The 67,512-nt window shown below is 38.0% G+C and overlaps 6 protein-coding genes across 8 annotated transcripts; 3 read left to right on the top strand and 3 right to left on the bottom strand.

Annotated features, from left to right (window-relative positions):
- Nucleotides 1-3,409: 3,409 nt before the first annotated feature.
- tmem109 (transmembrane protein 109) lies at nucleotides 3,410-7,706 on the bottom strand. Its single transcript, XM_072677094.1, has 3 exons — nucleotides 7,217-7,706; nucleotides 7,044-7,146; nucleotides 3,410-6,106 (listed from the first exon to the last, which is right to left on the bottom strand). The coding sequence occupies exons 1-3, from the start codon at nucleotides 7,412-7,414 to the stop codon at nucleotides 5,742-5,744; spliced, it is 666 nt and encodes a 221-aa protein (XP_072533195.1). The 5' UTR covers nucleotides 7,415-7,706; the 3' UTR covers nucleotides 3,410-5,741.
- Nucleotides 7,707-10,109: 2,403 nt separating this feature from the next.
- LOC140554951 (L-asparaginase) lies at nucleotides 10,110-16,905 on the bottom strand. Its single transcript, XM_072678498.1, has 4 exons — nucleotides 13,579-16,905; nucleotides 11,125-11,208; nucleotides 10,838-11,000; nucleotides 10,110-10,282 (listed from the first exon to the last, which is right to left on the bottom strand). The coding sequence occupies exons 1-4, from the start codon at nucleotides 13,737-13,739 to the stop codon at nucleotides 10,244-10,246; spliced, it is 447 nt and encodes a 148-aa protein (XP_072534599.1). The 5' UTR covers nucleotides 13,740-16,905; the 3' UTR covers nucleotides 10,110-10,243.
- Nucleotides 16,906-16,992: 87 nt separating this feature from the next.
- tmem176 (transmembrane protein 176) lies at nucleotides 16,993-27,424 on the bottom strand. Of its 2 annotated transcripts, none has more exons than XM_072678495.1 (7): nucleotides 27,274-27,424; nucleotides 22,668-22,806; nucleotides 21,526-21,636; nucleotides 21,347-21,403; nucleotides 20,015-20,170; nucleotides 19,782-19,898; nucleotides 16,993-18,324 (listed from the first exon to the last, which is right to left on the bottom strand). In XM_072678495.1, exons 2-7 carry the CDS (start codon nucleotides 22,791-22,793, stop codon nucleotides 18,313-18,315), a joined length of 579 nt encoding a protein of 192 aa, XP_072534596.1. In that variant the 5' UTR covers nucleotides 22,794-22,806; nucleotides 27,274-27,424; the 3' UTR covers nucleotides 16,993-18,312. The 2 variants fall into 2 exon arrangements, with proteins under 2 accessions (XP_072534596.1, XP_072534597.1); XM_072678496.1 differs by lacking the exon at nucleotides 27,274-27,424 and adding an exon at nucleotides 26,952-27,161.
- A 13-nt stretch (nucleotides 27,425-27,437) lies between these two features.
- Nucleotides 27,438-36,144, top strand: LOC140554950 (uncharacterized). The gene is made up of 6 exons (XM_072678497.1): nucleotides 27,438-27,554; nucleotides 31,852-31,941; nucleotides 32,048-32,158; nucleotides 32,811-32,867; nucleotides 34,724-34,888; nucleotides 35,023-36,144. Exons 2-6 carry the CDS (start codon nucleotides 31,852-31,854, stop codon nucleotides 35,128-35,130), a joined length of 531 nt encoding a protein of 176 aa, XP_072534598.1. The 5' UTR covers nucleotides 27,438-27,554; the 3' UTR covers nucleotides 35,131-36,144.
- A 945-nt stretch (nucleotides 36,145-37,089) lies between these two features.
- On the top strand, nucleotides 37,090-48,833 carry vps37c (VPS37C subunit of ESCRT-I). 2 transcript variants are annotated; one of them, XM_072678489.1, is made up of 5 exons: nucleotides 37,090-38,274; nucleotides 38,550-38,658; nucleotides 40,099-40,270; nucleotides 45,957-46,039; nucleotides 46,159-48,833. In XM_072678489.1, exons 2-5 carry the CDS (start codon nucleotides 38,566-38,568, stop codon nucleotides 46,804-46,806), a joined length of 996 nt encoding a protein of 331 aa, XP_072534590.1. In that variant the 5' UTR covers nucleotides 37,090-38,274; nucleotides 38,550-38,565; the 3' UTR covers nucleotides 46,807-48,833. The 2 variants fall into 2 exon arrangements, with proteins under 2 accessions (XP_072534590.1, XP_072534591.1); XM_072678490.1 differs by having other exon boundaries at nucleotides 37,090-38,030.
- Nucleotides 48,834-53,910: 5,077 nt separating this feature from the next.
- LOC140554228 (uncharacterized) lies at nucleotides 53,911-64,290 on the top strand. Its single transcript, XM_072677095.1, has 7 exons — nucleotides 53,911-53,965; nucleotides 55,461-55,515; nucleotides 59,384-59,770; nucleotides 59,857-59,970; nucleotides 61,555-61,605; nucleotides 61,839-61,904; nucleotides 62,794-64,290. The coding sequence occupies exons 1-7, from the start codon at nucleotides 53,948-53,950 to the stop codon at nucleotides 62,874-62,876; spliced, it is 774 nt and encodes a 257-aa protein (XP_072533196.1). The 5' UTR covers nucleotides 53,911-53,947; the 3' UTR covers nucleotides 62,877-64,290.
- The last annotated feature ends 3,222 nt before the right edge of the window (nucleotides 64,291-67,512 follow it).

Consider the following 67,512-nt stretch of genomic DNA (forward strand, 5'->3'; position numbering starts at 1 on the left):
CTTGTGTAAAACTTAACAATGAACTGAAAATGTTCATAATTGTGGGTCTGTGCATGTCCTAAGCTGCAAAGTAGGACACATCAATGGATGGCAAAATACGACACAACACCATTTCTTTTTTGAGTGTGCTGTTTTTAAGCTTACATCGGCCAATCATCATTGAGTTGCCAGATGCCCATATTTTAAGTTTATTAACCTCAAGTTGAGTGATGTATGGGAAATATCCAGTTTTAAATTAAACTAGAACTTTATTCGGGTTAAACAAATAGTGGGATTACAGAGTATAAGCTCCCATTAATTGGATAAAGCAGAGAACCTACAAATACCAAAAGTCTGTAGATAAACTGTAAAAAATCCTCAAGGTCGTGTGGAGGATGAACCTTTGTCTGAAGATGAACCAGTAGTGACATCACAGCTTCTGCACATGCGTATCACACACACACACACACACACACACACACACACACACACACACACACACGCACACCTTTTATGACTGGAACTTTGCCATAGCAAATGATAATTCTTCCAACATCTGTAGTGTCCCATTTTTATCTTCCTGTTCAAAATAATTTAGAATTTTTTTTGCAACTGCAGTTTTCTCTAATATTAGCCTCACTGAATACATCTACATGCTGAGATAATAAGAAAACCTTTGCCTTTATTATATATTTATAATTTGCAGTTTTCTTATTAAAATGCTGTCTCTTTACTGTTAGGCACTAAACACACTGCATTTACTTACAGGAAGTGCTTAACAAGCTTTCGGGATCAAATGCACTTTGTTTACTTTAACATGTACCAATTCTAAACCAAAGCTTTAAATGTAGTCATAAAACAAAAAAACAACAACAACAAAAAAAAACCCAACTTTTAAAAATGTCCAAAAATGGTTCCTCAAAGAATCATCATTTAAAAAGGTTATCAGTGGATAAACCATTTGTATTTTTTCTATGGTTTCCCTTCAAAAACTCTGGACTTAGGAATTGAGTTTACAAGATTCACATTTAAAGATTTACATTCAGAGTCCTGATAGGTTTCAGTGTGACATGAGCTCCACCTGCCTGACCTGGCAGGTGGCTGTGGTGGACACGCCAGGCCTCTTCAACAGTGTGCTCTCAGATGAAATGTTAAAAGAAGAACTGGAGAGAGCCTTGAAACTCTGTTCTCCAGGACCCCACTTCTTCCTTTTCATCATCCAACTGGGACGTTTCACGGAGGAAGAGAGGGCTGCAATGGACAAACTGAAGGAAATGTTGGGCTCGAATGTGAATTTGTACTCTATGGTGCTCTTTACTTATGGTGACAGGTTTAACATTAAAACAATAGATCAGTTCGCCAGGGAGGACAAGTACTTGCAGAGACTGATTCGCCAATGTGGGGGCCTGTACCATGTGTTTGCAAATACTGACAAGGAAAATGGAGTACAGATCAGAGAGCTTTTGGAGAAAATCGACAATCAAATGAAGAAAAGAAAGAATTTGTATTATGTAAAGGGTGTGAGAGAAGTACAGAAATTGGAGACAGTCATTCGTTTTGCTGCGCCTGTTGTAACAGTGTTGGCATTTTCAGCTCTCATGGCATTTCTCAAAAGCCATATAGCTGAAAAAAACATGGAGACTGTCATCACTAGTGATGTGACTAAGAAGGCTTTGGAGGCAGTCCTTGAGAAGCCTGAGAAGGCTTTGGAGGCAGTTCTTGAGAAGCCTGAGAAGGCCTTGGAGGCAGTCCTTGAGAAGCCTGAGAAGGCTTTGGAGGCAGTCCTTGAGAAGCCTGAGAAGACTTTGGAGGCTGTTCTTGAGGAGCCTGGGAAGGTTTTGGAGGCAGTTCTTGAGCAGCATGAGAAGGCTTTAGGGTCAGCTCTTGAGATGTCTGAGAAGGCTTTAGAGTCAGCTCTTGAGCAGCCTGAGAAAGCTGTAAAGTCAGTTCTTCAGCAGTCTGAGAAGGCTTTAGAGGTAGTTGTGGATCCACCTATGGATGCAGAGACATTTTGGCAAAAGCTAGTGGGTCTACCGGGAAAGAAGACTGTGATTCCCACAGTTTTAGTAGGGCTAGGGACAGGGTTGTGGTTCCTGAGGAAATTGCTGAAAAAGTAGTTCCTGTAGGAGATCTGTGATGATTGAAAATGAAGGATTAATTAAATGCAGATCTGAATCTTGTTGCTCACACTGGTTTTAGGGGGCTTTAAATTGTAGGGTGAATTGTAGTTGTTCAGATACCTTCATTGATGTTCTCCAAAGTTTTGCATATTTCTCTAAATGTTACTTTTACTCTTTGGTTTTACTCTGGTTGTGAAATCTTCATAGGCAGTGGAGATAAATACAGTTAGATCAGTTGTCCTCTTTTATGCCATTTTAACATGTCTGTTTTACAGTGTGAAAATTTAACAGAATAAAATGTTCTGTCTACAATGAAATATAAACAAGCTTTCTCAAAATCACATCTTATTTACATGATACTGTCTATGTTTTTGCCACAATGTTAAAAGTGGACATTTTGCACATGGTTGCCTCTGTCCGAGTTTACTTGAGGTGACTACCACATTTTGATAAAGTGCAAACCTTGTATTTACCCCAAAGTTTATATTTGTTTATACCATATTTACCATATTTTCTGCTTAGACAGTAATGACAAAAATACTGTTAAGGGTGTACTGTAATATTATGCAATAGGTTTTGGGTTGGTGCCATCATTTCCAAACAATAGTGACAGCAAGGTTTTGTAACTGTGCTTTGAATATGCTTTAAGCAAACATCGAAAAAACAAACTTGTTTTTCTAGCAACCTTCTAGCTGTCATACATGTTAAATAATCCTCCCAGTGTACACCCTTAACTGAAGAACCACAACATGCATAAAAGGTCTACGTCACAGTGCTAGTTATATTTCTTGAATAACAGGCTAGCTCCAGTGTACACAGTGTAAACAGTTGTGCTTTCCCATGGTAAACCAAAATATCTTCATATAAGTCTACATATAGATGCTAAACCTGTACATTATCATCCTAGTACTCTTGTTCTAGAAAAAAAAAATACTTTTTTTAAATGAATGCACAAATAGATCTTTGAAATAGAGTTAAATTGGTCCTCTTTCCACATTCCCATAACCTATAAATACGCTGGAGACAAAGAATGAAGAGAAATACTGGTAACGCTTCATATGAAGTCTACTGTCATAAGGATTTCATTACACATGATTACATTTAAATTACATTAAACAGTGTATTTATAAACAAATACTTGACTATGTATGCACAGCCTATACCAGTAATTGCAGGATGGCATAAAATACATTATATAGTACTGTTCTTAATGCTATATGACACCTACATAAACCTGTCTCAATATAAATGTACATAAACATGTAGAAATGCTTAAAAACTGTCAGAAAAGTGGTCATAAAGGGTGTTTTATTTGTCAGTTGAAATGACAAGCTGACATTATACACTTATGTCAAGTGACAGATTAAATAATTAAACCCACATAATAATAATGTTCCAAATGCAATAATACTGTATATACAGTATCCCATTTTCTGTAGCTCCCTGAAGCCTTGTGTATGATCTCTGACATGCTGCAACATTCATTTGTCAGGTATTCACTCCATAACCATCATTATATATTTCAGTAACTTCAGTGCGACAGTAGCTGTTCTGCCCATATCAGTTTTCATTTTAGACATACAATTAACCAAAGTTTAACCAGACTAAGAATCAATTAATTATTCTCTATTGGTCCATGAATTAATTATTCATGGACCAATAGAAATATTGTCATTAACTTCCATTCACATCCTTCATTTTTGTCTTCTCACCATTTTGAAGATTCATCTTTCAATCCCACAGATACCAATTGAGGGGCTAGGTGCACTAATCTTTCCAGGCAACCTTGGGAATGCATAATTATGGGCTTCTCTATTGTTCCTGATTGACTCTCAAAATAAAAGGTGCTTTCTGGAATCAACCACACTTCAAGCCCCCAGCTGAGAGAGCATGTGGAACTTGCCGATACCATTATATGGCCTATTGAGTTTTCAAACTTTATACTTATAATCTTGAATTGGTGTTTAGTCTAAACAGCCTGCGTTGAGACCCAACTTTGCCACATTAAACACATAAGAACGTCTTTTATTTCCCTTTCTGGCATTACAGTTATAAAAAAAATACATTACAGAGGTTCAAGACAATACAACCATTAAACCGTAAATGTATATGCTGTTCAAAACAATGATAAAAAAGTGTGTTTTAGGGCTGCTTTAGAGGACATCCATTTAACACAAGAAGTACTGTGTAAACCCAGCTTAGCTGCCATACTTTACTGTGCGTCTTTCTACTTAGAGGAATTCTGCAGATTTTTCAACATTTCTGTGCTTGAATTAAAGTCAACATAAACTGGAAGAAACAAAACACATCTTCCTTCTATACTGTGAAATATTTCTAAATGTAACAGACGTATGTAGGTAGGACTTCTGAGCTAGATGAGAGTTTTCTCTCACTAATGAACGGAGGTAAAAAAAAATTTTTATTAATTATTGGTTAATATTATTCTTCCCTGTAAGTTGGTGCATTATGACGTTATAAAAAAAATCAGAGCAGATTTACAAGGACAGCAAATTGTAAGTAACCTTTTTACCTCAAGATTAAAGGAAGAGAGTTTTGTCTTTGAAATGATAAATGAGGAACTGTGCATAAACTTATATACAAAGAGGTACATTATTAAGGAACCAGACATGTGACCTCTAAAAGCTAAAGATTTGGCCCAAAATGTACACCATAGTTATATACGTATTGGGACACCTGCTCATTCATTGCTTCTTCTAAAATCAGGGGTATTAAAGAGAGTTTGTTGGAGTAACTGTCTCTATTGTCCAGGGAAGGCTTTCTGCTAGATTGTGGAGCACTGCTGTGATGATCTGATTGCATTCAGAGACAAGAGCCTTAGTGTGGTCATGATGTTGGATGATCACCACCCCACCTCATCACAAAAGTACCGGAGGGATCACCCAGCTCCACAGCTCAATGGTGGGCGCTTTATACCCCTCTAGCCCACACCCGGCATGAGGCCTGGGGCCTATAGGTTCATATGTATCTTCTCCGGAGAGTCCTATTATATTGGAAGTACTTCTCTACAGCAAATAGACAAGCTGCATGTGTGCATTTGCACATCTGTGTCAGCAATGGGTGCTGACACTGATGTGCAAATGGACACATGCATATGTAAACACAAACATATGGACATATATGGTGTTTTCAAAAAACATGTAGGATCACTGGTCTATTTACACAGTCAATAAAATGGCTGTATTTGTGTTGTAGAAATTAGCACAAAAGTCCAGGACTCTGTATGATGTGCCACCTCACACCAAAACTCTCTCAACTATTAAAAAATCGGTGGAATTCCTCTTTAAATAAATTCCTAAATTACCTCAGGAAACAAGCTGTTCCGTACCCAATTAAAGCTTTTAGAATATAGTAGGAAAAAAACCCAGCAGAACATTTACATGAGACATAAATAATAACAAAAAACAAAGAGAAAAAGAAAAGCTCACAAACACATTTCCTTTCACCAGACAAGGACTCCACCTATTTTGAGGATGAGTCTTTGAAAAAACAACAAAGCGTAGAGTCCTCAGGTCAGGGCTTCGGATATAATTCAGGCATCATGACCCACAAACTACACACAGATCAACTGCCTAAGCCACTGCCTCTCAGTAACATGTCAGTTAGTTCTTGGTTTAGTACCCCTCACTCTTCTTTGCTCTTCTTCTCCAACTCTCTTAGCCGTCTCTCCAGCACCTTGACTTTCGCTTCCATGTGGGCATTGCCATCACCCCTGAATGGTGACGGCCCGATGCCCAGCAGGACGCAGGCAAGCACCAAGCCAGCCAGTCTCATTGCTGTGGTTTCAGCCGTGGCTCCAGTATCGCTCAGAATCAGGCCGAACATGGCAATGGCAAAGGTGATCTTTAGCAACCACAACGTACGGCGCAGAATACCTGCCACAAAGCATGCTGCCAAAGACAGAATCCAGTAGGCAAGCAGAGCCAACAGGGCCCACTTAGTCACAAACACAACACCTTCTGGAGTGATGCGCTTTACAGGTAGGCTGGCTTAAAGGAGGAGGGAAAAAGGGAAATGCAGATCAGCATCGACTCTATGAAGCATACACTCAATAATTACTCAGTGTGGACGAGTCATTCGGTTTATAAAGGACTCGTGATCAGGGTCCGACTCATTATCTGTTAGGGTAAAACATTTTGGCTAATTAAAACAAAAATCACCCAAAACTATTTGATATTTATAATCAATATTTAAATGTATACTGTAATAGTTTTAGGGCTTTAATGACCAAAATGCACAGTTTTGAGGATCCAGTGGCCAAAGGTCAAAAAGGTATCGGAAAAATTGTTTACCACAGGGCTCAAAGGAGGCGTTTTCTAATATCCAGGTCATTTTTGCCCCACTTTCATTTACACTTTTCACTAAAATACATCCTCTGTGTCCCCAGATGAGTTAAGAACATCTTTTTGCTTCTTCTGTAAAGTCATCACTTCGGCGTTTGTCACTGGACCACAACAATATGCGTATTACAGTTTTTTGGTGTCAGGACACTCATGTCTTGCAGTATTTTAACTGAAGGGTGTCTTTGGACTCGAATTACATCGCGTCACTGTCATTTTGGAGCATTTCTATTGGCCCATCCATCCATCCATCAGGAAATGGCACAGTGTGGCAGCAATGGCCAGTATCCAATTATGTAAAGGTGAAAAACAAGGGAAGTCTTTCAGCCTTCTTGTTTCCTATTGGTTCACATCTCTTTTTTTTTAATAAGCAAATTTTACTTGCATTTGGTCTGTGATTACATCTTTCTCTTCATTATTATTTTCACCAATACTGATAAAGCTGTGTGTGACCAATATTAGCAGCTTTTCAATATATCAGCCAAGCCCTAGTTTTTATAGTTTTTTTTTTTGTTTGTTTTTTTCATGACAAAATGTCTATAAATGTCTCTCTGTGACATTTATAGTATCAATACTGTAGATTTACCAGTGATTCCAGCAGCTCCCAGCAGCTCTGAGACATACCCAGCCAGGGTGTTGAGACCAGCAGCAGCAGCCTCGGAGGTCCACGTTGTGAGCTGCCCCACAGTCTGGAAAACAGCACAGGCACAGTCAAAAAGTCACTTTGCGGCTTCGTTAAGAGGCTAAAGCTGAACCAACCTTAAGCCCTGAATCCACGGACTGCCTGCCGAACAGAGAGACCAGGAAACCGTGTCCGTCCTCACACAAACTCGTGGAAACGGACTGAAGAGTTTGCCACACCGTCGAGGCTCCGGACGGAGTTTCTGACCCGGAGGACTGACTTAAACATGCGGGCACGGACAGAACCAGCGTTACCAGAACAAACAGCCCCGGCATTTTAACCCACTATAACTACAAACGTACTAATCGTAAATAATCGTAATTAATAAAATCCAGCAGCTTCACTAGCAGGAAGGGAAAGCAGGGACTCGACAGAAGCCTGGAAAAGCGTGCGAGTCGAGGTGGGGTCAGTGAGGAGTTCGGGGCAGGGCTTCAGCTCACCTCCTCAGTTTAAACCAGGATTAAATATTTTAAAAGGTTTAAGACTTGAGTTAAAAGTGGAACATGTGGAGAAGTCATTGGAAACGTCGCTGTGTTAAAACTGCAGTTAGAAACATGTCAAACCGGTCAAACTGTTTGGAAGCGTTTTGAAGTTCAGCTGTTTGGCCGCTAGAGGGAGACCTCCCACTTCAGTCCGTTTTCATAATAAAAGTCCTTACTTTTGCCACATTTATTTTTAATTTATTTTTATAAATGGTAAAAGTCATCGTGAAAATGACTGACAATTAAATAGAAAACAAAAACGTCATATTGAAAAATAAAGCAGACATTAAAATGGTAAAAAAAAAAACATGCCAAACATGTCAAAATAATAAATTAAAATATATATAGTTCAATAAAATAGAAGATTATTTAGAATATTTTACTTTATAACTTGAAAAAGTCATTTTTTAAATTACTGACAATTCAATAAAAAAACCTTTTTTTAATTTTCTTGTTTTGCCATATGTTTTTTTTAATGATGTAGTGTGAATTAACTGACAGTTAAAAAGTAACATGCATGTCATACATTAATTAAATTCTCATTTTTCTATAATTTGTTTTCTAATGGTGTAAGACCTAACCATAAACAGGGGGGGAAACAATATATATATATATATATATTTTTTTATTATTATTATTATTTATATTATTATTATTTATTTTTTACCTATTACTATCAAAGATACAAATGTGGATTTAATTATATATATATATATATATATTTCATAGTCATAAATAGATCACATATGCATGCACTACTTTGCCTGAAGAATAACAAAGAAAACACTTTTACTGCAAGGCCTTAAACTAGGGGTGTCCAATCTAATCTGTACTGGGCTGGGTGGCTACAGGGTTTGCTTCTAAATAAACTGGAGCGCTGGTTTCATTTGGCTTTAGTCCAGAAGCAGTTGGTCAGCTGTGCTCCTCGTTCCTGTTTGGAATGAACACCAGCAGCCACACTGGCCCAGTGTAGATAAGATTGGACACCCCTAGTTTAAGGCCTCGCAGCAAAAGGGTTTTCTTTGCTTTTTGTTATTCTTCAGGGAAAGCAGGGCATGCATATGTGATCTATTTATAAATATGAATTAAGTATAAAATAAAAATAATTACATATACTTTCAATCTCAAGATTGGAAACAAACAAACAACTAAAATAATAACAATAAACGGATTTGTGAAATAACTGATGTTTGGAAACATGCCTGAAATCCTTCCTCTTCCCAAACTAACATCCTTTAAAATGCTATCTCTAGGAATTCCTACCTCTCTGGACCTTTAATAATGCAGTTTCTGCCAAATTTCTCAGAGTCCCCTCTCACATTATCAGATGCTGATGATGTGGTCATCTCACAAAACCTTTTAGCTGTAGGTTTAAATATATGTCTGCAGTACTTTCCTTCACTGTGCTGTTTATACTTAATGCTGACTCCTTCCATTTTTAGGAAGTTCATACTAACAGATTCAAACAAGGTTGTGCTGATCAGCAGTCAGTGATCCCAGGTCTTCTATGGATCTCCTGGGCTGAATTTGCTTTCCTTGCATATACTTGCTTTCCGTGCTACATACACTTATTTAGCCTGCACACACACACACCATTATTCTTAGATAGAGACATAACTCAACTTGCAGATCTTTGGGTTTTTAGGTGCATGTTCTCCCTGTGCACTGATGCACATTTTACCAGCAGATGTCACCAAATCTTGCACCAGTTTTATCTCCCAGCCAGGCATGCTGACCAAATCCAGTGTTGTGTTTGTGGTTGAATCTCTCTAATACCTCTGTTGTCTGTGTCATTCAATATATCAGAGTAATGTGACTATCCTATTCATGGTCTGATAAGTTATGCTTATACTGAGTCGGAAAACAAGAGTAAAGTCCCTGTAGAGGAGAATTAAACTATTGAAAATAGACCTTCTACTACACCTGCAGGGACTGAGTGCATGTGTGCCAATAATACACAAACTCATCCTCCAGACCAGTGAGTCTAGTCTTTGTATTTTAATGAATTCCAGCTTGAAGCATAACCTGTATTTAGCATTTGTGTCAGTCATTTAAGACAGCACATGTCTATTGGCCTGTTTGGAACACATGTACAGTCCTCAGAGAGACTGTTAGAGCATGCATACACTATCCAGAAGCTGAGGAGCAGTGGAACTGCTGGAGTTCTCTGGAATGATGGTGCTCCATCCAATACTTGTGGGATGGGTTGAGAAGTTGGGGGGTGAGGTGAGGTGGAGATCATCCAACATCATGACATCACTAACGCTCTTTGTCAATGAATGCAATCACAGCAGTGCTCCAAAACCTAGTAGAAAGCCTTCTTCACTGGACAGTAAAGACAGTTACTCCAACAAAAACAGGGTAAACTTTTTTATCCTTGATTTTAGAAGAAACAACGAATGAGTGGCTGTCCCAAAACATTTGTCCATATAGTGTATCTTCTATTATTCATTTGTTTTGAGAAAAAATGCCAACAACATTTTGTTCTTTCACAATTTATTATAACCTGAATTTTAATACAACATACAGTACACGACAGGCCATTAGACACAACTGTTTTCTGTAATTGCTAGAAATCAAATGATATATGTGTGAACTGAGGGTGAAATAATGGCTGTCTCTTTATATACCAGGTCCAGTGCTGCCAGTCCCCTTAGCTTCCTGTGAAAGAGAGAGAGAGCAGGCATGAGCCCAAGTCAGATGTTTTAATTTTTACTATTTTTATTCTTATTTATTTATTTATGTATTATTTTTTCATTTTATGAAAACAAATTTATCTCATTAACTGATGCACACTGGATTTATTACACCTTTCTGAGTAAACTCTGGAGACTGTTGTGTTGAAAATTCCAGATCAGCAGTTCAACATTCACAACACTCTTAAAATCACACTGTGTCCCCATTCTAAACATACATTTGAACAAATCAGCATGATATTATGCATTGCACTGCTGCCATGTTGGCTGATTAGAAAACTGCCTCCACTGTTTTACAGCGCTATACCTTTGGACACTTCCGTAGGTTGCAGTGGCTAAAAAAATTACATAGTTTAAGAATTGGGACGTCTGAAAACTTCATTTTGGCGTTATCTAAATTGTACAAAATCTTAACATTGCTCAAGAAGAAACCCTTCCACCATCAGAGAGACCAAAACTAAGTGAATTCCCTGAAAACCCTCTCTATTCTGATCAGTTAAAGACAAGATAAAAGGCTCACCAGGGGTTTTGCCCCATACTTCAGTAGTCTGTGAACCATGGCTTCATCTTTCAGTCTGACAGCATGGTGCATGGCATTGTGGCCATTGTAGTCCTTACTGTTCATGTCCACTCCGGACAAGTACCAGGCATGTAGCAAATCATAATCTTTCTTTGTAACTGCCCTGTGGGATAGAGGTGAGAGCGGTTTATCAGACGGTAATGAAGCTGCAGTGAAATTTAGAAATTTAGAAAAAAGAGACCCACACAGCAAATCCACTATCCTGGACAGAAGAGAAGACGACTTACTGGATTATTTCAATGGCAACCTTCACTGACTGCATTTTCACAGTGCTACCTTTCATGCGCAGGAACTTGACAACATCACAGTGTCTGGGGTTTAAAAAAAAATAAAATAAAGATATGTTTATTAGATACTTTGAATTCTTATTTTACTTTACAAAATGAAATATTGCTTTAGACTGTTATATTTTCTTTGCTCTCTGGTTTCGAGAGGGCTTACCATGGTACCACATGTTTGATTTAAGCAGTAACTAATAATAAAAATGAGGAAAAATAAAATAAAATTGGTAAAAGAAAGTTAAATGAACTAAAATTGATCAAAATAATATATAATGTTAACTAAAATCTAATAAAGCAGTCGCAGGCTGTGTGGAGGTGGTTAGAGCTTGCTGGTGCACAGTGGCTACACAATACTGTGACAAAAATGTACATTCCTTTTTCTCAAAAAAAAAATCTTATTTTTCAGTTTAATTAACTTTTTTTTTCTATTAGTCGTTTCAAATGTCAAATAAATCTAATAAGCAACAAAATATTTTAAATGAGCCATCAATTAGCTCGTTCTGAAGGCAGGACTAAAGCTAAGAAGGTACAAGAAACACAACATTCATTGCTCCATGTTTAAAACTAAGACAGAATGGGTAGGACCTCATGTTTGCTTGTAGAAGCACAGGACACACGTTACTAAATAAAACTCTTCACTGATGTGTAGATATGCTAATGAGCGATGTCTACTTATTAGTAAAATTAGCATACACAACTGAATCCTTACACAACTTTGATTCAACTCTAACACTTTTGAATGCTTTAAACAGTTCTTTGAGCGATGCCATACTAGAACCCCTTTCCGTGAAGAACAATTTTTGTAAATGAGCTGTGTGAGGAACCTTAAAATTGGTAAAGAGACTTCACATCAAATGAAGGTTCTTTTAACCTTTAAAACTCATGTACTTCTTTTACTGACGTGATTCTTTCCGGAACCAAAAGTGGTTCTTCTATGGCACTGATCAAAGAACCATTTGACCTTCAGTTCTAAAAGTGTAAATGCACTTTCTTGCTGCATGACTCAGGATTCTGTTTGGAGACTTTTTGCCCTTTGTATTTTTGATGATGGAGTCATGAATGTTAGATCAGGCCCACAGATCCTGGGGGAGGTTTTTGTCTCCTTGTGGATAGTATTACTACTTGCTTTGAAAAGATTCTGGCAGAACAAAGTGGAGGATTCTTTATTTTCCCAAACCTAAGACAACACTGAATGTGGATCAAATAATGGTCTGGCTATACTTCTTCAGACTAAGCAGCGTTAACAAAGTAATGCCCTTTACAACTTTCTTCACACTTCTTTGAATTAAGTCAGTTTAAACTGAGTCTGGGAATGCTGGATCAGTGGAATCAGTGAACTGAGCTCTGCTGTAGCTCTGCAGTAGTGCACCCCTCCCTCTCCATGCTTACTCAACTAAATCCATCAAAGAAAGGCAATGTGACTACAAGTATTTATTGCACCACTGCACAACAACAACTGATTTCTCTAATGAGCTGAGCCTGACAGAAAAGAAAAAGGAACCTAACGAATGAAAACACTGCTGTGGATCAGGTGCCAAAAACCAAGATCAGGGCTTCTCCGATAAAGACCTGCTACAAGTGGTATAAGCAGCTGTTTAGAGCCCCCAAGCCTTAAGGGGTCCAGTGAGTTTGTGTGATTATGATGCTGCTGCTAATTATTATTATTATTATTATTATTATTATTGTGTGTCAGCCAGAATACTGGCAGTGGTTTCTATTGTACATCTTATCCATATAGGATCTAAATGATTTAGAATTAATTTCCTTTTCAATTATTATTTTAACTTGTATCTTAATGTATTTGTTCCTGTTATTTTTCCTAGATGTGTATTTTAGTTGTTTCTGGAATTTCTGCCCATTCTTCTTTGTAAACAACTTTAGCTCTGTAAAATACTTGGCCTGTCTTCTGAGGTCTATCCACAAACTTTTGATGATGTTTACTTCAGGGGACTGTGAAGGCCATGGAAAAATCTTAAGTTTGCACATTTGGAAGTAGTCCATAATGGATTTTAGGTGTGTTTAGGATCATTATCCTGCTGTAGAAGCTACCATATTTTTATCTTAAGCTTTTCTACCGATGGTGTAATATTTGCTGGTTTGTAACTAAATCCATTCTTCCCTCTACCAGTGAAATGTTCCCTGTGCCACTGGCTGCAACACAAGCCCAAAGCATGACAGATCCACCCCAATGGTTAACAGTTGGAGAGATGTTCTTTCCATTAAATTCTACACCCTTTTTTCTCTGTGCTCCTTTGATAACTTTCTATGTCAAATTTTGTGGTCTTGACATTTGGAAGGTTTGCATCGGAAGACACTGGATGTATCTTCCAGAAATGTCATACCAGGTGTGACCAAATTTTTGCATGCCACTGTATGTGTGATCAAACTAAAAAAATGCACCTGTTTTTGATGGCCAGTTGAAGGGGAGTGTTTCCAAAGCGGTTCTCCATCTGAAAGGAGGCTCCATGGGCCAGCAGGAACTTCACCATGTCTATTTTACCCAGCTCGCAGGCTTTATGTAGGGGGTTGGTGTCATCAAAGTCTCCATTGTTGACATCCATCTCAGCAGGACGGGGGAAAAATATTTTAGGAGAATTTATACAGTGATTATTCTTACTAAACACTATATGTCCAAATGTTTGTGGACACCCCTTCTAAGGAATGCATTCTGCTTCTTTAAGTTGCACCTCTTGCTGACATGGATGTGCATATAAATGCACACACAGCTTGTCTAGTCCCTGTAGACAGACCTATCAAACATAGATAAACATATTGGCACCATGCCTAGAGAGGTACAAAGCCCCAAGCACTGAGCTGTGGAGCAGTGAAACAGTGTTCTCTGGAATTTTGGTCCTCCATCCAATACTTTGGGGATGAGTTGGGGATGAGATGAGGTGGTGATCACCCAACATCCTGACCTCATAAACACTCTTGTTGCTGAATGCAATCAAATCCTCATAGCAATGCTCTAGAATCTAGCAAAAGTTTTTCCTGGGACAGAAGAGACAGTTAATCCAACAAAAGCTGGATAAACTCTTTTTTTAATATCCTTGATTTCAGATGAAATAATGAATGATCCGGTCGCCCAATACTTTGGTCCATATAGTCAATCTTTTTAATGATGACCAGTACAGACCAGTAATCATAATTTAGGTACCTTAAGCAGGAACTGCTGCAGTGAGAGGAAGTCACCAGTCTCCACAGCCCTACAAGCAAAACAGGGCACAATATCTCCAATGGACCCTTTCCGCTCCTAAAAAGATAAGGAGGTCACAGACCCTGACTGCAGAACAGGACTACTGATGTGCTCAATTCACAGCTGCTGTAAACACTGCATCAAAATCTGTGTAGATCAATTTCATAGATTTCATTCAGAAAACAGCACCACAATGGATCAAATATTCAAAGGAATAACTAAGTTCTTATTTTGCTGTACTTTCAAGGATGAAAGGGTAAAACTAAGAGCCGGCTGTATTCCCCATCTATATTCATCTTCTCAAGAGTGAAACTCGATGTCTGCAAACAAGCCCACTCCTACCTCCAGGTTTTTGTTTGAAATCCAGGGCAGCTCCAGTGATTTACCCAGCCAGCGCAAAAACGTCCTGTCGCGAATCACGACTCTTCTAAATACATTGGACTTGAAAGTCTGGCCTGCACTTGATGACATCTCCATTACTGATACTAGAAGACAGAGACAGTACCAGGACATACCACAGGCTATATTTCTTCTAAAGTAGTCAGTTAAGAACTATAATACTGAAAGACACGTTTCCACCTCTCATATATAACCGACAGCAGTACTGATTGGATTTCCAGTCACAAGCTTTCTGGATATAAAGAGGCAATTATGTTATTTTGATTTATTTGTTTGTGGAACAGCTTCCAGATTCAAATTATGGCAAAAAGTTCAAACATGGAGCTAAAAGGGTTTGGCTGAAAGCAAGGATATATATATATATATTTTTTTTTATTATTATTATTATATTATATTCATCAGCTCATGGAGCTATTTGTTTGTTGTATAACAACTTTAAGCCAATCTACATAGAGCAGCCATACAGTACCACAGCAGCTCATCTGAATACTGTTAGCTATGCTAATGAAATAATGACTTTTAAAATAACACTATAGACAAAAGTATTGGGATACTCATTCATTCAATCTTCCAAAATCAAGTTTTTTCAGCTTTTGTTGGAGTAACTGTCTCTACTGTCCAGGGAGCACTGCTGTGAGAATTTGATTGTATTCAATGACAAGAGCAATCACCACTCCATCTCATCCCAGAAGTATTGGATGGAGCACCAACTATATTTTATTGACAATAGTTCTCTGCAGGGACTAGACAGCTGTGTGTGTGCATTTGCACATCTGTGTCAGCAATGGGTGCAACATAAAGGGATGTCCACAAACATTGCTAGCTAGCTATATATTTGGACATACGTGCATTTAACCACCATGGACAGCAGAATAGGCTACAGAAAGGACTTTTATTTTGAAATATTTAGCTAATTAAAGCTAAAGGTGCACAACGTTTTGGGATATAGCTAGCTAACGTGCCCCTGCACCATCGACCTTTAGCTAATTAGCTAGCTAGCTAGCTATCACTAGCTACCTAGCTAGCAGTTACCTTTATTTAACGATGTAGCAGATATATAAAAGAAACCAACACTGTGGATGCTCAATTAGCTATAAACGTTATCCCGGCGAACATGAAACTGTTAAAACTGTTTATGGACCATTTGCATCTTACCTGTGTTGTCTAAGCTAGCACTGTTAGCTATAGCTTCCCATTCAAAACAACCGGGAGCCGCTAGCTCCCATAAGGATTGCAATGGTTGCTAAGCAACTGTTGGAGGCCATAATAATACAAACTAATAAAATTACTGTTTTAATTTATTAAATTAAACTAAATTATTTAAAATGATTCAACAGGCAAGTGTGATTGTACATGTAGAGAATTCGCGCAATTTAATTAGTTAATTAAAAATTAATTGAATTATAGCTAGCTAATAGGCTCCATCCCAAACCGCTCAGGACTGCACTACATGCTAGCTAGCTATGCTAAATAAAAGTGCCCTTTCACTTGACGCGCATTAATTAGAGTAGTGTTTAAAGTACAGGAGTGTGTGGTTTGGGACACAGCCGCAGGATACAGAGAGGGAGGGGAGTCGGTTATACACAGCTGTTCACAGCAGATGGGGACGTTACTTCACAGTGAAAGTAAACAGACACTGATTTCTGTATTATGTCAGCAGACAATTATTAATTTGTGAATAAACGATGTCAAATGCTTGATGTTGGTAGTACAAGTCAAGACCATTATTCTTATAAAACCATTGTTTTGGCATTACTGTGAACATTCCCAAAAAATAATACTGACATATTCAGTCAAATATTTCATGAAACTAAACCACTTTGTAATTGGGTGTGTATATACACTAAAAAGTATTGGGACGTCTGCTCATCCAGTCTTCTGAAATCAAGAGGATTAAAAAGAGTGTATCCTGCTTTTGTTGGAGTAACTGTCTCTACTACCCAGGGCTGTCTCCTAGATTGTGGAGCACTGCTGTGAGGAGTGTGTTAGTGAAGTCAGGATGATGGATGCTCTCTCCACTTCATCCCCGACTCCCCAACTAACCCCCAAAGTTCTTTCAAAAGCTTAATTATGGATGCAAAAAAAAAAAAAAAGAGATGTTTGTGATATTTGTAAAACCTTAACATTGTTGGACAGGGATAGCATGAGTTCAGACCTGCTCAGGAGCACCACTGTGTGTAATAAACTGAGATGGGAAAATTAACAAGAATGAAAACAGGTTACAGTTTCAATTTCAGCTTTATAAACATATTTGCATGAAAAAAAAAAAAACATTTAGGTGACAAACTGACGTCCTTCAGTTAAGGTAAAAATCACATGTAATTATAAATGCACCGGAGTACATTTCAGACAACATTTTGAAAATGTAAGGGTAATACTCTATAAAATAAAGGTGCTACAAAAGGTTTTTTAAATGATGCCATAGAAGAACAACTTTTGGTTTTTTGTATTAGAGATGTGACCTTCAAATTGATAAAGAACCTTTTGCATTAAGAGTCTTTTGGTCCTTGGGTCTTTAACAGGTTCTTCACACTCACATTTCTATGACAAACATGTACTTGGTTCTCTATGGAACCAAAAGTGGTTCTCCCGGTGGCATCACTCAAAGAACCATTTGTAGCACCTATATTTTTAAAAGCATACAGGTGTCATGTGTCATGTTACTTTTCCCATTAGGTTCCCATGCAAGTGATTATTTGAAGGGTTTGGTTCCAGAATGCATGTAATGCCATTTTTCATTAATTTTTGTTTCTCTGTCAAATAAGTTGTTGAGAGTGAACTTAACACACACAAGAAATCGAAAAGCTTTACAATAAGTAATTGTCCATTATCCAAATCCACCAAAAATGTATTTTATTATGCTAAATTGACTTTTTACTCCAACTTATGTATAATACTGTAATGCAATTTGGAATTAAACTCCTCATTGGTGCAATTCTGAAAACCACTCACAGTTCTGGGAAGTAATTCCTCCAGCTAGGCTTTAGCAGATCAACAGAGTGTGAGTGGTTACTAAGCTTTTCATCACTTCTAAATGTGGTACAGACAGAAAGAGAAATAACACAGAAATTGCTTGTCTTCTCTCACAGAGACGAAAAAGCCTTGCCTTGTCTGTTGCTGTGAGAGAGAAATACTGTAGGGACAACTGGACGAATTTCAAAAGGTTAAAGGCCAGCAGCTGCAAGATCCAGCACAACACAGCTCTCACTGTCCATTCGAGGAAACGTGAAAAACAACAGGCCTCTCAGATCCAGAACTCGCTTTGCAGTTGAAATTTAACTCTTTCACAACACCACCGCTTTTATTGTGACTTTAATGCAGATTAAAATAGTTATAATAGTTATATTTTATAAAACACTGGCACAATAAAAAAACACCTGCCAATACATATTGTCCAATATATAAAATAATATATTTAAGAACAGCTGAAGCAATGTATTATAGACTTAACAAAGTACTGAGGATGTGTGCCATCTGTTGATTGGAGTCCTGACTGTCCAGGTTTTTTTTTTTTTTTACACAGGATACACAGGAAATCTTCAATTTACAAGCTTTAGGAGGCAAAAAAGAGAGAGAGGAAGATTGTGAGTTCTGCCCTTAAGTATGTGGATTAGACAACATCTAATAATGAATGTTAAGAGAGCACTAAATATTGTTATGCCTTATTAAATCATTCATGATTCACCCCAAAGTATCTGAAGCACAATGCTTTAGGCTTTATTTTCCGCCTGTTTCCAATTAGGCATGCCGTTAAAGCCAACACTCTGTGGTTGCATTATTCGATAAGGAACAGATGGGGTGAATCAAGCCAGCCGTGCTCCCTCTCACACTCATAGAACGACTGCGTTTCTATTCTTCTCTTTCCTAGTACTGACAATATTTCATTCATTATGGTTAAATTCTGGCCTTTCCATTGTTAAAACAGTCTCCAGTACAGGGGAGCAGACCAACAGACACTGCCCCAAGCAGGCCTGTAGATTGAGAATACATTCAACAGCACGCAGAAAACCGCTGAATATTGTGAATGCTTTTGGAAACGGAGACTGTATTCTGATTCTGGAGTTTGCCCATCTCTTCGGGCAGATTAGGTTACAGATTGACCAACACCAGATTGTATCAGCAGTGCATGAACCTTTGAACAAGCTGAATTTCCTGAGTTCCTGCAAATGTGCAGTAATATTGATTTTCCTCTCTGGAATCAAGAGAGAAGCCTCTTAAACCCTCTTTAAAACATTTGCTTGTTTAACACATTTAAATATATGGACACTTAATCTCTCCATTAAGAGATATGGCCATTTAATTAAACACATACAACCAAAGAAGTGTCTTTTAAAAATACGTTCTTTGGCAAATCAGGGCAGTCTTGCCCTGCTGTTTTTATTGACAGTAATACATGCCTTCCCATGAAAGCCAAATTGTGCAGTCTTGTTCTGATTGTAGATGCTAAAGTTTAGACTTTAAGAGCTACCTGAAGATCCTGTGATGACATTTTAGGATTGTTAGAGACTACTTTATGTGTCTTGTGGTCTGCTCTTACCTGTTGGTAATTGTTCTAAATGTTCTCCACTTTATAAATCCCTTCACAGACTCATCTGCATCTAGAACCTTTTTACTGAAGGCCTCAGAGAGCTCTCAGGATCTGGCCAAGGTGGTGAGACCACTTACTTCAACAGTAGAAGAAGCAAATCAGACTAAATGTCTGAGGTTTAAATAAGACAGGCTCCTCCAGAATCCTCTCTAACCATGTTCTTCTCATCTGAAGCTGATGTGCTGCACCTGATTCTAAGTTTAGACATTTTGTTCAAATGATGATCAAATTTTCATATGTTTAAATATGCTCAAAATACAAAATACTGTTCTTTTTCACATGATTGTACATGTAAACCAGTGCAGACTGGATGACATATTCCTAAGTTTTAGCAGTGAGGAACACAAGGCTGGAACTTCTGGTGGTTCTGTGAAGTTTAAGAGGTCAAATATGTCTTAGGGTTTTGTGCATTGCTCTTACCGAGTAGTTGATAAACCTTCTCCTTTCACTGTACAGCATGAATGAGAAAGCACAGGAGATGCCAGTCTGCACCACATTCAGGCAGAGAAGAATCGACTTAATTTCTCTGCTGAACAACTGAAGAAGAGACCAAAAGCATTCGTCAAGGTAAAATACCAACGTGTCCTTGTTGTTTGGTGTAAAGTGGGTAAAACACATCTTCATGCATTACAGTGAAAAAGAGATGTCCGTACACTGGAATGATATAGGTGTTTGCACATCTGTTCTGAGTATGCATGGTTCGACATGCATGGATCTTCTGGGTTCTTCAGTAAATCAACAACATAGAAGATGACTGCAAGGACTGAGATGAATGCAGCCACCACTGTGATCATCAAGCATGCTAGGACCTAGACACAGGAGACGGACAGGCAGAAGCTTACGTTCACTCACTCAGTCACTCACTCTCACATTTACACCAGTTAATGCATATTGATAACACATCGAAATCTGACTGGTGATAATCACATATATGAGTGCATACATGAGTGTGAGAACATACGTCAATCAGCCATAACATTACTACTATACACCAACTAACTAATGTTGTGTTGGTTCCCCTTGCGTCACCAAACCAGTTATCTGACCCAGAAAGGTATGGCCTCCACAAGACACAGCCAGAAGGGAACGTTTTCAACAGTTTGCGCCTCAGTAGCTCTTCTGTGGGATCAGACCAGACAGGCTAGCCTTCACTCTCCACATGCTTCAGTGAGCCTTGGCCACCCGTGACCCTGTCGCTAGTTCACCATGTTGTATTTCTTATTGGGCTCTCTGGAGAGGATGATCATGAACCTACTGGCACCATGTGTAATGCCAGGCAGGAGCTAGAAAGGGCTTTTCTCCCAGCATTGACCTGTGGAGCAGTGGAACGGTGTTCTCTGGAATGATGGATGGTGCTTCATCTAATATTTTTAGGATGAGTTGGGGAGTTAGGGATGAGGTGGGGTGGTGATCATCCAACATCCTAAACTCACTAATGCGCTTGCTGCTGACTGCAATCAAATCCTTACAGCAATGCCACTCCACAATCTAGTAGAAAACTGTTCCTGGACAGTAGAAACCGTAACTTAAAAAAAGCAGGATAAACTATTTTTAATGCCCTTAAAGTTATGAATGAGCAGGTGTTCTAATACTTTTGTCCATGTAGTTTATGTAGATTATATTTGGTGTGATCAGCAGCCCAGTGCTGTGTTCTCTCATTCAAAAAGCAGTCTCAGCTAAAACATTCTTTATAACTTCAGTGTTAATGGGCGATAGCAGTTCAACGACAGCAGGCTCAATAGAGGGCAATATGTAAATAGACAGTTCTTGGTGACAAAAAAAAAAAAAAAAAAAATATATATATATATATATATATATATTCACATATAGCTGGTTTTAGCTGGGGGGGGTAAATGGTATATTTTGAAAACGAAAATATATATTTAAAAAATGTATTTACTTCAAGAAAAAGACATCTGCACGCTAAACATCTATAGCTTTTTTATCTAAATAAATAAAAAACAAAAATAGTAATGAGGTCTCACCAGCTGTATGCTGTTGCGTCTTTCCATTACTAAGGCCATAGCACCTGCAGTAACAAACTGAGAAAGACAAAGGATGGTGAAAGAGTAGTTTTAAGTAGCAACAGATTTACCATGAAATACATACAGGATGCTCTGGATCATATGACAATTTTTACTTAAATAGCACAAGTGTGTCTTACTGTTAGGCTGCTCCACCACGGCACACCAAACTTGACAACCTCTGTCAGCTGAGCATGGAGCAGTGGAATGGAATAGGAGATGACCAGAAACCCCACCATCACCTGACAAATCTAACAGACAGACCACCAGTTTAGACTACAGAGGAACGCTGTCATAGAAAAAATGTTTATATTAAGATTAACTAAGAATATGCAAACAGCCATAACATTAAAATAAGTAATTAATTAATTAATTGAGGCATGGACTCCACAAAACAAAGCCATCAGTACCTTTTTCAGCATTATCACCGCTTGTCCTTCCTCTAGGTACTGACCACTGCCTAACAAGCCTTCAAGAACTGACTGTTCACTTGCAGCCTAATATGCACTACCTCTTAAATCAATGTTATTCACTGCAGTCAGTGGTATAGTATTATCGCTGATGAATGTGTGCAACAGTGGGGTCATTCTGCATTAATTCAACTTCCATGACATGGAAGCAAAATGAGGGCAGCAAAACAGTCAACAAAATTATTCCATCCAGCCATGCAAAATTTCAAAGCTGGGCCCCCTTAAATGTTTTTAGTTATGACTTTGAAAGTTTGCCCAAGAATCTGCTGTGCATCATATAAGAATGCATAAACTTTCATGATTTTAATTTTTTTGGTATTAGATTACTTTTTTATATTGTTACCAGTGAAGTATGTCATGTATAAAATATTAATAAACCTCCACAAATTTATTGAAGAATTTGAAGGTAATTTATCTTCATACATTAATATAAAACCAGTGCTTAATAAGCATAATTTTTGCCATTTTTAAATGAATTTGAATCTGTTCTTCACATTGAATTTTATTTAGTTATAAAGTTTATAAAGGTTATACAGTTATATTGAAAGTTATAAAGGTTTTTTCCTCCCCCTTCAATTTCAGAGATAGGTTTCTGGTTTCTGATCTGACAGCAATGATAGTAAAAAAAAGGAGCAAGGCTTTGAAATTTCAGATGGTAGAACAACTGTTTAATGGAAATCCACAACATGCCAGGATAAACACTGTGTGGGTTGACGTGAAATCCCCTAGTGGTTGTTAGCGATTAAAAAAGTGAACAAATAAAATGACTAGGATCAAATGGGTTTGGGTCTCCACTTGACACAATCACTTACCCCCATTGTTTTGGGCTCCCCTTTGCGTATACTCTCATTCAAGAGTTCCTTTTTGTCTGTTAATTTCTTCACATTTTGGTCTTCACTCACATTGACAGACAAGTCACTCGCCACTGTCACCGCCATTCTCTTTCAGGGCCTAAAGACATTCAACAGAGACAGAGGAGCAGATCTTTACAAGCTTAACAGAACTGTGATAGTGAGTGAAGACAAGCAGTCCTATCTAAAATAAATAAATTCATTTATTTGCTGGCCAGTAGATTTTTAAGGTTCCACTGCTAAATGAAAAAAGGTTCCTCAAAAGAACTTGATTAAAAATGTAATCTGCACTTTAATGCACACTTTAAGCAAAAAAAAGGTTTCTAAATAGTATAGTAGTGAGAAATTATTATAATTATTATTATAATTCTCACTACTATAATTATAATTATTATTAGTTATTTGGCTCATAACTCTTTTTTTGGCCATGGTTATGTATACTGTAAAACCACTGCATTTATTAAAGAACCATTGAAGAACCCATTTTTTAAGCAAGTTTCTACCCAAAGCACCATTGAGAAAAAAGGGAATTCCAATTTTGCTCTTCCTCAAAGATACTCTGACATATTTCTAATTCTAATACCATGAGAAACAGGAAGGAAGCATGAAGGAACACAGCCAATGTTTAATCCAGGGAAAATGCATTTGCAGATGTGAGTCCACTTAAACACACAGGAGGGGTGAGGACTACTTTTGCATAAAGCTGAGTTCATGGTTTGGAGAGCAGGAAATCATCTCTTCACGAGAAAGATCTTATGCTGAAACACGTTTTATTTATTAAGGTAAAAAGGTTAAAACGGTAGTTATGGCTTTTCAATCATGGCCTTTCTACTCACTGCCTGAGATGGTGTGAAGCATCATCAACAAAGTCCTGAAAACCAGGACTCACTGAGAGTGAAGCTGAAGCAGACCCAGAATGACTTTACAGAACCAACAATTTGCCAGGACAAATAAATGGTCTGACTGTTGATGAATGTCAACAGTCAAGGTCACACAATGCACCCAGGCCAAGACTGAATATCAAGTAGTGCTGGGCGATATGACAAGTAGGCACCATATGGAGGGTGTGGGAGGGGAGTTAGGACGATTCTAAGGGAATATTTTGGCAGGATTGTTGTGGGGACCAGTGTAATATCTTTTCATGGGGCCCAAAATCCTTGGCATTGCCCCTGGATATGACCTCAAACGATTATAAAGGTGTCACAAGTCACATGACTACACGTGCGGTGGTATGTTGTTAAGGGGACAGTACATGAACACATACAGTGTTAACAGTAGGAACAGCAACTTTTATAGATCCAAATAATTGACATGAGCAAGATTAAGTCGATTAGAGGGTCTGAATGTTGGTTTCGGTTCATTTTTGATTAATTGCCCAGCTTTAACATCAAGAAACCTGTTCACCCAATTACATGTTAAATAACATTTTCTTTACCAAAATGAAATTATTAATGCCATTATTTTGTTAAAGGTTGAATTTACTGTGTCTTAACAGTTGGTTATAGGTTATAGCCTTTTTGTAATTTCTCAATGTGTATAAATGTGGTGTTTCTAACCTACATAACCTACATGTCTCTTTCATAAAGCAACTGTATATATTTATTCTTACATAATCAGATGGTGAGATGGTGGTATGTTGCTCCCTAGCTTGTTCACTTCAGAATGTGCTATCATTACTGTGTATTTAACTAACAGTCAGCACTCTCAGCACTCAGAGGTCCATCTTCTGTTATTATGGATTCTTGTTTTATAGCTCATAAAAGAAAGAGAGAGATAGAGAAAGAAAGAGAGTGGAAGAGAAAAACCTCTGGCCATACTTTTGGAACAATACGATCACTAAAGACATGTTTGTGAGAGTCAACAGCTTGTTTGATAGGTGGCTAACATGATTGTGAGAGCTTGTAGCTCAGCTTAATACTATACCAAGATGTTTCAACTGTGGCATGCCACATTTTTTCAACTTTCGCTTTTCAACCAAATATTAATGTTATGCAAAGTTGTCTTTTAAACAAATTTCTGCTAAGCAGAGCAGATTTGACAGGTGGAGCGGCAGTAAGAAAGGCATTGATAGGTTGGCAAAACAAGAAAAGTAGGCTTGCCTGGGCCATGCAGCACTATCACTGGACTACTGAACAAATTGAGGGTGTTCTAAAACTTTTGACTGTTAGTGTACGTGAAGATGCTGCTCATTTGAAAAACAATACTACGAAGAAAGGAGATAAGTTTGAGAGGGATCAGCTCAAACATCTGTGCACACATCTATCAAGTATAAAAAATATATATCAAAGGTACAAAAATGCTAAAACAGCTTCCCCATAAATTTTGAGCATAGATGTGGAGCACTGCACAAGCTTACACTAATAATCTGCAGGAGGATATCTCACATGCCGGATAGCCTCCCAGACTGCTGTCTCAATTTCCTGACACTGTGACACTGAATAGAAATAATACAGGAATGAAAATAAACAAGATAAAAAAAAACTCTTTAAGATTTGATCTATTGTAAAATGTGTTTAACCCCGTTTTAAACACCAACGTCCGCCAGCGGGCAGAACGTGTTATTACAAACTTCTATTACCAAAAACAGCCTCTTTAGTTTCTGAGTAATACGCCTTAGTAATAAGCCTTTCTGCATTAAAGGGTTAAATAGTTTCTTCTAGGGATGTTGTGATTCATTCCAATAAACTACGCTGAACCTTCATTTGTGGCCTTATTATGGTGAACAAAACAATACAGAGCTTTATTTTAACTGATAAGTGCTGGGACGTTGCCAGTTAGCCGCCAAAACACAGCTGAAGTTGTCCTTTTACTTGAACTTTATGTTCTGAACTGGAAGCTCCTGGAACACCAGTGTCACTGTCTACAGTCAAGCAAGCTGTACATTGGTACAGACTGAGAGGATGCCATGCAAAAAAAAAACCCTGAGGTCCAAAAGTGACACCAAGTTGTATAGTTGACCACGTGGAAAAAGAAAAGGCCTTTGGGAAGGAAGTTTTGTGGTTAGATGATATAACAATACCTGGGGAAGTAAAGATGAGGTATTCAAGCCCAAGACCACTTTACCAACTGTTAAGCATGGTGGTGTTAAGATCTTTTCTCAAAGTCCACACACTAACAACAGTAGTAGTATATATTCTGTATGGACAAAAGTATTGGGACACTTCATATTGTCAATGTTCACACAATGAAGTGAAGTTAAGACACAACACCATGGTGTTAAGTAAGCAAAATTCAACACCTGTCAAGTTATTAATCTGACATGTTGTTAATTCAGTGTTGTTTTTTGAAGGATATGTGACTTTAATCTCTAGCCAAAATTCAACACCTGTTTAAATGTTGTGTTTTAACATCAACTCAATTTTCATTTTTAATTCTATGTCTTTCCAATCTCAGATTGACATCCCAAGCCTGCTGGGAACATGTACACATACACATGCACACACACATACAGTGCCTTTAAAATGTTTTCCCCTTTTATTGCTTTCATTAATGGAATCATGGTCAAAATAATTTGGCCTTATTTTTTATTAAGACGAGTTTATCCTGCTTCTGTTGGAGTAACTGTCTCTGCTGTCCAGGGAAGGAGGCTTTCTACTAGATTTTGAAGGAGCATTGCTGTGAGGATTTGAGTGCATTTAGTGATGAGAAAATTTGTGAGTTCAGGATGTTTGATGACCACCAACCCACCTCACCCCCAACTCCCAACTCATCCCAAAAGTACTAGAAGGAGCACTGTCCATCATTCTAGAGAACACAATTCCACTGCTTCACAGCTCCACAGCTCTGGAGCACAGCTCACAACTCCACTGCTCTGGTGGGAGGCCCTATACCCCTCTAGCCCACGCCTGGAATTAGACATGTTGCCAATAGGTTCATGTTCGTCTACTCTAGAGAGTCCTATTCTGTTGGCTATATGGACTAGACAAGCTGTGTGTGCATTTGTACATCTGTGTCAGCAATGGGTGCAACTTAAAGTAGCTGAATGGGTGTCCATAATAATGTGTAAGGTCTATATAATAATGTAACATATTTCATAATGAATGGGCCAATAGAAATGCTCCAAAATTACTTGGAACAAAATCTTTTTACACTGACTACCATTGAAAGTTAAGAAAGTTCCCATTTGTGAAGGTTTCCAGGTTTGTGCGCGATGATGAATAATAACTACGTTATAAGCTTTAGTTCATTGAAAGAGAGAATTAATAGTTGGCCTGGTTGTAAGTATAGAAGTGTAGAGTTACTCACGTAAATCAAACAGTGCGTTAAAAAGGGCAACACCGTGTCAGTAGACAGTCAAACAAGAGCGACGTGGGCTGAACGTTGCGCAAGCATTGCCAGGACGCACAAAAAACGATAACGCATCTGTGCGTAATGGGCACGATTTACGACCTGCTCAGCCCGCGAAGGTTCTCCGGCATCCAGGGCACCGTGATAAGCGAAGGAGCCTGGTTTTGGTTGCTTGTCCTTAAAGATGGTTTTCACAGCGCCTTCACGCCCCACGACCCTTTCAGCTTTATGGTGACCAATTACGCTCCCTACCGCCCCATCCCTCCCAGCAACAACTCACCGAAACGCCGTGCAAACCGTCCCGATTTCCAAACTCCTCCAAACACCAGATCTCTTACACCAATGCCAGCAACACGAATCCCAGAAAGTCTCGATAACTACATGCAGACCACGTCCCACCCGTTGTTTTTCTCTTTACTCGTCCCTTCTGCCCCCTCCTCCTACCCTGTGCTTGCGCACTCATTCGAGTTTGTTGCTTCATATCACAAGTCCAGTCCTCGGCTTTCTGCCCAAGCGTAGCTGATCGCCACTACACAGCCGAGAGGGATTCCTGCTTTCGGGGTAAGTAGATGTCTTTTTTTGACTCAGTCAGTCTCAAAAGCGTGTTGGATAAAGCAGTGCGTTCTGACCGTGGTGTGTGCAGTGTTGAACTTTTAGCCTGTTCACTTTCTCCACAGAACATATTCCATATTCTTCTGTTGTCCTGCAGAGGGGGGTGTGGGTGTGGGAGGGGTGTGTGTGTGTGTGTGTGTGTGTGTGTGGAGGGGGGGGGGTGCACAAGGGCGACTAAGGGAGTCCATCCCATTACTGTCAGTGGGAGTTAATGTACTGGAGTTCACTGCACGCTCTTCACCCTCACTTGTTGTTCCCTTTTCTCTCTCTCTCTCTCTTTCTCGTGCCACCAAACCCTCTGAAAGGGCAAGGCTGCTAACTTTGCCTGGGTGATCATATGGAGTGATGTTGGAGAGTGCAGGGTTTCTCTAAACACATTTCCAGGCTACATTCCACATGCAGTGTCCATAGTAAGCGGAACAGAACATGTGGTTTTCATCAAACCATCCTCTTTCTCTCTCTCTCTCTCACTCTCGCTCTCTCTCTGGGTCACTTCCACTCCTCGGATCTCCAGTGGGGGGATAAATGAACTTCAGTTGTTTATTGGAGCAGTACATAATGGGCTTGGCTTTGTACGTTCCTGGAATTATCCCTCAAGAATACTGTTTCTATCGAAAGTCTTTGTTTGGGGAATAGAAGAAGCTGGAGGACTTTTTAAAAAAAAACTTGAATAGGACCACTATCCTTCATTCCTTGACTTCCCCCACGTCCTTTTTTAACTAGACACGCACAGACAAACTCAGCCGGCCACTAAGATTAATAGATGTTGTAATCTGGTTGAATGTAAATTTGAGACATCAGGTCACTAAACTTCTGTGTCAGAACAACGTCTTATGCCAACGTTAGTTGGACATTGACGTTGAAATGTGGTTGTTTTTAACATTGTGATGTTAAGTAACTCCAAAATCCAACGTCTTCCAGATGTTACATGCCAGCAACATATTGACATAGTAAGGACCATTTAGTTGTGATGTATGGTGACCAAAAACATCTGCTAAATATATTGTTAATGTTTACACGTCAATGTCGTATTGGTAAGTAACCAAAATTCAGCCTCAGACTAAAGTTGGGAGTTTGATGTCAACCCAAGGTTGATTTTTAACAGATATGTAACTAATTGTAATTATGTAATTAATTTTAAGCCCAAATCTAATGTCTGTATAATGTTGGGTTTTGACGCTAATTTTGAACAAAAATTTAACATCTATCCGAGTTCAATGTCTCCATTTATCCGGCGTCACATACACACACATAAAGTGCCTATAAAAAAATATTCACCTCCTTGGACGTTTCCTCCGTTTATTGCTTGTATAATTGGAGCCATGGTCGTATAAAAGTAAAAGCAATGTAAGGAAAAATGCCAAAAGCTTAGGCCGCACCTCAGGGGCCTATAGTGCCCTACCCCACCTCCCAAAAAACATTTTTCTAAAAGCCATAATGACTATAATGTTCTATTAAAATGTTAATACTGGAAAATATTTCAACTGCATATCTGCCCATTGAAAATGAATGCATTTTAGTAATATCAGTATATTAAAGGACTATCTATGTGCACTACTGAGCATTAACATGTGTTTCATGGAGCGGAAAATACAGACATGTACAGATGTGCTGGATCGCTTACAAACCAATAGGGTGTTAGAATGGTATGAATGGTATGTTTCCAGATGGCGCAATTTATCTAGATGGGTTTTTTATATACGATGACAAACTGTAATGAAAACAAACCGAAATGAGATAGAAGTAACAAGGCTATTTTAAAAATATAAAGAGTAGGAAGTACAGATAATTGCATGAAAATGTAAAGAGTCAAAGTAAAAAGTCAACTGAAAAATAATTACTCCAGTAAAGTATAGATAACCAAAATTTCTACTTACGTAAGGTGACAAAGAATTTGTATATTTCATTACTTGACACCTCTGCATATTACTTCCATTTCTTAATCATGGTTGTACTGAACTCCAGGGTTTGATCAGTCACTGGGACATTTTTGTATCCATCCCCTGACTTATACTCTTCAGTAAGCTTTTCTCTGAGCTGTGTGGAGGATTCTTTTGTCTTCATGGTGAATTTGTAGTCAGAAATGCTGATTGACCAGTGACCCATTTGCCACACTCAGGTGATCTCCATTTCACTAACTGTGACCCTTGACCTTTTTTAAAAGAGGTCAGTCGCTTTTATTTATTTTTATAAACTGACATTGACTTTGTAGAAATCTGTTTACACTTTGTCATTAAAGAGGTTTTTGTTGCCATGTAATGTTTGGGGGAAAAAAAGATAAATTATATTGACCGTGATTCCATTTATAAAAAAAATAAAAGGGTAAAAACATCCAAGGGGTGAATACTTGTTATAGTATAGTATAGTATAGTACAGTCTATTCTTGTTATAGACACAGCTAAGCCCCTACTTGTTCCCTGGTCTCCGAGGTGGCTGTTGCTCTAGGTGTGTGTGCTGCGGTTGCTACAGATGGGTCAAATGCAGAGGCTGAATTTTGTTGACAATAAAAATAACTATTATTTTTTTTTCAAATAACGTTTATATTGTCATATAATGTTTATATTGTAATCATTTGATTATGCAAACACAATTGTTGTTTAATTGGAGTTAAATGGTGTTATTTGATACCTGTGTAGTCATGTAGTGCAGTCATCAGCAGAACACAGAAGTTAACGTAGCTTAAATGTTTTGAACAGCTGATTTCAATTGTAGGTGTATTTCATTTGTAGCACTATAAAACCCCATTACTGTACTTGTAGTACCCATACACACTAATTCCAGATTAAACTTTACTGCATCTAATGCTCTTGGTGCAGGTTGAGATATTCTTATGCAGGGGTAAATTGTGAATGTTGTCATTTACATTAGTTTTACATGTAGTCTCCAAAAAGTAGTGGCAGTCCTCTCCAAAAGGTGGTGCTAGTGAACAACAGTAAACTGCAGAGAGCAGCCTCATTATTCAGGTTGTCAAATAAGTATGTGTGTCTGTGTATATTTGGACTTGACTGGGCAAAAACCTGGAGTGGGTTTGTCAGTTTTTTGTAAACAGATTAAATGCACTACAGTGGTTAAATATGGGCCAGTTTACTTGATGTTTAGAGTAGTATAAATAAGTGACGGACTATGTGCAAATATTTTGAACAAATATTAATTAAATAATAATAGTGTGCACACATATATGATATTCCACATCTGAAGAACTTTGAATTGAACTTTTTCATCTCCTTTAATGTTCATTTAAAATGCAATTTAATATGAACTAACATTTTAGCCTTATTACTTCATGTAACTGGACATACCGGACATGAAACGTCTTCTGATTGTTGATTGCATTGTTGTGCACCAGTGGGTGGGGAAAAATTACATATATAGCACCATTAATATCGAATTTAATGTATATCATGTAGAGAAAGCATTCAGCTAGATCCTCGTAGATGCTCTGTGAAAAGAGGCTTTTATATTGGACATATTAAACAAGGAGCCTTTTTTTAGGTGATACAGGAGCATTATAGGAGGTACAGGAGTATTTTGTGCCACAATGGCGGTACAGGACCAGCTTCTTTCAATGATCTATCACTCTGCTGAACTCCACACTACATTGTTAAACAATATTGCCCATATACTGCCCATGTACTGCATATACTGTGTGTGTATAGTGACGTATACTTTGATGTATATATACACTATATAGACAAAAGTATTGGCACATCTGTTTAATCATTTTTTTAAAATAAGAGTTTATATTGCTTTTGTTGGAGTAACTGTCTCTACTGTCCGGGAAAGGCTTTCTACTAGATTGTTAAGCAATGCCAGAGGTTTTGATTGCATTAAGCAACAAAAGCATTGTTGAGGTCAGGATGTTGGATGATCGCCACCCCACCCCATCCACAACTCTCCTTATCTTATCTCTGCTCAACTTATCCCAAAAGTATTGGACGGAGCAGTATCCATCATTCTTAAGAACACAGTTGTGCTGCTCCACAGCATAATACCCTGCATGGGCTTTATACCTCTTTATACTCCTCTAGCCCAGCTGTGTGTGCATTTGCACATATTTTTTTACCAATGGGTGCAACTTAGCTGAATTCACTTCTGGTAGATGTGAACTGCATAATATTGCTTTTTACATGTACTGCAAATGATGAATTGCCATTGTAAGGAAAGCTGTGGGGACTGCTTTTCTCATTAATTAATATTCTTACCAACAACAAGTGCTCAGTGTCACTCCTAATGGTTCTCTTTTAAGATGATGTCTGCCACCCAGTCCGAGCCTACAGGGATTGGTCCCCCCAGATTGCATCGGCTGTTTCGATTCTATGATCCCGAGGTGTTGGCGGTGAGTGATTGATAACTTTAATTATAAGTATACTGTGTAATATTTTTGTATGATTGGACTCTATCTGTGATGGACATTCAAAATGTGTGCTGTTTCTCTGTTGTAGGTGATGACGATATTAATTGGGCTATTCCAAGTACTCCTGGCATTTCCAGCTTACTTCTTGAGCGAGGATATCCGTGTGTTTTATTTGTGCCCAGTCTTAGTTGGAGCAATGGTATGTTTCTTTTTTGTTTAAATGACTTATTAGTAATATAACTAATTTATGACTCGTTTATAATATAAATGCAGGTCTATTTAAAGCTTGATTTGAGGGCAGGGATGCAAAGAGGTGCTATCCCCCTGTTTTAAGAAAATGACACCTTGACTTCCATGTAGGAGAACCACAACCAAAATATATTTGTCAGAAATATTCTCTTCTCTTTCAGATGTAAAAAATATCTAATAAAAGAAAATGTGTGAACAAGCAGTTTATCTGGGTAAATTTAACTAAAGACATTATTTGCATTAAACAATGCCAAGCAGTAGTTTACTTTAGATCAACAAAAGCAATAGTTTACATCAGTTTCCATTTCAAAAACACTTCAGATCAACTGCTCTTTTTACAGTATAGTCAGTCACAGTCAATATCTCAAAATGAGTTGGAAATTTGATCTGAATATTGTGGTCCAAGCAATCAAAAAATCTAAGTACACTTACCTGAATCACCATCTTCTGTGTGTTTTTTTATCCAAACTCCACAGAGTTTGCGACACTATTTTTATACCTATGATATTTAATGTGTACAAGCTACAATCACGAAACGTATATATCTAGTAAAATCGTATGTGTCTTGATGATAATAATCCTGTATTATCGCCTCCGTCCAGCATGTGGCTGTAGGATCGTGTGCATTTGTATGTGAAAGATCTCCCAGCAGGCAATGGGTAAGTATGAATTTTTATTAAACCAAATTCAGGAATTTATGAAGTTATTTACATTACATGTACAGTAGCTCTGGGGTCTAAAGGTCAGAGGCCATTAATGAAAATGTAAAATTTCATTACAAATGATTAGCAGAAAACTAATTTGAATTAAAATATTGAATGTTTGAAACTTTAGCATGAATTTCAGAATTTTTGCATCTGGCGTGTTTTGAAGCAGTTGAACAATGGCTGCAAAGGGATTAGCTTAACAAATGTCTGAGCATAAGCTTCAATGGAACGGCAAAAAAAAATCCTGACCTGTTTGAACAAAGGCATTGACACAATCAATGTCAGAAACCTGCTTAAATTTGAAGAACCATTTATTTATCAGATATATGCTTTTGCATCAGATGTGTGCTTAAATGTGCTTTTGCAAGATTTGTACTTTACTCGAGTATTACTGAAATCGGTTTCTTCGGGCTCAGAGGGGTCCAATGGACTAAGATGCTTCTTCTATGAACTGAGGATCACTGATATAAATCTCAGGTCATCAGCAGCCTGAGTCAGAGAAAGCACAATTGGCCTTGCTCTCTCAGGGGTGGGTTGATGGCACATGCCTCGTAGTGTAATATTGGTCAGCACGGTTCCTAGTGATGCTGCATCAGCAGCAATTTGTAAAAGAGGCAGTGCACTGATAAAAGTATAAGATCCCTGAGTTCCTCAGTTTGAAACTGTGGAGAAATCTCTTAAGGTGCTTTGAGGAACCTTTCAGAAAAGATGTTCAGAAGAAAAAAGGTTCCTTGAAGGATCTTATACTTTTAACAATATGGCTGGCTTCACATGTGGATGAAAACGTGCTAGTCTTCACTCTCCAAGAGTTGGGGGCATTGCTAGTGATAGGGGGAGTTCACATGAATGGGGATTTGGCTTCCAAAGAAATAAAATATAAAAAAAAAAAAAGAACTTTGATGAATTATCGATTTCATTTAGACGTTAGACCAGGAAATTTTTTCATTCTCTTTTGCCAGTCATTGGAGTTGTCACACATTTAAAATTAATGTTTTTGTTAAGATATTCAATCTAATTTATATCAGTGTAAAAATTTAAGTTTCACCATATCACACACCTTCAGACAAATAAAAACAAAACTATGTGTTTGTTAAAACATTCACTTTTACTTGTAGGTATGTTACTATGTTTAAATGTGGTAAACAAAAGTGATCCAAGTCAGATACATTTTCATCCTGTGTAGGTTTTCCATCAAAATTTTGGTGACGAGTCAAAAATATTGGTTAAATACTGCTAAATACGAGTAAACATTTTATATCATAAGCCCACTAGTGCCAACCTCAACAAAGTACTCCAAACAAAGGCGAAAGCTTTGTCAATTGAGGTTAGTAAAGTTTTTTGGTAGTTGTAAGGTACGATTTCAGTAGCTGTGTTTTAGCTTTTGTAAAACTGCACAGCAGTTTTAGCCTAATTGTAGGGATGTAGCAAAAATGTGTTATATAAAGAATTCAAAGGTGTCCAGCAGGAAAAGAACGTACATATCACACATATCAGGTTTGCACCACTTTAGTTTACAACAGCAAATTTGAAAATGTATTTAATTTTTCACTGAGCTTAGACCCAGAGCTCGTAATATAGGTACAGTGTTCGAATTGAGTGATATCAAGCTGTTTAGTCCTTTACCTTGTATGTCCAATGAACTTTAATCTCTTCTTAGTTAGTCTGGAGGAAGGTTATATGGGACAGGTGAAGGTTACTGAGCTGGCGACTGATTAAAAAAACAGAGGACTGGCAAATATTACAGAGTCAAATAATATATACCAAAACAGTGTGTTGTGCTAAAATTGTGTGTTTTCTCTTCCCCCCAGCTGAAAAAATGCCTGTATTCAACTTTCGGTGGCCTGTTGTTAGGATTTGGTGCAATCATCATGTATGGCTACGCAGCCAACAGTATTACATACTTTGAATCCTGTAAACCAGAAGAGCTCAGTGACATTTCAGAAGATTACCACTGTCCACGAGATGCATTTGTTGTAAGTAGACATTGGTGTTATTGAGCAACCTGTGTGTTATATTATGTAAATAATATTATGTAAATAATTTTAGAATATTATATATATATATATATATATATGTATATTTAAACCTGTCCTATTTTTCTCTGCAGGGCTTTTTCAGGGAGTATACGCTGCTGATGGCAATCTATGCTGTAGTGGCTCTCATTCTTCAGTTTTTCCTGTCAATATCAGCCATAAAAGGTCTGAAAAGAAACTGAAATACACGTGTCTATATATAATCTAAATATAATCAAATATACACGAGTAACAAACTGATCATAATAATTTTTTTTTGTCTCAGAATGTACATATGAATGTAGACTAATAGCTACACTTACAACTTTACACAGAGTAGAATCCCAAAAATTTTGATTTTGTTTCACTTGATTTACTGTATTAATGGAGTTCGTTATAAGTATACACAGTACATAGACCAGTCATTCTATCAATTTGGTGCCAAATGGTGCAGCATGCTAAGTTGATTTTTGTTCATGTGAAGAGAGCACTGTTTTTTGTCCTCCTATTATATATTGGTACACATTTGTATTTCAGTATTTTCATACAAAATAAGATTGACACTGAACTTGTGAGAGGTTTTATCCATCAGGTCATGTGACAGAGCATTATTTGATGGTTAAGTAAGTTGGTGTGATGGGATGGAAAAGTCAAATTTGAGGATACTGGAAGGACAGAATAAATTGTACTTGTGAATGAATTCATGTTTTTGTAATGTACAAAAGGAAATACAGCTAACCATGACAGAGGTTAGACATTCATACATTTGTTCAATCATTTTTATAGAACTTCAATGATTGTGTATAGAGAGTAAAACTTAAAAAAAAAAAACTTTTTTACCTGTAAAAAGGTAAAACTTTTCACTTTTTGCTTTTCCCTACATTTCTACGTTTCTCACATTGCACCAATTGTTGTTGAGTTAAATGGTGCTTTTCTAATGGAATGACACACACCCAGATTACTCTTCTGTCATATTCCATATAAAGAAGCAAATTGAGAAGCTCATTAGAGCATCATAATGGAGTAACTAAACGCTGAGCTGTGTATATTCACCATCCTATGACCGGAAACACTTGTCATTTTATAGTTATTCAATAAAAACAAACACACTATACATTGCCATTTTATAAACAGGATATCAGAAGGCATTTTATATTTTATATGCTATTTTATTGTTTCTGAAGAAACAAGAAGTTATTAAATGATATTGACTATAATTTTCTGTTTATAGTGATTTATTGTCATGTAATATAAAAATTATAAATTATTTTAAAATTATTATAAAATTAATTCAACACTTCCAGATCTAAGCCGTTCTGGTTGATGAATTTATTTTATTTTAGAATCATCTGCAGCTCATCCTTGTTTTGGGAATTTGAGCAGGTGAGCCGTGCATAAAAGGTAAATCAACTGTGCCACTGAGTCAAGCCTTTTGGGCCTATTTGATTGCCCACATTTATGACCCTGACATGTCAAAATAACAAGATACTTTATCGTAATTACAAGAAGTTCTATGTCATAACTACAACGTCATGTTTATGATGTATTGCATAATAAGTTACTTTCTCGTACTTACAATATGTCATATGTCGGAATTATGAAATGTGTAATGTAATGTAATATAATATTTCATACAATTTTTTCTCCTCATAATTATGAGAAAAATACGTCCATGATTAGGAGATGTGTGATTCTTACTTAACTTAATGTCTCAGAATATAAAGATATTTTCTCATTTGTAGTGACACCCAAACTCAGAAAGTCTTCTCTAATGGATGACATATAATAACGAGATATTGTTTTATAATAACGAGATTATGAATATGTTATTTTATATTTACGACATAGGTCGTTTTGAACCATGTTATTTCATAAGATATTTTCTCATAGTCAAAAGATGCTCTGTGTCATAATTACACGTCATTTTTATCACATAATCAGATATTTTATCATAATTACAAGCTGTTCTTTGATGTTTCTCACTTTTTTTTTTTTTGTAAACTAACAAAGACAAGCCAAAACTCAGAAAGGCTAGTCTCATCGAATATATATATATATATATATTCGATGAGACTAGCCTTTCTGAGTTTTATATATATATATATATATATATATATATATAGTATATACGATATTTCCAACACAACCCCAAGTCCAATTAATAATGAGACATGATGTATAAAAATAAAAAGAATTATTAACAATAATGTTACCAACAAATATTCAAATAACCTATGTTTAAAATAAAAAATAATAATAATAACAGTCACATTTGTATGTGTATTTTAAAAATATGATAATTAATGCAGTGAAGGGTTAATGGAAAACCATCCGGTTCACAGCGGCGTCCTCCCTGCTGGCCTGCAGCGAATGGAACATTCCCGTCACTGTGGGCTTTCCCACCAGCCCGGCGATACCACGGCGAACAGCGGCTGTTTACAATTTCACATCGCTACCGTTACATCTTTGGACGTGGGTTTTATATATCACACACTAAACTGCTTCTTATTTCTATGAAAATATCTTCCTAATTCCATAAAGCAGCGCGTTATTTGCTGTTATGCTTAAATAACCCGATTCAGCGTTTCCGCGCCCCCCCCGGCAGAGCGCGGCAGTGGAAGTAACCCAAACATGGCGGCGGTATCTGTCAGCAAGAAGTGAAACTTTGGCTCAAGAGAGTGAATAATTCGCGTCTAACACCCGTGTTTGTGCTCGCTGTCGTCGCTCTGACACTCGTCTTGTCGTTTCGTTGACCTCCGTTCGTGTGCTTCTTGTGGAGCTCCTGGTTCAGGGGGGTTTGTCAGTGGGTGTTTTCGCTAGCTAGCTCAGTGGAGAACAGAAGAAGCTCCAGTCTAAGTTAGGATAGCTGGCTTACGGTGCGGCGGCGAGACCCTTTCCCTGCCCGGTTTAGGTGACCAGGACTTTCCGATTAGTCGCTCATTTGGCCCGTTTATCAGCTCTGAGACATTCAAGGGCGTGTGAGGTTGTTTACGACCGAGGACGACGCTTCTGTGCTCCTTCCCTGAACGTCCCTGGCCTCCAATTAATGTGGATGTTTTTCGATGTGCTCCCGACCGCAAGGCGTTTGATTTGCTAGCACCATGTGAGTAATTTATGATCAGGATGACCGTGTGAAAGCAGTACATGGTGTTAATGGCTGGTTTGATAACCGTAGACACGCTTGTTGTTATTGTGCACCTGTTATCGAGTGGTCTGGGTGAACACTTGCTCCTGTAAACATGTCAGGAAGCCCAGCATTACAGGTTCAGACTGAAGGTAACAACAGTGGTTCAGACTGGCTTCCTAAACCTGAACAAAAACTCAGAGATGTTTGAAGATTAAACTTGGTTGGTGTCTATTCATATTTATTAAAGCTTACAAGACCCATGTTGTGTGCTCTGAGTCGAAAGAGAAAGCCAGTCTCTGTGTGTGTTTGCATAATTAATAAAGATAATCTCTGTAATTTGGATATATATATATATATATATATATATATATATATATATATATATATATATCAATATATATAGACATATTATAGGTATGTAATCGGTTTGGGATTTAATTGACACTGAATGAATTCATAAAACCCTGTTTTGGTTTAACCTTTTTTGATTGACAGCTGTCCTGGCAAATCAATGGAGAAACTTCAGGATCTCAGCCAATCCGAGTTACAGGATTTGCTGGAAAACTCAGAGCGGGTGGAGTCGATGGCACTGGAGTCTGATGAGGTGAGATTTCTGAGATTTCTCGGTTTTGAAATGCACCACATTTCTTAATGTGTCAGCCTTGTGCTGATCTTATGAAATTCTTATGAAATTCAGAGTTCCTAGTTTGTTTTTTGCTGAATTGGTACTTAAAGTGTCATCAGAGTCCACCTTCATCTGCAATAGTTTAGCTTCAGCATCAGTTTTAGTCTCATTTCTCAAGTGTTTTTATCTCAGTGCCTCAGATGAGGATACAAAGTGTGTAAATTCAGTCAAACTACCTGGGTGGTTGTAGATGTCTATGTAAAGCCAGACAATGTCACGTGTAATGATGCCCATCTTTCCTGTTTTGAAAGGACATGCCTCAGAGCTTCTCTATTTCTGCCAAATAAGTTCTAGCACTGTGATGAAAGATAAGAAGGTGAAGTGTTTGTGGAGCTTGTTATTTCGATAATGGGTCTGTGTAATTCAGTTAAAGGCATGTCTATTAGTTGTATATTTAAGTAAGATGGGTCAAATTCACCTGTGTCAGTCAGAGGTGAGCATGTAGCTGTAGATAAACTTCCCTCCAACAGCTGTCTGTTTGCATTCATTTGTGGTTTGTGTTTTGTTTTGGCCTCTTAAACTCTGAGAGTGTCAGATGTCAGTTCAACTATCCGTGAGAATAAACTGTATTATATAAAAATGTTAATGTAATAAATATGTTAATAAATATAAATTGAAACTAAAATACTATGGCATGGTTTTATGATAGAAACATTGCTAATAAACCACAAATTACAATTATCAGTAGTTGTTAATAGTTGTGTATAATTGAAAAATGTTTGTCAGGTTCTTAAATGTCAACTGTAAAAACGTTGTGAAACTTGAACATGACATGAAAAGGTAACAGTAAACATGATATTGCACCATTAGTGGGACTCCCTTTGACCTTTTATGGATGAGTTAAAAAGATTGGAGATCTCTCTCTGATCTTGATTAAAATACTTTGATTCAAAGCGCTGCTGCACTTTCCATGTCCATTGGTACAACCAACGTAAAGCTAGAACAAAAGCTGATACAGACGTAAGTAAGTAAAGTCTGTTCAATTTGAAATTAGTCAAAAGTCAGGTAGGGCAGTAAATCAGGTGGTACAGCTGTAAAAAAAAAAATACCACAATATGAAATTAATCATGTTATTTAAAGCTTGGAGAATCGCTAGTGCATTTCTAAAATAGTTGTTCTGTAAAAATTTAAGATGTTTTACACTTTAAACCTTTTTCCTGTTGTCTGAGCTGATGTGTGTGTTTGTGTTTGTGTGTGTCAAATCCACTGTAAGAATTGAGTTTGGCTGTTTGCAGGTTGGCACAGGCCTCATGGAGGTGTTGATGAGGGTCTGTCTATTGTGCATTTGTGTCTGGACTTGCTGATTGTTGTCTCTTGAGTGTTAGGAATAAACTTTTACTTTCAATCTCTCCCCATTAGATCCAGAACATTCAGCTGGAAAGGGAAATGGCTCTGGCTTCCAACCGAAGCCTGGCAGAGCAGAACCTGGACATGAAACCCAGACTGGAGCGTGAGAGAGAGCGCCTGGTGGAGAAATACGCTGAGCTGGAGGAAGTGAGGGAAAAATACAAACAGCACTGCGCACTCAGAGGTGAGGGACAGAGGAACTGAAATGGAAAAAGCAGATGAGAGTTAAGGGGAAGGAAACTACTGAGAGGTATGGAAAGTGTAGGTCAAACTTTGAAAGAAAGGAAAAAGAGAGGATTGAAAGGGCAATTCATTCAACATGTCATTAAACATGACCAACATAAAATAAAAGCTAGTGGAGTATATAAACAATGTTTACAATGTATACAGTTCAGTTTTTCCAGGACTTTCTTGTATTCAGGGGTTATTCAGTAGTATTATTTTACAGTAAAATTCTTTTTCATACATGTGTAATAGACCTCCTCTGATGATGCATATGGTTGTGACAGTGACACTTCTCCTTTACAAACTGAGCGCTGGAGTTCTTTTTTTATAGGCTAGGCTAGTTACTGTGTACTGAATGATTCACTTGTTAACTCCTTCGCTCTTCACAATGGCTGTTCTTGGCATCCAAATAATACAGTGAAATTCCAGAGTAATTCTAAGGAACTTTGTAGACCACTGCACCAACTAAATGTGCATCTGAGCTGTATTGAGAGTTTTCCTTAAAAGAAGTCTTCATACCCAGCCAATCTATCTGACTCTCTCGAGAAACACCATAAAACTAGCAGCTCTGTACAATTTAAAATCAAAGGCTAATGCTGCTCATCATACAGGAAAAACTACAGACTGGTGACTGTAGATTACAGATTTTACAGGTATTACATTTTCTATTTCTCTTTTCTCTTTCTGAACTATTTAAAACATAGGGCCATATTCAACCCACAGGTGCAGTCTTTATGAAGATTCTCACACTCGCCACTGTTTTCATATTTGAGATTTGTTCAATTTATGAAGACAATTGGATTAATCATTATAAGAGCATTACTCTTCAAACTCCTATTAGGATATTGATGAATGAGGCCCAGTATGCTCAGGTGTACAGCTACACATAAGAAACCGATTTCAGCCTTTCATAAGTGATTAATCTTAGCATGTTTAATTTATTAACTGATTTATACGTTTTACCTGTAATTGGTAGACTTTGTGGTTTCAGTTCTTATATTGTGCAATACTGATGAGGCAGTACTCCTCCATTTTAATCACAGTATTAAGGGAGTTTACTATATAGCAAACTGTATGGAGAAATGCCATTGATTGGCTAAATATTTATTTCGAATGGCAGAGTCCCAATGGCACTATAGCACTACTGCATATACTGCACTGTTTTGGTAGTAGGAAGTGATTTTCAGTGCAGCTATGATGGTAAGGAAACTTGGTTACATGCTTTGTTGTGAAAATAAGTGGACAAATCCACTGCTGGAATTTTTTTTTTATTAAGGCCAATTTTAAGACTCCTTGTATTTATTTGTTGAATTTTACATATTGGAAAAAAGTAAAATGTAATATACAAAATATGTAATAATTAGAAATGGACCAATCAATGTTTTTGGGGCCGATTGTCAATACAGATCGAGGGCACAGCTGGATGCAACTTTAACCTTTCCAGGCAAACTTGGTAAGGTATCGTGCAGGACTTATGTTATGGTCTGTGCACTGTTTCTCAGGATGAAAAATACTTTTTGAAATCAACTACATTTAAAACCACACACAAAATGCTGTCAAACTCCGAGCTCCAGCTTGTAGAATCCATAAATTCCTAAGCTCAACTGTGTAGCTCAGCGTGTTGTTAGCAATGTTTGCTCTCTCTGCTCATACTCGATGTACTGGGCTGAGTAATATACTCTCAGTGTGTGTCCGGTCAGTGGTTTTAAGTCTTTAATTTGCTTTCCCCAAGAGTCTTAGTTTTACATGTTTTATGTGCAAGTTTGAAAACCTGCATACAGAGCAAGGGTTCAAACACTGGATTTAATGTGTTTCTGCAGCTGTGAGTGAGGTCTGTAGTGCTTGAATGAGGAACCGCAGTGTTGTTACCTTACGCGGAGCAGCAGCAACTCGCAAAATATGGATTATATGATCTGACCAGCTTTCAGGATCGCCTAAATTTTCCTCTGATCGCCGATTGCATGTTTAGGATCAAAATTGGCCAGTACCAAAACACACCAATAGATGCTTCCATTCTACCCATAAACTGCAATTGTGCATATAAATGTGCCGAGGTGTGTTCACTGTTGGTAAAGGTAAAGGTGCACATATTTGTCACTGTACAGTGTACAGCAAAATGTGTCCTCCGCATTTAACCCATCTGGTAGTGAACACACACTCACACACACACACACATGTGTTGGGGGCAGTGAGTACACACACACACCCAGAGCGGTGGGCAGCCAACTCCAGCGCCCGGGGAGCAGAGAGGGTAAAGGGCCTTGCTCAAGGTCCCAACAGTGGCAGCTTGCCGAGCCCGGGAATCGAACCCACAACCCTGTTATCGATATCCCGGCGCTCTAACCGCTGAGCCACCACTGCCCCACATGTTGAGGGTTTGTGGACATATTTTCATGAAGAAAATCTACAAAACATTTAGAGTAGTTGTTCAACCGTGTGCGTATTGGTTGAGGTGCAGAATAATTGCCCTGCATGCCGGAGTGCAGGGTGTAGGATTCTGCTCAGGTAGGCACACCCCTGCTCTAATGTTACAGCCCTTAATTAGGTCACATTGCATATGTGTCGTGTAATCTGGTCCATTCTGTTGTCACAGTCCTTTATTATTAGTAACATTTATTACTTGTGGGAACCTTTGTGATGATAGAAAATAAGATTAATCTAACAGCTCTAATTGTGAACCATATTCGTTAATTAGATTGATGTCAGATATGTTTACATTTACATACACTAAATTCATCGTAGCTGAATTATTTGATTTTTTTAGAATTCACAGTACATTCAGAAATGCTAATTTAAGTGGCAACTGGCTTTAAATGGTCATCATTTTATGTTTCTCTTGTCTTTTGTAAGCTTAATTTAAAAGTTAGTATGTCATTAAGACTGACTGGCTGACCTGTATTGTGCCTCATCCAAAAAGTGGTTTGGGCTGAATTAAACTGAAAGCTTGAAAAACATTGAACTGAAAGCTTGTAATCAAATAAGCAGACATACAATCAAAGTTACTCAACACACACACAGGGCTCTATGTTAGTGATCTTTTGGTGAGCCGTCACCCGCACACCGTGCAGCTTGATTGAGGGAGTGTCCGAGTGTTTTGCTATCATTATGGAGGGAAAAGTACGCCTTGCCAGCCTCAAAGTGCCGCAATAGGCATGTACTAAGTCTCTTAATTAATCATGGGTGTGTTTTGGCCGTAACATGCAATAAACCAATCAGTGTGTCACTTGCCAATCCCTTTAGGAGCCAGGTGCGGCCTGACTTTGGCGGATTGCTATTTCAATGGCGCAGCTACCTGGACATGTAGGTGAGGTCAAGACCGCAATGAAAGTCTCACTGTTGACCTCTGCCTAGGTTGTTTTCAGTTAGTGGTGCTTCTGTGTTTTTCCTTGTCAAGATAGCAATACGCCAGAAATTAACGACGCAGACGGAAGGCATTAAAATAGACTGTTGGTGGGGTCCCATTGTGTCAAAATAACAAATGTTAAGTCATTTTGGATCAGTCAGAATGATCCAGAATTATAAATAGTGTTTTTACTTTGGCTTTGACTTGGAGTTTTTCTCCTGTAAGTGTAACATTTTGTGTCACGATGATAAATAAATGCTAAGGATTGGGGCCGATACAGGCATATTTTAATGGATTGGATATCTGCTGTTTTAATCCCAATCCAGTTCAGTTTTGTTTTAACCACAGTATTCAGAGCTCATTTCCAGTGTTCCTTCAGAACTAATTGGAGGCTAACACTAATGCTAATACACACACAAACTATAGAAACTATAGAAACAAGGCAAAATGCTAAATAGTTTTTTGTAACATGACATACATTTTTAAATGGGCTGTTTTTGAATCTTATTTCCATATGTGGACTTTATGGACCGGAAAGTGCATGGTTACTTTTAAAGTCTCATTTTAAAAGAGCAAGGAAAATATGTGATATGAGCCCTTTAACAGAGATTTGTTAAAGAAAGGAAAGTGAAAGAAGAACAGGAAGATGTGAAGGATCATGTGGTCTATGGAGAAAAAATGGAACAGATTCTGTCCATACCTCTATTTTTATAACCTTATGAAGAAGGGGTATTACTGAGATAAGTACTGGTTGGACATGTTCTCAGCTTAAGTGTGGTTTTGCTTACCTATGATGGTTTTTTGAGATGTCTCAAAGGCCGCTTTGTTACACTGTGACCTTAAAAACGTGTACTGTGGATGAAAAAATAAGAGGTTTTTTGAAGTAATGTTGTGGTGGTTTGTTGGTGAATCATTAGGAATATGTGGCTCAGCTAGACTAGCCTGTCTATTTACTTACATCACCCATAAAAGCCTTCTGTCATTCTTAAGTCTACGTCATGCACTGTCATGCGTCGGGCCTGTTTCTCTTTTTGTTTCTCTTTTTTCCTCATTCTTCTACTGACCTTTTGTCCTTCCTGACCTTCCTGACTGTTATAGACCCCAGACTTGGTGTGGGTGTTTTGTAGGACCACACAATATATATTCTTTCATTCTAAATATGCAGTAGGAGGTATTCCCTTGCAGTTAGATTTATAGAATTTCTAATTTCAGAAAAGTTCAATATATCACAACCTGTATTACCAATATCCATCTTATTGACACAGATAGCTCTCCTACTATACACTCCTCTCACACACAGTCATATCAGAATATTATGGCCACCATGGTTTGGCATGAACTCGCCCCGGGACATCGCAGATGCCAAAGTTGACAAAGTTAGCTACACATAAATTACGTGACTGGTGTGAATGACATGATGGTAGGTATGAGACGAAGGGTGGTTGCACCTCGGAAATGAACAATTTCATTTACATTTACATTTACGGCATTAAGCTGACACTCTTATCGAGAGGTTATTCAAGGTTACTCATGTTACAGAGGTGGGCCAATGTAGTGTTAGTCTTGCCCAAGGACTCTTAATGGTGTAGTGCAGCACAATCACCCAGACCGGGAATTAATCCCCAGTCTTCCACATGGTGTGGCAGCTCACTGACCGGTAGTGATGTTGCCTGTTGCGCCACACCAATCACATTTGAGTGCCCCCATGGCATGGCATTGCATGAACCGGTCCACCATGAAAGGATTAAAAAAGTTGTAGGCCCAAGCTTGTATTGCAGTACAGCTTCTCCGGCGTCAGGCAGTGTATCATAATCATATCATGTAATAGTTTTATGTGATGTGGCTTTTTGTGGTGTTACTCTTTAGACGTCTGGTTCCTGTCACAACCACTGTGAACAACTCTGACTTGTGTAGTTTCTCTAGAACAAAGCTTTTCACGTCAGATCACTCTGAATAAGTTAGTTTTGCATAGCTATTCCTTTGGCTAGTGGAATTTCCCTTTACATGTTATGTGTTGAAATAGGAAAACACAGAAACCTGCATTGTGTTGGATCCCTATGACTAGACTGTGCTCTGGAACTTTCCATATAAGAAAAAAAAGATGCTTGTGAATTTGGTTCCTAAAACACTTTTGAAAGTTTCTTGAATCGTTGACATAGCCCAGCTGAAGACATGTTGTCAGTTCAAGCATATAAAGAGACAGTGTTACCTAGGAAAACTATATATGAATTACTTCTGCCTCTAATTTATTACTTTTTTTTCTCTTTATCCCTCTCCATGTTTTCTCTGCCCATTTCGTCAGATGGAATAATGGGACAAGTGTCTCCTGAGGGTTTATTCTGTCGTCTACAGGTAGAGGGCGCCAGCACAGAGGCAGAGTCTGAGGTAAGTGGCATAGGTTCAGTGTGTTCACATATTTTCAGGCACAAACGTGGACAATGTTCAGTTTCAAGCTTCTCCATCTCTCTCGCCCTCTCTTTGTTCTGTCTCTTTTTGTCTCTCAGGCTCTGGCTGATGAGTTTCTAGAAGGTTCCTTGTCACTTGACTCCTTCCTTGAGCGCTTCCACTCTCTCCGCTCTCTTGCTCACAGGAGACGGGTGTCCATTGAGAAGCTGCAGGAGATTATCCGCCAAAAGAGCCAAGGAGTGGGAGATTCTGGCATGACGTCACAGTCTGGCTCCAATCTGGACGCTGGATCGGTATTACCGTGGCAACCGCAGCAACCCCAGCAACAGCCGCAACAGAAACCCAGCGTGTCTACCAACCCCTCCAACTCTGCCCTGCCATACGCCCCATACCCTGTTTCTGCTCCCACCCAGCCCTCTTCAGCCTCTGTAGCAGGCCCCTCCAACCCTTCTGCTGCATTCCAACCGTACCCCAACCAGGCTACAGCCTTTACTCCATCCACAGGCTACCCTGCACCTCGGCCTGGCTTTGGCCCCTCTACCTGCCCGTACCCCTCTCAACCCGCATTTCCTGCTCCCCAAGGTCCTCCATTTGGCCAGTTTGGCCCTACTAATGCTCCATACCCCAGTCAATACCCTTATGGCGGTTATAGTTACCCCATGGGTCCTCACATGGCCCCTTCCCAGTCACCTACAGGTAGGCCACTTTATAGGCCAGGGTTTGGAGTACCACAGCCATACTCCTGAACCCTAGTGTCTCTTTCTCTCTCTCTCTCTCTCTCATGCTCTCTCTCTCTCTTTCTCTCTCTCTTTATCTCTTTCTCTCTCTCTTTCTTTCTCTGTCTCTGTCTCTCTCCCTCACCCTCAATTGTTTTGTCTCTTTCCTCCCTCTACTCCTCACAACAAGATTTGTGGTTTGCGTACCCCTGGCACCATTCTCTTCCTGTTGAGGCTTACACACAGAACGACAGACTTTGGGTTACCATGTCCCCCTTTTGTTCCGCACCTCAAAGAAAGACCGGCTCCAAAAACCTGTCAGAGACCAAAACGGACATCACACTTGACCCTGGACTCGGTTTAGTTCCTGGCTAATATAGCATGTTTTCTGAGATCGCAAGTCATTGATCGTGTTGGTTGTATTTGACGTTTATCTTTTCATTTCAGTCCAACGGAATCGTGTTGCTGTGTGGCCTTGTTCGCCTATGGTACATCGTTCATGTCATCTTTTTTTGTTTTGTTTAATTTTATTTAAGTACTAATGGAAAAATGTCACACTACGTACACATGCATCTCTTAGCTTCAGGCTTCCCTTTTGTGCGTGTGGCCACTTGTCTGCAACATCCTCTTTTGTGATTATAGTTATAATTTTGGAGCATTACACTTCCACCACTTAGTGAAGGCACAGACTGCCTCACAGACCTTTTATGTTTGTCGCCACGTTTTTGGGGCATCTATCGTTTGGGCGGTTTTGACCCTGGACCATGTTCTTTCTAACCTGTCGAAGAGTGCATCCGGTTCTGTTGTGAATGCAAGAGCGCAACTGCTTTGCTCTCTCCCCATTTCTTATTTCTTTGTCTGAACTGACTCCTCATTCCTCTCCTCCCCCTCACTCCTCCTCTTTCTTAACCTTTTATCCTGTTTCGTATTCTTTCCTTCCTTTTTTATGTTTTGGTTCTGTTTATACCTCCTTGCTCCATGTATAGTTTATTGACTGAGAACAGCGACCATGACCAGAAGGAACAGTGTATTTCCAACAAGTTCTCTGGTGGAGACTTATTTGTTATTTGTATAAACAGATACAACTAATAATGGTAAATATAAAAAAAACAAAAAAAAACAAGGGATATTACTATAGACATATCTTTATCTTCTATAGCACAGTAGGTGGCGTGGCGTACGAGGCAAGGGAAACATAATACAGCACAGTGCATATGCAAGGGGGTTTGGGCTGCATAACATCCCTAGAAATGGTCATACAGCATTCAGTACCCATCTTGGCACTAAAGCTGGCATGGAAAAGACATTTAACCTTTTAAAGCCAAGATCTCTTGTTACGATGGTTGGCAAGGTCTTAATGTAGATACTTATCACTGCTAGAATCTTGGTTTGGGTTGGCCTACGCAAGGGTAGATGAAAGCTTTATGTATCCTCTACGAAGGTGTTATGTAGTCCTCTGCAACAGCCCACACCTTTAGGAGTGTTTACCTGCTGCATGTCGACTGAAAGGATGACCGTTTTGAATCACGTTTGCACTCCACAATAACAGCCTCTGTCCCTACGGCAGAAGGGCCTGGCGGCGGAGCCTTAGGACCATCAGCTTTAGATCAGATGCTCGGGGTCAGTTTTTTTTTTTGGTTGTTTTTTTGTTTTGTTTTTTTCTGTTGTTTTTGGCTTCCCCCCCTCTTAGTTTTATCAATCATTATTGTTTTTAACTTTAAAAGCAATCCAAAAACCAGAGGCGTCCCCAATCAAGCCTCAGGTGGCTTTAATGAATTAAACAAACTCAGTAATTAAGACTCAGGTTTGGAGCAAAAGCCCCGTCGTCTACGGCCCGTCCTCAGGACCTGAAGCGAGGGAGAAAGCTGGCATGAAATAAAAAGGAGGGGAAATGGGATGAAATTTTAGTCGCACACTGTGATGTGCAGCGTTAGAGGAAAGACATTCTGTGGGGTTGGTGGTGATGACTGTAGCCTGTTAAAAGTGTATTATTTTTATTTTTATTGCTTTTTCTTTTTTTGGTGTGGATATTAAACACTGAAGTTGATCTATGAAGACTGTGCTGTGTGGACTGTGCTTTATAATGCTCGGCATTTCCTGAACATTCATTCTTTCAGTCTTATTTTAAGTGAATTTAGGTTTAAGGCTCGTCACAAAAGCGTTTTGGTTTTGCTTTGTGAATTTAGCTAGACATCCGCAGCGGTAGTTTGACTCACTTTCCAAAAGTATTCAAATACAGTAAAAATTGAATCATAAGTGAGACTTGAGAGGGCGTTGTGGGGATTTTTGTTTGGCAGACCAGCGTTTACGGGGCTTTCAACACATCTACGGCATGGTAAACCAACACAGCGGCACCTGACACAGAGTGAGAGAGTGAAGGAGGGAGCGAGGTGGCGGGGAAAGAGTGTAAACACAAAGAACAAATGAGCAATAGTGAGATAAAAGAAAAAGAGAGAGAGACTGAGAAAGGCGAACAGGTATTGGCGCCTTAGAGAAAGATTCACAGGCTTGATGTTTCATGAACTAGATCTAGAGTGTTTGATTTTCTTGTAAGCGTGGACTGACATTTGTGCTGTTTCTGCTTACAAACTAAAAGGCTAAATTTAACTCAAGCAAATATTGTAATATAAAAATATGGGGGGGAAATGCTCATCTTAAAAACAATGTGACGATGCGGATGCATAAACCTACATGCAGTTACGGGAAGTAAACTAAAGGAAAGACTTGAATCTTAAATTTCAAAAAGCCGCAGATGCTGCATGGCATTGTCTTCTGAAGGTTTACATATTTATATATATAATGATTCTATTCTATTATTCTATTATTCTTTGCCTTTTCAGCCTGTTTTAAATTATAATACAGCACAAAAATAATTTAAAAAATCTGTTTGTCTGAGAGATCCCAGCTGGTTATAATAAGTGCTGTAAATGACTATAAATAGAAACACTTAAAAGGTGAATTTTGTTTGATATTAAATGTTTGTCTTAATTGGATTGGATTGATTGACTTAATTGGATGCGATGGTATTGATTAGTTGTATTATTTCTGCAAAAGTTCTCAGCATTTCAAATTTAAAAAATAAAGGTGCTACAAAGGGTTCTTTGAGTGATGACCGAAGAACCACATTGGTTACCATTAAAAACCCATTTCTACTGAGTGTGAATGAGCTTTAAATCTGGTAAAGCACCTTTACATAGACTTCTTTTACATTTTGTAGGTACAAATAGTTATTTCACACTGAAACTGAAAAAAATACCTTATGTACTTCAAGCAGTTGACCCTGGGTATAATCAACTCAAATAAATACTTTTAATCCAATAATAGTTTTTTTAAAGTATTTATTGAAGTTGAGTAAACCCAGTTCAGTTGCTTGTCGCCACATGAAATAATTGTTTACGGCTGAAGGGACGAGGCATTTTTAACAGTGCATGATGTAACTACTGAGCTGCAAAACTCATACAAACTTATCTCCAACAAGACTGATGATGCTGATGCAACAGGACTTTACGCTATCTGTACACTATTTCTATACAAATATGCTAAAGGGGGTCTTTCAAACCTCTGTGGGATGGCCTAAAAGTCCAATTTTACATTTGTACTCCCAAAAAGTAAAAATACTTAAGATGTGAGTGTACTGTTCCCTCCTCAACCTTACCACAAACATATACTTCTACAATGTTAATGTATGATGATGTTCCTACTGGATCATAACCACAATGCACCATAGTGTGCTCTCCACTTCTCACAAAGTTATTATGGTGCACAATGGAACGATGTTAATCTGGACTACACACCCTTGTTTTACAGTGCCACGTCCATAATCACTGATACAAGCAGGTATTAAAGGCTCGTGTTTAATCACATATTTCAAAACATGTTGAAGAGAAGTAGAGTTTGCTCAACATCTTCATGCTGAAAAACAGGCCATGGTTAGTTATCCAGTCACGGGTGTGTTTGGGGGAGCAAAACTTAATTTAGAAGGAGGAGAAGTCCCCTCGTCCCCACTTCCGTGGAGGAAGTGCACACTGCCCGGTGTTTGTCCTGGTGGCGATGGTCTCTTGCCAGGGTCGAAGGGGTTCACCGATCCGCCTGTGTAGGGTAAGTGATGATGGCGTGCACCTAGGGCTGTATATAATTAAGACTTTCTTATGCTTGGGAATCAGAACTGTGTTAGTGATTGATAAATGATAGACAGGGGTAATTGAATGATCAGTAATAAAGAACCTACAGTTTAAACTGCTCTTAGTTTCTGCTCCCCTTCATTTTACCATCCCTATAATCTGGAACAAAACAGATGTACAACATAATATAAATACACAGATTACTTTAAACCTAAAACACAAATATTAGATCATCAGACCCCAAAAAATCCAGCTGAATAAATCTCAGAATCCAGGTGCAATTTCTGAATACATTAGACAATCATTCAGTAAGGGCAATTTACATATGGGAGGGGGGGTCCTACCCCCATATTCCCCTATTATACCTAACAAATATTTGCTAGAGCAATCAAGCAACGTCTATAAAAATGAATTGATGTACTTATTTTATCTTTCTATTTATGTTTCTATTGTTTTTTTTCTTGTGAAATTTTGGCACAATGTAAATTATGAAATCACAGGTCTTTATTCCTCTAGCCCATGTAATAACATGTACAAAGATTAAAATGGGTAGAATTATAATGTTGTCCTGTACAGGATTTATTTAATGTCTTTACTTAGAAAATCAACAAAATATTTAAATAAATATTATTTAGGTTTATTTTGTCTTTAAAAAAAATCTTTTTTTTTTCAGTATAGTAAAGTGTTGGAACTTTCATACACAAGATATTTCAGGGTTCTCTCAAATTAGCATATCCACATGTCATTGGCTTCACAGGGGGCTTCAGTAACAGGACCTTAAATGAGTTCATGTTCTTTTCACCTAATGAGGTATTCCATGGAATTGATGAATTTAAAATCAGGATATGGATTTAAGTAACAAAATATCAGAAATATATGGAGGGGAAATGTCATTTACTAAAGACAATAAACACTTGTAATTTTTAATTTGCAAAAGTTAATTTATTGAACCATGCTTGGTTCTACAGTCACACCACAAGTTTGTGTAAAACAAAGCCATGTTTAAACAGCGACAGTATTTTAAAAGCTGACAGTACTCAATACTCAATATTATATTAATTTGCAGTACAGTAGAAATGCAGTGTAATCACTCATAAATAATGCTTTTTTTTCTAGATTACTTATTACACACTGCTTCATATTCACACTGCTAACATTGTTCACCACAATTTGATGATGTGTACGTATAATGTATGTGTACATATAAAATATGTACATTGTCTGTAGATTGCACATCGCTGGAACCAATGTCCCTTGTGTGTGTCAACATACTTGGCCAATAAATCTGGTTCTGAATTCTGAACTATATAATATTTTAGATATACCTATAACATCAGAGCTGGCTCAGGGCATCCCGGAGAAACCTGAAATCAAACTTTGTTCTTCAAACTAGCTCACAAGATCTGGACTACTTTCTTTAGAATGAGAAATTCTTTTTGTTTTCTTTTTGTTTTGTTTTACTGTATTTATGTTCACCCGCACCTGCCTTCAGTGGGATCTAGAGTTTTGACAGTAAAAACTTTCTAATTGCTGAGATAAATGTTTTAAAATGACAATTATAAAGAAAACTTCTGGGCAATCCTGGCAAAAGTACATGTCTTTTTCAAATCCTTTACAGAAACACACTTCTCACACACGTAAGTATAACTACTACCTTTTTGCTTAATTTAATATTATATAAATTATATATTATGTATAAAAATAATATACTATATTTTTATTCAACAATAAATAGTATTTCTGTTAATGTATAGTTCTGTTTAAATAGTGAAAAAATAAATCAATTCGACACTGTTACATCAAGTCGTTGTTCCTCCATTTTTATAGCACTTAGATCTCACCCACCCAAACCACTTTAACTCTTACTGCTAAGCACAAGATATTGTATTAATTACTTAATAAGTAATTAATATATTAATAAATATGAATTAATAAAAGTGTATACATTAAAAAATGGGTTTAATATACTCATGCATTATACTTATATATTTAATCCAGTAAGATGAATCCAGCTGGAATAGTTCTGATAGTTCTGATACACATACATTTATGTTTAAATATTATAGAATCTTCAAAAATAATGTTACAATAAGTACAATATGTTTTGAAATGTACAATTCTGTTGGGTCTACAATGTGAGCTTATTTCAACTTAGAAAATAAATTTAATCTGTCATGTAAACATTTGAATAAGTGCCCAAATATTTGCATAAGTGTAAATATATTGTCGCTGTCACCACTGTTTTCATTTTCTTTACTTGTTGACATTCTTTACATAATGTCGAAAATAATGTCAACCAAAACTTGACTTGGAAAAAACCTTTTTACATTGTCTTCCATTGAAAGCTAAGAAGGTTTTTCCTTCTCATGTAAAGATGCTGTTCTGGAGGTACAAGGTTTTTGTCCATCAGCTACAATATATTAGTCTACACTCTTGCATAAGCTACTTTACATGCACACACACACAAAAAAACAGGTCAATTGAGCTGTAGGCAAAGACCCCCCATGGAGATAAAATTACCCAGAGAGGCGATGGTGGGGGATTTGGGCTCCATTTCATAATTTGATGTCCGTGCTGAATTATTTGCTAAAGTGAGGTCTGTAATAGATTCTCTGAAATATCACACTGATGTGATCACACAAAGAGAGAGTGAGTTAACAGAAGGACTCGCTCTGCCTTCTTCCAGTAGTCTGAGTGGAATGGGTCTCAGCACTGTGGAGCAAAGTTTAAAACTCAGACACAATTACTCACTACCGCACTTTCATCAGCGTCCCTCTGCCTCTCCGATTACGCTGCTCTGCTTTGCTAACACCCACTTTTGCTACAGCCTTCATATTTTTTCTGTGTTTAAGATTTTTTTCTCTCTCAGTGTTCCTTTGAAGTGAGGAAGCAGTGCAGTGTGCAGAGAGCAACAAGAGAGCCGTGGAGATGCACTGTATGGAGGGAGAGATGATGATGGGGGAGGAGAAATGAAGAAAGTATGGTTTTTACACCTCTGCCTGTTTCCTTTCAATTCATTCGTGTCTGTCGCTTGCAGTAAAAGCTCCTCCATGTGTTTTTCAGCAAAGGTAAGAACTGGATGGATCTGATATGTTTATGCTTTAACATTGGGGTCAGACGCATTGTAGGCAAGACCTAGTCTTAATTACTCTTTTAATGGTTTTTATTGGTGAATTCTCAGCTGGGAAAACGTGATGCGGTCCGGGGAAAAGATTCGTTGGCCTCGTAATCTTTCCACTTAATTCGTAGTCCTGTGAGGTTGTTGAAAACGAAGGGAGCTTTATCGCACTGCAAAGAACCAGGAACAGCCTTAACTAGCTTTATCTAAGTAGGTCTGCGTAGGCCAAGCTTAGGCCACAACCTAACTTGACCTCAACTGACCCTTTAGCTGTCATGTCTCAGACTGCTTTTAAGCCCACGATTACTCACATTCAGGGCCTACAGTTGGTCACAAGCTGTCTCAAAACATGTAACAAGCGATCTGATCAGAGATCACACCATTGCATTGTATAAAAAAGATTGTATCTATAGGTACGATGTGCTTGAAAGGTTCCTTAGACTTTTCTTCTTTAAAAGCAAAGCTCATATGAAAGGCCCAAAAGGTCAAAGGCCTTGAAAATGGCAGTGTTTTACCTCTTGGTAGCTTCTTTGTACTTTCAGCATGTTTTCTTCATCTGAACATATTTTATACAGCACTAAATGATGTGAGGAACATTTCGCTGCTACCTAAAACGAAGACAAAATGGTCATTTTACAGGAGAAGGCAAACTTTTAGTCCGTTATGTCAGTAGTCAGTAGAGTTTTTACTCCCTAATTTCTGGGCCATTTCTATTGGTCCAGTCAACGCAAAATATTAATACAGTCTAAAGAACAGCTGCCATGTTCAAATGATGAAGAAGAAAAATGGAGATACGTGTTTATTTGTTGTTTTAAAAAACTGTGATAGATTACTTTTTGAATGTTTTTTAAGGGTTTTAGTAAAGAGTGTTTTCACTGTTAGGGATGCACAATCATTTCAGAATCATATCAGTATCAGCAAATAAATCAGACAGGCCGTACGGATGTTTAGATTTGGCGATATTTTCAGATATTTTAAGATATATTTATTGCACTCTGGGCCATTTTCCCAGATGCGCAGATTTAAGTGTTAGGATCATCTTAACTGGTAAAGAGAGTGTTCAATTTGATGCTCACTCCACCATTTAAGAATTATCTTCGTGCTCAGGAAAGATGTTCTCAGGAAACCCAGCCCATGTTTTGGTGATACTGGGCTACTGCACTAAAATGCCTGCAATGTTTTTTCATTTTACTGCCTTCATATCCCTGCAAAAATAAATCTTACGCTTCTCTGTAATGCTGATCCAGATAAGTTTAGTTCAGGTGTGTGTAGATTTAAAGTATTTCATACTTTTAATAAATGTTTATATATCAAAATCAGCAAGTATTCACATGAGACATGTCAGATATTGCCAGATATCACCCTAGATCCCCATATCAGTGCATCCCCAGACGTTGGAATAACTGTGAGCATAAAAGCAGTGTTTTTCTATCTTTTACCTTCAGTTGCTGATGGAATGCATTCTGCTGTTGGCGGTCATACCCGCTCTTTTACTCGCTGGTGAGTAGACTCTTTCTGATATCTGCAAGCGGCCTGTTTTTAACATCACGCCACCAGATTATGTAACATTTGATATTGTAGGAGTCACAGAAACACAACCTTACAGAAGAAGGAAAAAAACTTTAAATTAATTTTAATGGAAGTCAATGTAAATATTTTGGGGCATTTCTATTGGCCCAATTATCATAAAATTGACACAATGTAAAGAACAACTGCCAGATTTACATTATGTCAAAATTTGGGAAACAGCAAGAATTTACATTATAAGGCTTATGCAGGCCAGCTAGATCTGTGCTCCTCAAAAATGAACCTATAAATTCACAAGCCACGATTGAATCCACACAGGGCTGTAGTACCATGCACCACAGCGGCAGTATTCACTAATTGGTCTTTTTTTCTGAAGTAGGAGAGATTGTTTAGTGGAAGGGTTTTGTTTGACTTTAAGATACTTTACATCTCATTGAATCTAGGCAGCCTCAGGTGTTCACAGACAAAGGCCTCAATCTTAAAGGATTATTTTGCTGTTCATCTTACGATAGCTGCTCTTTGCACTTTTAGCATAGTGGTTCTACTATGTAGAAGGTTCTGTAGCAATAATATAACCTTTTTAGGGTAATAATTTAAGCAAGAAACCCTTTTATATAAGTGAACGTTGCACAGTCAGAAAGATGTTGTTCATCAAATCAAAAAACAAAACCTAATCATTGTAGTTCTGCATGACCAACCAAGCCACTTCTGTTGGTGTGCACTCGTAAATATAAAGGTGTCAACAAGCGGCGTATTTAATTTGTGCAATTGAACAACCTGCGCAGCCAATTTGATGCTGCTTTAAAGACCTACATTTGTAAATGACATGTAAAAACAGGTTTTGGAGAACCCCCATGTTGGAGAACGTAATGGTTGCATTGCCAATAGTGTGGGTCTATGTGTGAAATGTAAGCGGTAGGCTAATAGAGAGTCCTGCTTTACTCTATTCCAATGATATATAGTTCTTTATGTAAATTTCATAAACTGTCATATCGGAAGGTCCCACATTATACCATATAAATTCATCTAAATGCTGCAGAGGACTGGTGTGTTTGGTCAGTGAGCAGTATAATAAAAATACATAATTTACTATTTTCTATTATATATATAATTTTCCAGTCTGGATATTCCACTGTGCTTTTTTGCTTTTAATTACTTGCAAATTGTCAGTCATTAGTTACAAATACATTCCCAAACATATGTGTTTGTTTAGTCTATCTTTAACAAAACTTTTATGCAGATTGGCCTTCTTTCAGATCTTGCGCTCACATCTATACACAAATTGCTGATTCACTGCAGAGTTCAGCCTTTCGCTGAGAGATCTTGGGAATACATTTTGAAGGAGATGGTCACATGATTGGCCAGCCCATAGTTTGTCATCATAAAATTGGTTTTGTGGTATTAAAAATAAACTACATTTAAAAATACATCATTGCATAAAATTTAAATAAGAGTGTTGTAAAAAATTGAAATATCATTTATTTTATATTAATAATTAAATAAAATAAGAAAATATCCTCTAATATAATCTTGTCATAGTTTTATATAGAACCATTGTGTCTTTGAAAGAACCCCTTTTATAAGTGAACGTTACGCAGACATTAAGATGTTGTTTTTTTTATCAAAAAACCTAATAATCATGATTCTGCATGACCAACCAAGCCGCTTCTGCTTCTCCTAAATATAAATGTGTCAACAAGAGCATATATAATTGGTATATATAATTATTATATAATGTATATAATTGGTGCAATTGAACAACCTGTACAACCAATTTGATGCTGCTTTAAATAACTACATTAGTAAATGATGTGTGTAAAAAAGGTTTTTGGCATTTGGAGAACCCCCATGTTGGAGAATGTAACGGTTCCATACTAATTGCAGGTTTATCCTTTTTTCCAATTTGTCATCATTTTGTTCATCACCAGCAGTTAAAATCTGTTTCTTTCGCATAGTAGATGTTAGCAAAAACTCCACAGTAGATGTTAGCAAATGCTCCAGAGTGACCCATGAAAGTTGCTATGGAGCAGCACATTTATTCAATTCACTGATTGCTTTCATAGAAAGATTCTGAATTTGATTTGTCTGAGATTTTCAGCAGCATCATTTGAAACTGAAAATGAAGTTATATTGCATTTAGTAATGTTCAATTTCAGTATCACAATTTACATTTAATAGATTATTCACATATCATAATATTTTACCACTTCAGCTTGGCATTAGGCTAGTTTTTATATGAACTCGACACTCTTCAAAGGGGTTCTTTAGTAAAGGAAATTGTTCTACAAAGAACCATGTCAATCAAATACGATGAACATCATTTCACCTGTAGAAGTGACTTGGTTGATCATGCAGCGACAAAATGATTATTATTTTTTTTCCAGAATAACAACAGCATGATGTCTGCACACTCGTAGTATCTCTGCAAAGTTAATGATATCATTATAGACCATGAAAGCTCTATAAAACACTTGCTTAAATGTTTATATTTTTATTTTACCTGGTTAAAAGGTTCTTCACTACGGTGGAAAACCTCTTATAGGTTTTTGCAGAACTTTTTAAAAGTGCACCAAAAAGGGTTCTACTAATGTAGCCAAGGGCGCTGCCAGGGGATTTGAGCCCCACAACAAACAAGAAGTCTGCCAAAATACTCAATCATTTTTTGGGGGGGGCACCTGTCAGTCACAGGCCCTTAATATCGCCCTTACTTTACCACCCCCCAATACGGCTCCCTGATTGTAGCAACTTAAAGAACTTTTGTTCACTATTATTTAGAACCCTGCTGGTTTAGAGCGTGGGCTTTGATCACCCCCCAAAAAAACCCAGGGCTGAGAAAATAAATAAATGAAAAAAGACAAAAGCAAAAGAGAAGACGACTGTGCTTAAACGCAGACTGCAGAAAGAGAAGGAGCGCACATGAAGATCTGAACAAAGCCGCAGATATCACCTTTATCTTTTGTTCTCAGTGCCATGACACAGCTTTACAGAGGCTTGTCATGACGAGATGTAGAGCGTAAGTTCTCTTTCCCACACAAGCTCAAATCAAGTGCAATTAATGGCAGGTGACGTTCTGTTATGTTATGTCATCAACATCAAATCTTTTTTAGTGTCCTATTCCAGAATACAGGCTTTTTATAATAACTTGCCACTGTCGCCGTTGGCTTGATCTCTGGGGGTCTTTGATCCTTCATGTCTTACGTTATTTCTTCTTCCTTTTTTGTCTCTGTCTTTTATTAATTACTAATTATGTAAAGCTGCTTTGTGACGACAACAGTTGTAAAAAGCTATACAAATAAATCTGACTTAACTTGACTTGACTATAATAATGTAAAGTAGAAATGACCATATACAGTTCTGTTCAATGAGGGAAAGGGACCTGAATAGCTTGTTTTATACAAGTGCTTTAGATTGATCCTAGTTGAACACTTACTGTATGTGCTGGGCTGGTGGTTAGATATGACTCTGAACTCTCAAATGCATTGTGGTGAGATGTGTATCTTTATAAAATCGTTGCTGCCACGCACAAACCTCAAACATCTCACAGATGACAGGAACATTACAGGAGAAGGACAACCTCTTCTTAATGTTCAAAGAAGGCCAATGTAAAAAAAAAACTGTATTTCACACCATTTGGAGCATTGGTTGATTTATCATGACTTTTTGAAACAATGCACAGAACAACTGCCAGATTCAGATTATGACAAACAGTGAAACACAGCAAAAAATGGAGAGACATGTATAGCTCATTGCTATACCAGTGATGTGTGAAGTCATTAATGCTGTATGTGGTGCACAACTCACCTTTCGCCAGATTCAATAACCCATGTATTTCTGATTTCAGGTCCAACGCCGGCCGTCAACATTACAAATGGAAACATCAGTTTATCTGCTCCGACTAGCCCAAGCATTGTTTGTGAAAACAGGGCCACCTCAACGCCCGCCCCTATCAGGCTCCCACCTGTGCTGGCCAGGGTGAAGGTATCCTGGAACAAAAGGAATCCGTGTCAGGGCGAAATATCACTTTCATTTAATTTCACAACGGTACATTTGTGCCAGAGTCAGGCTTTAAATGAATTTAGCCATGGTCTGTGCGAGGAGAGAAGATGCGGAAGGTTCCTCAAATACGTCAGTAATAACAACAATCAGATGCAAGGTCTCTACATCAATGATAACCTGACTGTGACCAATCAAACGTGTCCCCCTGTATTCATCAGCTGTGCATCCAAAGGTGGTTTACATACAAGTGAAATACATTCTTCTTTCAGTGCTGTGCTTTTTTACAGTGAGCACTAACTCTCCCGGTCTCTTTTACAGACAACAAGGAGCTGTTGGCCTATAAAGTAGTAACAGGCTTGTTGCTGGTGCTGGTTCTGCTTGTCATCCTCCTTCGGTTTGCATGGCCGGCATACCTGGCCTTCCGCAAGAGATGTGAGTCACTTTTACACATAATAAATCCATGATCACACTGTAAAAAAAAGCTGTACACATTTCCGGTAAAAATACAGGCAGCTGTGGTTGCCAGAATTTTACAAGAAAATATGCTGTCACAATGCGTAGGATAGTACAGTGTGCTTTTTGGGCAACCATACATTTTATATTTAGGAATTTCACATTCACTTCTCAACGACTTAAAGATTCTTAGTTACACCTAATTTTTAGTCTCATTCTTTTATTCATTAATTGACTCATATTAACTGCTAAGCATAGTCCTGTGGTAGCCCAGAATGACTACATGATGACGGTGAGTAAAGGGGATGGGGACACGCCCAGTATGCAAGAAATGTTAAGAATAGTTGAGATAAATCCTTATTTCACACTACGGTGTGTTATTCAGTAACTGCAGAGACATCTAGACAAACTAGTGGGGCTATTTTCTGGTTATAGACATTTGTAATAGCACTTTCAGCCACCTGCGGTCCATAGGCTCTTTATGTTGAATTTTCATAAAAAAAGCAAAACTGTTGGCTGTTCTACAATTATTATGGTATATGATTTCCCACTTTTTTCTGTAAAACAGTGCAAGATTATTTAACATTCAAAAAATAGAAAAGAGATAAAATGTGAGTGTTTTGGATGATATATGTATTTATAGTATTTCACTGTTACAGAAACTGTATTTAGCCTTTTTTTACTGTCATGATTTGACATTTTTTCACTTAAACACTTTTCTGTAAACATGACATGACATATAATTGTATTTAAAACGCTAGTGTTGATGTTTACAGATAGGAAAATAGCTAAATAAGTCGTAATATAGCTAAGAATAGATTAGAAATAAATAATGTGATATGCTTAAAAAAGTCTTACAGCAAACTGATACAGTTGGACTGAAAGTGAAGCTATTTGCTTTAAATAAGAGCATTATATAGACTTTTGGTTTAAGTGGCTTTAAACTTAAACTTTAAACTACAGCAGAGGTTTTAAAAACCGTGGCCTAAAATTTAGAGAAGCAGGTTTGGGACAGTTAAGTTGCCAGTTTGATCCCCAGGACCAGAAGAAAGTGAGGGAACTGTGTTTTCTCCTCATTTGTTTATTTAGTTTTTAGTGTCATTTGTACAGTACAGTGAACTCTTCACTTTGCCTATCCCAGCTTAGAAAGCTGAGGTCAGCCATGCTATGGTGTCCCCGGGGCAGAGAGGGTTAAGAGCCTTGTTCAAGGGCCCAACGGTAGCAGCTTAGCAGGCAACCCACAACCCTGTAAGCAATAACCCAGCATTTTTACCACTGAGGCACCACTGCCCCTATTCACACCTCACAGACGTGCCCCAATTGCTCCTCGGTGAGGCTGCTTCCCACTGCTCCGGTGCCCTATTTGCTATTAAGAGTCTGTGTTCTCTGCCATGGATGAATGAAATGTGGTTTTCAGATTCGGTGGTTTGGCTGTGCAGTAAATGGCTGTGAAGTGTTTCTTATTCTAAAGTTAAGAGGCAGCAGGTTATGTGCACATGATTTTGAGCATTTGAGCCGTTGTGATGTGACTTTCTGTGAACATCTCTCTTTCATTTACTGCAGTTTCACAGCAGCAGCAGAATCGTTGGATCGGCCCGACGCAGAGTCAGAGTGGTGAGTCATTTCTCTCTCCTTTTCATGCTGCAAAAGCATACACACTCACAAACACACACACACACACACACACACACACACACACACACACACACACACACACACACACACACACACAAACATACACACGCACACACACACACAAACATACATACACACACGTGCACATTCTTGCATTCAGATTTAGGAGTGGAGTGAGGGTGCAACTGAACTATTTCTATGTCCTTTTTTAGTGTCCTATCACAGAAGCCAGGGTGGTCATCTAAAGAACGATACAGTCAAGAGGCAATCGTATCCTGGTGAGTGTACACACACATACACATACACACACACACATCTGTTCCAAATATATTTGAAACTATTTGAAACTATCTATTTTTACACACTTGCTATAGTGCTATATGGCTATATGGCCATGTACCTTACACAATAGTTACTGAATCATTTCTAGTAGTTACTGAATCATGCATAATAGTTACTAAATCATAATTGGTTGTAGATACAGGAACATTACAGTAGTAACTGAATCATTTATAGCAATTACTGAATCATTTATAGGAGTTACTCCATTATTCATAGCAGTTCCTGCATCATTTATAGTAGTTACTGAATCATTTATAGTAGTTACTGAATCTTTTATAGAGGTTACTGAATCATTTGTTGTAGTTACTGAATCATTTATGGCAATTACCGAATAATTTATATGAGTTACTCTATTATTCATAGCAGTTACTGAATCATTTACAGTAGTTACTGAATCACTTATAGCAGTTACTCCTTTTTTATAGCAGTTACTGAATCACTTATAGCAGTAACTTCATTATTTATAGCAGTTACTGAATCACTTATAGCAGTAACTTCATTATTTATAGCAGTTACTGAATCACTTATATCAGTAACTTCATTATTTATAGCAGTTACTGAATCACTTATAGCAGTTACTCCTTTATTTATAGCAGTCACAGGATCCTTTATAGTAGCTACTGAATCATTTATAGCAGTTACTGAATCATTTACAGTAGTTACTGAATCATTTTAGTAGCTAATTAAAAACAGGTCTAAAGTAAGCCTGGGGTTTAAGTAGAACCATAGGGGGGAACACACACTCATATGCACACACACACACACACACACACACTTATACATACATCACCACTTTATTGCATTTTGATCTTTGTGTGTTGCCAGGTTTGGAGAGGCTCTCAGTAAATCCCAGCAGAGAGCCTTCGTCAAACCGGAACAGTGACTATGACTCGTACAGCTACAATTAATCACCTCTCTGCCTGTGGGATCACACTGCGGAGAAGCAGTAGGCTATGATTTGTGTATACAATCATAAGAAGGTTTTTTTAAACCTCTCCACATATGACCTTTGGCTCTGTGCTGTTGTGTTCAGCGGAAGTGGAGCAGGAAAAAGATGAAGTTAATACAAAACAATCCAAATATCTAAAATATGAAAATTGTGCAAACTGACAAGTAACACCTATCGGCAGTGTTAGCGAGGGCGTTACACTCATTCATCTGCTAAATCACAAATCTGCAAAGCAGGGTTAATTCGGTTGATAGATTGTGAGGACTTCCGATGCAAAGTGATAAACAAGCCTCAGAGAGTGACGTAAACATTGTAGTTTATTTATTTATTTGCTTGTTTGTTTCATAAGAGATTTATGTCCAACATTTAGTGTTTGGTAAAACCCAATAATAGATATGCTGTTTATCATGATATTTAGGCCTCTAGAAGTTGGAATAGTAGTGGCACTTAAAAAGAAAAGTCATTTTTGCAAAAATAAATAAATTCATTAATTTAAATATATTTTACATTAAAAAATAAAATAAAATATAAATAAATGAGAAAATACAAATAAAAAATGAATAAAATAAATATGATACTGGTATAATTGGCTGCTATCCCAACAAGCTGCATGTTACAGTGTAGTTTTTGCCATTTTTGCAGTTATAAAATATATTTTTGTTTGTCCTGCAAACCATTTTATCTTTTTTTTTTTAACCATTTTGTATCTCCATTTTTACAGTTTTTACCTTTTTTACATAATGTAAATGTGGCAGTTGTTCTGCACAAGGTATTAAAATGTCATGATGAATGGACCAATAAAAATACACCAAAATTGCTTGGAGTAAAATAAGAAAAATGGGTAAAACATACACGTAAAATTGGTATTTTGGAAATACAAATGTTTTGTGTGTCAGCAATAATATACTGGTTGTTGTTGTTATTGTTGATGATGGACTTTCTATAAATGGTCTAAGTCTACAGTTGTTTAGTGATCTAGAAGTTCTGAAGATACACAATAGAGACAGAAAGGTGTACTTTGCTATAACTGATCACAATAACAAGAACATCATTGTCCTGCCCTCAACTTAAATGGAAAGACAAGCCTGTCCAGCAGCAGACGAGGTCAGAGATGCTCCTATTAGACAGCCAAACCCTCAGGTTAGATAGCTCAACCTTTTTACATTTTTAGAAACTTTTTGCTACATGAAGTGTGTCTACGCTGGGTTCTACTGGCCTGATTTAGTGTGAATAATGATACAGGAATACTCGCTTTGTTATTCACGCCTTCTGTTCATTGGAATTCACATCCAGTGGTAGTTTTGGATTGAAGTGTTTTCTGTTATTTGTCTTTAAAACCTAAATCTTTGTTAATAAAGCTTGTTGAAGAACTCCAGTGTTGGAGCCTGATTGCTGCTGAATGCTTTGGGAGGTGCAGAGTGGGAGGTAAAGTGCAGGTGATGGTGGGAGTTCGGTGGAGGGGGGGAATTGATGTGAATATGATGTGAATGCGTTGTGAATGCACGGCTCTGCAGCACCGTGGTTTCCTGCCACGTTTGGACTCACTTCCTGTTTGCGTTATTTCTGTCGTTCACGCTCTTACACTGCCCTAAAAATACTGCAGCGACTCCCTATCAGCTGCTTCCCCCCGCACTCCTACAGGCCTTACTGTTGATACTTTCTCTGGGAATCGCAAAGCAGATGTTCACCTCAGTTTCATTAAATTATAGTTAATGGGTGTCTTTTGTTTGTTTTTTACTGTTGATGTTGTTTTATTGGCTGTTTTCTGCTCTTATCTCCCACATTTGTTCTGAATGCAGTGAAAGAGCTTAAAATATAAGGCAGAGTTTGACTAATGGCGCCTCAGATAACATCACACACATGTACCAGTGAGAGATATGCAGAAACACTGCATGGTTAATGATTTTATGTGTGTGTTGAGTGTGTTGTAAATTCTGTAAAGTTTTGTGTGTGTGTGTACTTGTTGTGTGCCTCAGTGTATATAGTTTATATTTACTTAATTTATTTAATATACAGTAATAATATATAACTAGACTAATAACTAAACACTAGATCTTGGTGCTTAATTGAAATGTGGCATTCAATATTCAATCAATATTCAAGTTATCACATGGTTAATGGCATTTGGCTGGTGCTCTTATCCAGAGCAACTTACAGCAAATTATGTTACATAGGTATGAGAATGCAAGTCTGATTATTTATTTGTTTTGAGGCTTTTGTTCAAGTTCAAGTTTCAGGTTTATTTGTCATTTGCACAACATGTCAGGACATTTATGCATTGAAATGCTTGTGGTGAGGCTCAGGTTGATACTCTACAGGAGGACAAAACTATATACATACTAAACATTAAAATAAAGTTATATAAAAATTATATTAAATAAATACAAAATACACACAAAATATACACAAAATACAGAATACACAAAGACAGGAGGGATCTGTAGAAATTCCCTGATATGTACATTTATGAGACAGGTATAATCTGAGAGAGATAGTGGAGCTAAATATAAATATGTATGTTTGTGTCTATTCCTGTTGTATAAAGTGACGTATTGATGTTGTTTATAGCAGTGATATATAGAGTATTAATAATAAAGTGTCTGAGTGCAGTGGTGTTGGTGAAAGGTTCACAGCTTGTTCAGGAACCTGATGGCTTGTGGGTAGAAACTGTTCATTAGCCGGTTTGTTCTGGCCTGGATGCTGCGATACCTCCTGCCTGATGGCAGTAAGGTGAACAGGCCGTGTGTTGGGTGGCTACAGTCCAACCGGATCTTCTGGATTTTTCTCAGGCAGCGGGGCCGGTAGATGTCCTGCAGGTCTGGAAGTTTATTGCCTATGATGGACTCCGCTATTCTCACCACTCTCTTCAGGGCCTTGCGGTCGTAGGCAGTACAGCTGTCGTACCAGACAGTGATGCAGGCCGTGAGGATGCTCTCTATGGTGAAGTTTTGGACCCTAAAGGAGAAAGAAGTCTTGCCCAAGGACTTATATAGGTGTAGTAGGGTGGGCTTGTCAAACCATACCATACCACATGACTGTAGAAAACATGGACAGTGCAACGTCTCTCAGAAGTGAAGCAACCACAGGTCTAGCGCCTCTGCTGGCTGGTTGCAGGATGATGTGTAGCTCTGCCCATTCCCGTATGTTTGACAAAACGGCCCATTTTTCATCTCATTATCATCTCCAGTGTCTAATTCCAACAGTTTTTTTTCCTGTTCTAATATTAGCCAAATTTTTATTTTCTCCCAAAAATCAGTTTTTAAACCCTTCTGCTATATCATAAGAAGGTGGGGTTACACTGCAGAACCTGCATCACACCCTCTCTGTTTATTACATGGAGCTGCTGAGTTGTAATGGAACTAACATGAGCTGCACTTATACTGTAGAACCACTGGCATATCTATACATGCTTATTTACAGTAGTGTATGTGTGTGTGTGGCAGACAGAGGTTGGGAGTGGGTGGTTGGGTAAGTGCAGTGTCGTTCTCATCCTCAGGTCAGAGATAGGGATTAACTCTGTAGTTTGAATGAGGTTCCAGCAGAGAACAATGACAGCTGACAACAGATTACATGTGCAGATTAGCACAGCGAGAGAGAGAGAGCAAATTCCTCCATCCCTCCATCATCCGGCTCTGTCAGCCTTCCACTCAATTCACAGGAATCACACTCTTACATCAGCATAAAACGTGCTCACACTCTCGTATATGATTATGCCTCAGTATTTTCCAAACTGTTAGTAGTAGTAGTAGTAGTAGTAGTAGTAATAGTAATAATAATAATAATAAGAAGAAGAATTTATCCAAAACTTATTTACTTTATTTATAATGCTTCAAATATTACAATGCAGATCACAAATTTGCTAACTGTGCAAATAAATGATAAATAAGCACAGAACAGCATAAGCTGAAAGATGAATAGGAATCTGTAAGTGGCATCTACACTAAATAGACAAAAGTATTGGGACACCAGCTCATTCATTACTTCTTCTGAAATCAAGGATGTCAGAAAAAGAATTCATCCTGCTTTTGTTGGTGTAACTGTCTCTACTGTCCAGGGATGGCTTTCTACTAGATTCAGGAGCTTTGCTAAAGATTTGATTGCATTCAGCGACAAGAGCGCTAGTGGGATCAGGATGTTGGGTGACCAGCACCCTATCTCATACCAAAAGTATTGGATAGTGCACCATCATCACTTGAGAGAACACAGTTCCACTGCTCCACAGCTCAACACTGGGGGCTTTATACCCCTCTAGCCCACACCTGGCATTAGGCAGCATGATGTGTGCATACTTATTTGTTGTTTGAGTCAAATTCTATTGGCAGGAACTAGATGAGTTGTGTGAGGATGCATTTGCACATCTGTGTCAGCAATGCAATGCAAGTATCTGAATGAAGTCATTAGAAGGGGTGTCCACTAACATTTGGATAGATAGTGTACATAAAGGGAAAGGTAGAAGTAGGGCTGTGTGTTTTATTAAGGTTATTATAAGGCCAAGAGAAAACATGTGAAGACTGAGGGGTACAGAGTAAAACATAAGACTGAGACATCTGTATTAGAAGTGTGTGTGTGTGTGTGTGTGTGTGTGTGTGTGTGTG

This window comes from Salminus brasiliensis, chromosome 4 (assembly GCF_030463535.1).
Source record: "Salminus brasiliensis chromosome 4, fSalBra1.hap2, whole genome shotgun sequence".
NCBI lineage: Eukaryota > Metazoa > Chordata > Actinopteri > Characiformes > Bryconidae > Salminus > Salminus brasiliensis.

What these genes read in the sequence shown, in the direction of transcription:
- tmem176 (XM_072678495.1), bottom strand. Translation starts at nt 22,793, where the DNA reads ATGGCGGTGACAGTGGCGAGTGACTTGTCTGTCAATGTGAGTGAAGAC. An exon ending in CGTGGTGGAGCAGCCTAACA is followed by an intron (nt 21,404 to 21,525) that starts GTAAGACACACT and finishes TGTCTTTCTCAG; the next exon opens with TTTGTTACTGCAGGTGCTAT. An exon ending in AACACCTATATCATTCCAGT is followed by an intron (nt 19,899 to 20,014) that starts GTACGGACATCT and finishes TCTCTTCTTCAG; the next exon opens with TTGTTCAGCAGAGAAATTAA.
- LOC140554951 (XM_072678498.1), bottom strand. Translation starts at nt 13,739, where the DNA reads ATGGATGTCAACAATGGAGACTTTGATGACACCAACCCCCTACATAAA. An exon ending in CAACTGGCCATCAAAAACAG is followed by an intron (nt 11,209 to 13,578) that starts GTGCATTTTTTT and finishes TTTAAACCCCAG; the next exon opens with ACACTGTGATGTTGTCAAGT. An exon ending in AGTATGGGGCAAAACCCCTG is followed by an intron (nt 10,283 to 10,837) that starts GTGAGCCTTTTA and finishes TCTCTTTCACAG; the next exon opens with GAAGCTAAGGGGACTGGCAG.
- tmem109 (XM_072677094.1), bottom strand. Translation starts at nt 7,414, where the DNA reads ATGCCGGGGCTGTTTGTTCTGGTAACGCTGGTTCTGTCCGTGCCCGCA. An exon ending in CCGTGGATTCAGGGCTTAAG is followed by an intron (nt 7,147 to 7,216) that starts GTTGGTTCAGCT and finishes GCTGTTTTCCAG; the next exon opens with ACTGTGGGGCAGCTCACAAC. An exon ending in GGGAGCTGCTGGAATCACTG is followed by an intron (nt 6,107 to 7,043) that starts GTAAATCTACAG and finishes TCCTCCTTTAAG; the next exon opens with CCAGCCTACCTGTAAAGCGC.
- LOC140554950 (XM_072678497.1), top strand. Translation starts at nt 31,852, where the DNA reads ATGATGTCTGCCACCCAGTCCGAGCCTACAGGGATTGGTCCCCCCAGA. An exon ending in GATCTCCCAGCAGGCAATGG is followed by an intron (nt 32,868 to 34,723) that starts GTAAGTATGAAT and finishes TCTTCCCCCCAG; the next exon opens with CTGAAAAAATGCCTGTATTC. An exon ending in GTCCACGAGATGCATTTGTT is followed by an intron (nt 34,889 to 35,022) that starts GTAAGTAGACAT and finishes TTTTCTCTGCAG; the next exon opens with GGCTTTTTCAGGGAGTATAC.
- LOC140554228 (XM_072677095.1), top strand. An exon ending in CATCAGCTGTGCATCCAAAG is followed by an intron (nt 59,771 to 59,856) that starts GTGGTTTACATA and finishes TCTCTTTTACAG; the next exon opens with ACAACAAGGAGCTGTTGGCC. An exon ending in CCTGGCCTTCCGCAAGAGAT is followed by an intron (nt 59,971 to 61,554) that starts GTGAGTCACTTT and finishes CATTTACTGCAG; the next exon opens with TTTCACAGCAGCAGCAGAAT.
- vps37c (XM_072678489.1), top strand. Translation starts at nt 38,566, where the DNA reads ATGGAGAAACTTCAGGATCTCAGCCAATCCGAGTTACAGGATTTGCTG. An exon ending in TGGCACTGGAGTCTGATGAG is followed by an intron (nt 38,659 to 40,098) that starts GTGAGATTTCTG and finishes TCTCCCCATTAG; the next exon opens with ATCCAGAACATTCAGCTGGA. An exon ending in GCACAGAGGCAGAGTCTGAG is followed by an intron (nt 46,040 to 46,158) that starts GTAAGTGGCATA and finishes TTTGTCTCTCAG; the next exon opens with GCTCTGGCTGATGAGTTTCT.